Consider the following 72089-nt stretch of genomic DNA (forward strand, 5'->3'; position numbering starts at 1 on the left):
ACACCCCACAGAAAGACTAGGCCCATGCACCACTCACTACCCCTGGGCAAAAGGCCCCACCAGCAGCCCCAAAAAACCGATAAAAAACACAAAATTCAGCACAATCCCAGCCCATCCATGACCTCAATGGTGTTTAAATCCAAGAAGACACCCCACAGAAAGACTAGGCCCATGCACCACTCACTACCCCTGGGCAAAAGGCCCCACCAGCAGCCCCAAAAAAATGACAAAAAACACAAAATTCAGCACAATCCCAGCCCATCCATGGCCTCAATGGTGTTTAAATCCAAGAAGACACCCCACAGAAAGACTAGGCCCATGCACCACTCACTACCCCTGGGCATAATGGATGAAAGCTAGGCAAAATAAGTGCAGGCCTCAGACACTGCCTCTCTTCAAAATGGCCCCTTGCACCCCAAGCACATGTTGCCTGTACCAGCACTCAAGATGGCCACCACCACCACCCACATGGCCAGTCCAAATCAACAGTAGCACCCCCAAAAAAAGGAAAAACACACAAAAATAACCACAATCCAATGCCATCCAGGATGTTTACATTAAAGAGAGTGAGACCCCACAGGCAGACTCAGTCCATGCACCACTCACTACCCCTGGGCAAAAGGCCCCACCAGCAGCCCCAAAAAAACGACAAAAAACACAAAATTCAGCACAATCCCAGCCCATCCATGGCCTCAATGGTGTTTAAATCCAAGAAGACACTCCACAGAAAGACTAGGCCCATGCACCACTCACTACCCCTGGGCATAATGGATGAAAGCTAGGCAAAATAAGTGCAGGCCTCAGACACTGCCTCTCTTCAAAATGGCCCCTTGCACCCCAAGCACATGTTGCCTGTACCAGCACTCAAGATGGCCACCACCACCACCCACACGGCCAGTCCAAATCAACAGTAGCACCCCCAAAAAAAGGAAAAACACACACAAATCACCACAATCCAATGCCATCCAGGATGTTTACATTAAAGAGAGTGAGACCCCACAGGCAGACTCAGTCCATGCACCACTCACTACCCCTGGGCAAAAGGCCCCAACAGCAGCCCCAATAAAACGACAAAAAACACAAAATTCAGCACAATCCCAGCCCATCCATGGCCTCAATGGTGTTTAAATCCAAGAAGACACCCCACAGAAAGACTAGGCCCATGCACCACTCACTACCCCTGGGCATAATGGATGAAAGCTAGGCAAAATAAGTGCAGGCCTCAGACACTGCCTCTCTTCAAAATGGCCCCTTGCACCCCAAGCACATGTTGCCTGTACCAGCACTCAAGATGGCCACCACCACCACCCACATGGCCAGTCCAAATCAACAGTAGCACCCCCAAAAAAAGGAAAAACACACAAAAATCACCACAATCCAATGCCATCCAGGATGTTTACATTAAAGAGAGTGAGACCCCACAGGCAGACTCAGTCCATGCACCACTCACTAGCCCTGGGCAAAAGGCCCCAACAGCAGCCCCAAAAAAACGACAAAAAAACACAAAATTCAGTACAATCCCAGCCCATCCATGGCCTCAATGGTGTTTAAATCCAAGAAGACACCCCACAGAAAGACTAGGCCCATGCACCACTCACTACCCCTGGGCATAATGGATGAAAGCTAGGCAAAATAAGTGCAGGCCTCAGACACTGCCTCTCTTCAAAATGGCCCCTTGCACCCCAAGCACATGTTGCCTGTACCAGCACTCAAGATGGCCACCACCACCACCCACATGGCCAGTCCAAATCAACAGTAGCACCCCCAAAAAAAGGAAAAACACACAAAAATCACCACAATCCAATGCCATCCAGGATGTTTACATTAAAGAGAGTGAGACCCCACAATCAGACTGAGTCCATGCACCACTCACTACCCCTGGGCAAAAGGCCCCAACAGCAGCCCCAAAAAATCGACAAAAAACACAAAATTAAGCACAATCCCAGCCCATCCATGGCCTCAATGATGTTTAAATTCAACAAAACAGTTGTATAATGCATGCACCCATAACCAACCCTGGTCCTACTGGATACTGTGGCTACCCACAATATATTTTATTTAATGTTCTGAAAAAGTTCCAAAATTGTAGTTGCAGCAACTGTAATGCCCCAACAAACTTACTTGTGAAAGTTGATTTCTAATCCAAAAGTGATCCAAAGAAAGTCAAAAAGGCCTCAAATCCAAATATCCAGCAGCACCCACAAAAAGTAATCCTTCCAGGTCAAGGTCCAAATGAAAGTGACCAGCACATGAAGAAAGCACTGGGAGGAGCCTGCTGGACAGGAACAGGAAGTTGGAGACTGTGGGGCACTTCCTTCCTCCCCCCCCCCCCAAAAAAATGTACTCCTTGCAACAAAAAAGTGCAGGCAAATGTCAACCTGAGGAGTGATTCTGATAAAAATCATCATTTTCTGAAGGTTTATGCTGTTTGCTGGTGGATTTCTTGTGCAGAATTGCAAAATCTCTATTTCGCGAGTGCGAGATTGTTCCTGCCCGCCGCACCTACGTGTTCGCAATTGCGAACTCTCGCGATGCGTGCTGTGCAAGGTAAGGTGGCAAGCCGCGATTACGTATTCGCGGGCGCCAACTACCGCGGGATCCCGCAGCAAGATCTAAAATGGCGCAGCACTCGCAAAATATTGAGAAAAACAACTCGGCAAAGGCTGAATGACGGAAAGTGAACGCCGTGCGCCACGGCGCGCGCCACGCCGCGCCACGCGCCGCAATAGTGTATCACCAAGCAAAAAAATCCGCCGCGTGCGAATTGACGGATTTTCAGCAAATTCGCTAGAGTTCGCGGATTGCGAATTTACCGAAAATCCACAAAATCCGCGAGCGGTACGGATTTTACGCCCATGCTTAGTGTGGGGTAACTTATAAGTTCACCACTCCTTACCACCCCCAAGGCAACGGGTTGGTTGAAAGGTTCAACCGCACCCTGAAGGGAATGATCATGAGCCTGGAAGAACCCATGAGACGGAAGTGGGACGTCTTGTTACCATGCCTGTTGTTTGCCTATAGGGAGGTGCCTCAGAAGTCCTTGGGGTTCAGTCCCTTTGAACTCCTGTATGGCCACCCTGTTAGAGGACCACTCGCACTGGTGAAGGAGGTGTGGGAGAAATCCTGTGGGAAAACCCCCCAGGATGTGTTCAGCTATGTGTTGCCCATCCGCAACCAGACACAACGCTTCAGGAAGCTCGCTCAGGAGAACCTTGAAGCTAGCCAGGTAGAAATGAAAAGATGGTATGACCAGAATACCATGTTTTAGTAATCGTTAGCATGTGCACACCGGGTTACGTGTAATTATACTTTTAGAGTAACTTTAGACGTTAATGTGAGATAAAAACTTTTCCAACCAGTATCTTTGAGTGTTAAATCTTTTTATTTTATTATTCTCTCTTTTTAACTTTTTTATATATAAATTGTGAATCTGATGTATACACTTTTTTTTGGGAGAACACTCTTATTTTCTTTTTTACTTTTTATATACCATTTCCATCATTTTTTGTACATATTCTTTTTACATATAACACAAACAGTTTGCTTAGTTAATAAAATATCTACACAGTAAGCAACTTCAATTATCAAACACAGAATATATTCCTTTCGACGCGTTTCGGCCGTTCGCCACTCTGGTCGAATTTCAACCTGGGCAGAAAGTGTGGGTAATGGCGCCAGTGGAACCTTGTGCCCTCCAGGACAAGTGGACTGGGCCTTACGAGGTGGTGGAAAGGAAAAGTGATGTAACCTACCTGGTTAACTTGAGGACCCCCAGGCAACCCCTGAGAGTCTTGCATGTGAACCGCCTCAAACCACACTTTGAGAGGTCTGAGATGACAATGCTCCTGTCTACAGATGCTGGAGGGGAAGAGGATAGTGATCCTCTCCCTGACCTCCTGGCAGCTAAGGAGCAAGACGGGTCAGTGGATGGTGTGGTCCTCTCGCCCACCCTGACCCCAGAACAGCAGAGGGACTGTCGCCAAGTGCTGGGTCAGTTTGCCCCCCTGTTCTCCCTGACCCCAGGTATCACCAATTGGTGTGTCCATGATGTGGACACTGGAGATAGTTTACCTGTGAAACAGAAATTTTACAGGGTAGCTGACAAGGTCAGGGCCAGCATCAAGGAAGAGGTTTCCAAGATGTTGGCGCTAGGGGTGATTGAGCCCTCCAGCAGCCCCTGGGCTAGCCCAGTGGTCTTAGTACCAAAAGCTGCTGCACCCAGTGCCACTCCAGAATCCAGGTTTTGCGTGGACTACCGTGGGCTCGAAAACTGATGCACACCCCATCCCCAGAGCTGATGAGCTCGTGGATTGGTTGGGAGCTGCCCAGTACCTCAGTACGTTTGATTTAACATCTGGGTACTGGCAGATTGCCTTAACTGATGAGGCCAAAGAGAGGTCTGCATTCTCAACACCAGAGGGGCACTTCCAGTTCCGAGTCATGCCCTTTGGGTTGAAGAATGCCCCTGCCACCTTCCAGAGACTGGCTAACCAGGTACTGACCGGGCTGGAGGAATTCAGCGCCGCATACCTGGATGACATTGCTGTGTTCAGCTCCACGTGGGAGGGACACTTGCAACACCTCTGTGAAGTGTTGAAGGCTCTGCAAAGGGCAGGCCTCACTATCAAGGCCAGCAAGTGCCAGATAGGGCAGGGGTCTGTGGTGTATTTGGGACACCAGGTGGGGAGCGGCCAGGTGGCGCCCCTACAGGCAAAGATTGATACCATTTTGGCTTGGGAGCCCCCCAAGACCCAGACAGAGGTGAGAGCCTTCTTAGGTCTCACTGGGTTTTACAGACGGTTTGTCAAGGGATATGGCACCATCGTTGCCCCCTTGACAAAACTGACTTCTAAGAAGCAGCCCAGAAGAGTGAACTGGACCGAAGCCTGCCAAACTGCTTTTGATGCACTGAAGACTGCCATGTGCACAGCCCCGGTGCTCAAGGCACTTGGCTTTTCCAGTGAGTTCATAGTGCAGACAGACGCTTCAGAGCATGGTGTGGGAGCAGTACTCTCACAGGTCACTGAGACCAGCCAGTAGCTTTCATTAGTAGGAGGCTACTCCCTAGGGAACAGAGGTGGAGTGCGATTGAAAGGGAAGCTTTTGCTGTGGTCTGGGCTCTGAAGAAGCTGAGGCCCTACCTGTTTGGGACCCACTTCCTTGTTCAGACAGACCACAGGACCCTCAGATGGTTAATGCAGATGAGGGGTGAGAACATAAAATTGTTGAGGTGGTCCATCTCCCTACAGGGAATGGACTTTACGGTGGATCACCGCCCTGGTACAGAACACGCCAATGCTGATGGTCTGTCCAGATTTTTCTGCCTTAGTGAAGAGGACTCCCAAGAGGGTGGGTAGTTCTACCCACTTTCAGCTGGAGGGGACATGTGTTAGACCTGGCATCTTTGGCGTGTTTTCCCCCTATCTTTTTGCCTCTATCTCTTGTATTTTTGATGCTCTGCTGGATTTAGTTTTTGCTGGTTTAGATGCTTCGGACACTCTGCCACTGCTGATCAGTGCCAGAGTGTAAGTGCTCCCTATGTAAATTATGTGATTGGATAGAGTGGTGGCCGACTGAATTGGGAGCTTGCCCGGCCCCTAAGCTGGTAGTCCGCAACCTTGGAATTATAATGGACAGTGCCTTGTCCATGAAAAATCATGTAGCCAAGGTGACGGGCACCTGCTACGGTATAATGCGCGGCCTCAGAAAGATATTCAAATGGCTTCCGCTGGAAGCCAGGAAGCTGTTGATTCAGGGCCCGATCATCAGCCATCTTGATTATGGTAATGCCATGTACCACGGCCTGAATGAGGATCTGTTGGCAAAACTACAAACTTTGCAGAATACTGCGGCCAGATTAGTGCTGGACCTGCCGCCTAGAACGGCTTCCGCACCATGTTTGAAAAAACTACACTGGCTCCCCATACGGCAAAGAAGTCAATTTAAGATCTTATGCCTGACCCACAACTCATTGTACAACAAGGGGCCCCGGTATCTTAAAAAAATCTCAACTGGTATGTCCCCAAGAGGTCCTTAAGATCTAGCCACAAGTCCTTACTAACGTAACCCCGCGTGCGAACCTCTGGGTATGGGCAGCGCTCCTTTTCATATCTTGCACCGGCGCTTTGGAATAAGCTGCCTCCTCACCTTCTCTCTATTAATGAGCATCAGCAATTTTGTAAAGCCTTGAAAACATGGCTTTTTCCTTAGCAGGGTTCCCCTGTCCTTTGCTTCGATGCTCGCTCTGTTTTTGTCTTTTCGTAGTCGGTTCTTATGCTGCAAGCGCCTTGAGACCTTGCGGTGACAAGCTGCGCTCTATAAAAACCTATGACATTGACATTGACATGACATATACATGATTGGCATATTTGTATCACCAAGAAGTCCCTAGTAAAGTGCGCTGAGTGTGCCAGGACTGGTGATGACAAATGCTACTAGTGGGCCTGCAGCACTGATTGTGCCACCCACATGAGTAGCCCTAAAATGGTGTCTCAGGCCTGCCACCCCAGTGCCTGTGTGCAGTCTGTGAACTGCCATGTCCTCCTGGTCAGTGTCCCCACTGACCAGGCCTAACCCTTCCCTTTTTGTGCACATTGGTCACCCCTATGGAAGGCCCAAGGTACCCTCCTGGGCAGGGTGCACTGTATATGAAAGGTAGAGCATGTACTGGTGCAGGTAACATGCTCTGGTAGTGAATTACAGCCATTTTAGTTTTTCACTAAACATGGGGGATGCTGGCTACAGTGGCTACCAGCATTTCTTCCCATAGTAACAAGATAGGACATAAGACTCAGAATTTAATAACACATCTTTTAGGAAAGGTTGTTTTTGAATCCTGTGTTTGAGAACAGCACTTTTAGAAAGTTGCTGTTCTCTTGTCTGACCTTCCTGTGTGCCTTGGCCTGTTTGTGTATTGACTGTCTGGTTTGAGAGTGACAGGGGCTGGGGATTCCCCAGGAGGCTGGCTGAGTCAGCCCTAGGCTGAATGACTGCATTTGCAACTTGAGTGGTGGGAGGAGATAGCACCTGGGCCTGAATAGGGATGTGCCTGCCTTCCACAATGCTGGCTCCACCTCATGCTGGGTGGCTGACGATCCTGCCCCTCACTCTGAAAGGAAAGGAGAAGCCAGGAAAACAAAGTGCTCAAGAAACACCCAGAACTGGTTCAGACCAGGCTCAGGGCCCACTTGCACAAAGAGAACAAAGACTTTTAGGGGTATAAGTACAGGACCCCTGACAACAGAAAAATAGATCATCCTGGAATCAAGAAGGAACCTCTGCCAAGGAGAAAGCTGAAACTGAAGAAGGAAGATTGTCCAGCTGTTGCTCTGCTGGATTGCCCTGCTGTTGCATTGCTGCCAAGGAGAGGGGAAGGACTTTGCTTTGTCCTGTGTCCCCTTGCTTGAAGGAATCTCCAAGGGCCTGAGAAGAGCTGGCTCCCTGTTCTGAAGTCCCAGGAACAAAAGGACTTCACCCCCAGCTTCCCCCGAGCTCTACTGAGAGAGTTCTGTCCTTCCTGGAGTGCTTGGCCCCTGTGTGGTGCCTCTGTGTTGGGAAGCTGGAAACTAAGATTGAGAGACTTTGCTACAGAAAAGTTATCGCATCGCTAGCTGCGGAGCGCATCCCCGACAGTGCGAGGAAATTCCCGCCGCTACGAAGGTCGAGATCGAGGCAGCGCCTGTTGCCGCTGTCAGAGCCGTTGCATCCTTCGCTTGCGGGACGCACCCAATTGGTGCGGGAAGCCTAAAATCGCTGCGAGTGTCGTCGCAGAGCCTGTCTTTGCTGGGTGAGATCGCCGCACTGCCTGCTTGCGGACCGCATCACGTCACTGCGAGAGTCATGGCCGAAGCCATCGCATCGAGGAGCTGCGAGAGAGAAGATCACCGCTGATCCGCGCATCGTCGCCCCGGAGATCGTCGCAACTCCAAAGATCGTCGCATCGTGCCTTTGCGAGAGCAAACTTCTCACGGAACCTACGCACCGGAATCCAAACAAGTGGCCTTCCTCCCCATACAGACCGGATTCGTCACAACACACCCACTGCTGCAGCGGGGCTGTCGCATTGCCTCCACAGGGTCTCAGGAGCAACGCATCGCTTGTTTTCCACCGCACCAGCTTCTGCTTTTGGAACTTTGTCGCAACTAAAGGTACTGTGAGCTAAACGTGATGCATCTGTGAACTTTTCACGTCACTGTGGATTATTTTATCGCAACCTATAGAACTTTATCGCAACCTAAAGAAATTTTATCGCAACCGTAAGAACTCTTTTGAAACCATATTCTTGAACTGTGTATGTTGGATTTTTGTCGTTTTGGTCTTGTGTAGTTTAGATTAAAAACTTTATTTTTCTAAACTGTTGTGGAGTCAGTTTGTGGTGTTTTCACTGTGTTACTGTGAGTGTTGGTACAAATACTTTACACATTGCCTCTGGTTAGCCTAGACTGCTCGTGCCAAGCTACCTAGAGGGTGAGCAGGGGTTATCTCAGAGGGTTTCCTCCTTACCCTGACTAGAAGCAAGGGTCTCTATTTGGACAGTGGTACCTACCCCTGCCAACTAGAAACCCCCATTTCTAACCGACCCCAAAACTGTACAGAATAGTATCAGTTTTGAAAAAAACAGGGCTCTGACACCAATGACGGCTCCTCCACAATGGCGGAGGAGGGTCGCCCTACTGCCTAGATCAGAGCCAGCAAATGTAAAATAAAACAATGTTCTTGCATTGTTTTATTTCACATTTGCCAGATCTTAGTCAGCGCTGTTAGGAGGGGAGGGCCAAGGCGCGGGGAGGAAGAGTACTAGTGCACTCTACTACTTAAGTGCTCATGTGTGTTTGGTCGGCTGTCTCAGGCCGACCAAAACACACATGTGCACTTAGGTTTTCTCCAGCCCAGCAGCATTGAGCAGCTGGGCTGGAGAAACCCCACAGACTCCCTGGTCTGAGCAGGGGGTCTTTCCTGCCTGCTCAGACGAATTCCTGGACAGGGAGTCTGTCTCAGGGGCTTCTGAGACCCAGGAAGAAGAGGAGAGGTGACTCGACGAGACGTAATCCTAAAGGTGGCAGGCAGCAAGGTGTTTTTTTTTTTTACATTTTATTCACCCGCGCTGCGCCTCCCGAGCGACACCACCCACCCCTCCACCCTTTGTTTAGGGCAGCCGGCGCTTTCTGGCACTGCCCACCAGAAACAGGAACCCATAAATCAGCTGGTGAGCCGAACACAAACTGAAACTGAAAGCATCTAGAGAGGATACAAGACACCTGTTCTTCTACTGGGGCTACATGAAGTTTACGGCTCAAAATAATGATGTACTGACTGCTGCCTGCCTTTCTGAGAAAAACACCTGGCCACAAAACTTTACCACCCACCTTGCCTCACAAGTCACAACTGCCCTCTTGCACGGAACGAAGGAGAAAAAACAAACAAGCATTGGCATAGCCAACAGGTGTCGCCTTTGGGACCTTATAAGAGTTTGGACAGAGCTATTGCCGTTGTTAATTTCTTTAAGCTGGGTTGTAGAGCATTGTGAATGTTGTGCAGCATGTTGAAAAGTTATAATAAAAAAAGTGTTATAACCTTTTTTGATACCCTATATGTAACCAAGAAAACATGATATACAACTGAACTACCATAATAAAAACAGATTTAACACAAATAATGTGTTCTAGTTTTTTTTTCCATGCATGCTGGCAACTTTTCCCTGCCTGTTCTAATGCTTATTTGTTATCGTTTTTTTAAATTTTTTATGGGGGGACATATACAACAGGAGGGTGGAGCTTGGGAATAGTACCTCAATTATAATAGGAGCAGCTGACACACTAGGGCAGAATCAACAGATGCCAGATTCCGAGGGCAGACTGAGGTTGTGCGGAGTGCTGCTGAGGTGGTGGTGAGCTGCGGTGATGATATTTAGGTGATGTTGAAGTGGGGGTGTGCTGGTTCAGAGGTGATGCTCAGGTGATGCTGAATGATACTTAGGTGGTACTAAGGGTGCACAGACATAATATCGACTCCAAAATATCGTTTGGACAGAATATCGAGTTTTAAATATCGTTTGGACAAAATATCGACAGGACAGAATATCGACAGTCAAAATATCGTTTTTAAGGTAAGTGAAGTAATATCGACTGTAAATAATATAGAAAGTGAAAATATCCAAGTATATAATCTAGATAGTAAAAAATATCGTTTTTTAAATAATATTTAATTATTTATAGTGTTTTTATGTTATAATATGTGTGAAAAGTGTCATTTTATGTTATAATTATTTTCAATTAATGATTTTTTTTAAATTATTGTGTAATTTTATTCTGTAGCGGGTTGTGGGTTTATAGGAGAATAGGATGGGAAGTAATTTAATTATAATTAATTAAATATGTAAATTTATTAATTGGTAGTAATAATTAATTAATTGGTAATTAAATAATATGTGTTAATTATTTAAAATTTAATTGGTAATTAATTTAATTTAATTGATTAATTGCTAATCATGTAAATTAAAATAATTTATTTGCTGTAGCGGGTTGTGGGTTTATAGGGGAATAGGGTGGGAAGTAATTTAATTATAATTAATTAAATATGTAAATGTATTAATTGGTAGTAATATTTAATTAATTGGTAATTAAATAATATTTGTTAATTATTTAAAATTTAATTGGTAATTAATTTAATATAATTGATCAATTGCTAATTGTGTAAATTTAAATAATTCATTTCCTGTAGCGGGTTGTGGGTTTATAGGGGAATAGGGTGGGAAGTAATTTAATTATAATTAATTAAATATGTAAATTTAATAATTGGTAGTAATATTTAATTAATTGTTAATTAAAAAATATTTGTTAATTAATTAAAATGTAATTGGTAATTAATTTAATTTAATTGATTAATTGCTAATTATGTTAAATTAAAGGGGTATTTTTAGGGTTCAGGGTCAGTTTTTGGTTTTTGGGTAAAGGGGTATTTTTAGGGTTCAGGGTCAGTTTTTAGTTTTTGGGTAAAGGGGTATTTTTTGGGTTCAGGGTCAGTTTTAGTTTTTGGGTAAAGGGGTATTTTTAGGGTTCAGGGTCAGTTTTTAGTTTTTGGGTAAAGGGGTATTTTTAGGGTTCAGGGTCAGTTTTTAGTTTTTGGGTAAAGGGGTATTTTTATGGTTCAGGGTCAGTTTTTAGTTTTTGGGTAAAGGGGTATTTTTAGGGTTCAGGGTCAGTTTTTAGTTTTTGGGTAAAGGGGTATTTTTAGGGTTCAGGGTCAGTTTTGGGGTTTTGGGGTAAAGGGGTATTTTTAGGGTTCAGGGTCAGTTTTTAGTTTTTGGGTAAAGGGGTATTTTTAGGGTTCAGGGTCAGTTTTGGGGTTTTGGGTAAAGGGTTTTTTTAGGGTTCAGGGTCAGTTTGGGGTTTTTGGGGTACAGGGGTACAGTGTAAAAATAAAGTAAAATTAAATTTACATTAATTTAATTTAATGAAATGAAATGAAATTATATTAAATTAATTTTAAATAATTTAAATTATAAAAATTATTATATACTTACCAATACTTACGTTGTAATGGTAGTGCGTTGTAAAAGTTGCGTTGTAACGTCATATATCCACTGTTGCACTCCTTGGAGTGGGAATAGTAATTTTAACCCCTACGCTATCCAACGCTCTCCCTACTGTTGCACCCACTGGAGTGGGAATAGTAATTTTTACTCTTTTGTATTTGTACGTTAATAATATTGGCTATTATTTAATTAAATTTTGTTACTATATATATATATGTTTTAAGAAATATGATTAAAAAAATATTATTGTCTTACTTTCATTAATTATTTAATTATTAAAAGTTATTTTAAGTATTGTTAAGTATATTTTAGTAATTAATTTTTTATATTAATGTAATTAAACATTGTTTTTATTAAAGTCGATATTTTTTACAACTATATTTTTGTAAACGATATTTTTAACTCGATATTTTTGTACTTACCTGTTTGTAGATAGAAACTCGATATTTTGTCTCTCGATATTTTGTCAACGATATTTTTGTTGGTCGATATTCTGTCCCTCGATATTATTTCAGTGATCCGGTACTAAGTGATGCTGAGGTGGGACTGAGTGATGCTGTGGTGATGAGTCATACTGAGGTGGTGGAGTTGAACTGGTGCTCAGGTGGTGCTAAGTGTTGCTGAGTTGGTTCTGTGCTGAGGTGGTGCTGCTTTGGTTCTGAATTGCTGAGGTGGGGCTGCGCTGGTGGTGGTGCACTGATGTGGAGGTGGTGCTGCGCTAATGCTGAGAAAGTGCTGTGCTGAAAATGATGTGGTGCTGCACAGCACCTGAGGTAGTGCTGCACTCATGCTGAGTTGGTGCTGCGCTGGTGCTAGTGGTGCTAGTGGTGCACTGATGAGGAGGTGGTGCTGTGCTGTGCCAAGATGCTGATGTTGTGCTCAGGTGGTGCTGTGATGGTGCTCAGGTGGTTCTGAGTGATGCTGTGGCGGTAGTGAATGATACTGAGGTTGTGTTGAGTGATACTTTGGTGGTGCAGTGCTGGTGTTCAAGTGGTGCTTAGTAATGCTCTGCTTGTGCTGAGGTGATGCTGCACTGGTGCTTAGGTGGTGCTGGGCTAATGCTGAAGTGGTGCTGCATTGGTGCTGAGTTGGTGCTGTGCAATTTCTGTGGTTGGGCTGAGTTGGTGCTGCATTTAACTCATGCTGATGCTGGGGTGGTGCTGCACTGGTGCTGAAGTGGTACTGAGTGATACTGAGGTGGCGGTGTGCTTGTGCAAGGTGGTGCTTAGGTGGTGCCGAGTGATACTGAGGTGGTGAGGAGTGTTGCTGAGTGATGCTGAGGTGATGCTGAGTGATGCTTTGGTGATATTCAGGTGATTCTGTGCTGATGCTGTGGTGGTGGTGCTACTCTGATGCTGAGGTATTGTGGTGGTGATGCACTGGTGTACAGATGGAGTTGAGGTAGTGTGCTGGTGCGGGGTGGTCTGCACTGGTGCTGAGGTGGTGCTGTGCTTGGCTGAGTGATGCTGAGGTGGTGCTGTGCTTCTGTTGGTGTTGTTGGAGTGCAGTTGCATGCAGTGGCTTTGCGTGGATGACTGGCTTGAAGGCAACTCTGCTCATAAAAAAACTGTGTAGCTATGCAAAGAAGTGCTTTTATTCTATGATATACCATCACATGCTTAACAGAAAAGTAAATGTAGTGAAAAAGGCATTCACACAATTGCAATGCACCATGCAGTTTCATTTTTCAAAGTAAAAAAAATGTTTGCGTTTGGACCACTCCCCACATACTTAAAAATGCATGTTCTCCCTTTTAAGGTTATCTTGCATTACAGCTACGCTGCTCTCTTACCTTGCACCATGAAAAGGGAAAGTGTGAAATCCAACAAATGGCAGAGAATAGTTAATTTGTTAGAGAAGTGAGATCTTATTAGATGTGTCTAACATGTAATTTTACATATGCAGATTACATTTGGTTAATGCTTAAAGTATATGCATTTTGATCTATATGTCATTGAATAGTGTCCTAGCGCATCATGGGTCGCACACAAATTACTACAACTTACTATACCATTGTAAATGTTGCTTTGGGTGTGTTTAGAATGAACTGTTTTTTTCAAGGAAACATAATATTTTGGTTTAATCCTTTGCATCTTTGCAACAATCACCTAGTAATGCTTTCTCTATCGAGTAACAATAAAAAAAACAGCAAATGTGGGTTGCTGCCCCCAACCAATAACTAAGCAGTTTAGGAAGTAGGTTTTAGTCCCGGTGGGAAGCACCACAACCAGTGATTTACAGCAGTCCACACAATATTTACGTACCAAAAAAACACACTTATGCAGGTCCTGGCGGGGAGAGCAATCTTTACAGCTATGCTAACTTTCTCTTTCATGTAGCATAGCTATCTTTCTAAACACAACTACGAAGTGACCAATCTTCCATCACTCCAAACGTCTTGTTGGACCAGTCTTGCTTTAAAAAAAAACAAGTGTAAAAGCCTTACAATCTGCTTATATGCTAAAGTAGCCTAAAGGTTTAAAAATACCTTACCTTTTAAGCCTAACCCATCTGCAGTAACATTGTTTAGCCACCCAAACAACACCAAATTAGAGTTAGGGAGTCTAGAGTGTCTGATAGGGTGAAATAGTCTGTAACTGTGTTAAGAAAGGAGACAGCCATGCTCAACAAAAGAGAGAATTAGCACAGCCATAAAGATTTCTATCATTGCTGTGAATTGCATATGTGGAGGTTAAGTGATTTGCACACCCTATGGAAAACAAAGAAACCCTTCAAACCTAAATAAGAAATTAAATAGAAAACCAGGCTGCCTTCTCAACAACAAATAAGCACAGAAAAACACGTTACTTTCACTAATACATTGGAGTAATAGCTCTTCAATTTGTAAGGAAGTGTCACGCCTGTGCCCGCCCAAATCAAACACAGCACACAGAGCTCGGCTGAGGGTAACTTACTTTATTCCCTGTCAGGAAGCTACTGGCTTACAGGCTACTCGCTCCTCCTTTTCCTGTGTGTCCATTTCCTGTTCCTCACTGCCTGACCTGTCTGGAAGGTCAGGCATAACGACGTGACATCTCCCCCTTTTGTACAAAAGAATTGATGCTACATTTCTTCGACGAGTCGCCGTGGTTTCCTCACCAGGCGTCTGGGGCGAGTCTCTCTCTCTGGTGTTTGGCTGCGTCGCTCAGGACTGGTAGTCATTCTTGGACGGTGATGGTGTTGAATCTCGGCGTGGTCGCCTGGATAGCGGAGTCACTCGAGGTATGTCCAGAGGAGGATTCCTGCCTGTTCACAGGATGGTGTCTTTTGAAATGAGATATATTTCTCGTTATTTGCTTGTGATCCGCTTTGGCAGTAATCATGGTTCCTTTCTTCTTGTGAACTTGTAAGGGAAGATTCAGGTATCGGCTGTCTGCTTTCGTTCGCCGGTCTCCTCTCACTATGACCCAGTCGCCTTCATGGATATCAGTTTCTTTGGCGTGTCGGCGATTGTCTGCATATGTTTTCATTTTCTGTTTCTTTCTCTTGTCAATATCAACGAGTGTTTCGTGGTCAACGGTCACAGTCTTTGAGTGAGGCGTGGTGCTTATCATGGGCACTCTTGTCCTCGGTGTCCTTCCCAGCATTAGTGTGGCCGGGCACTGATTCGTGGTGTTGTGAGGGGTGGTCCGGTAGGCTCTCAGTACTTCGTTCAAGGTTTGCTGGACATCTCGACGTGTTATCTCTGCTTGTTGGATGGCTCTCTTTAATGTCCCCATGAACCTCTCCACCATGCCGTTGGCTTGTGGCCACAGTGGAGTTATCTTGTGATGTTTGAAGTCAAGATGCTTCGCGAATTCCGCGAACTCATGGCCGTTGAACGGGGGCCCGTTATCGGATTTGACTCTTGCGGGAACACCCCATGCTGCAAAGATGTCATCCAGTACGGGGATGACGGCTGTTGCTCTGGTGGACGCTATCATGTGTGCAAAGGGGAATCTTGAATATTCATCCATGACGACCATGATGTACTGTCCTGATTGGAGTGGTCCAAAGAAGTCGACTGCTACCTGCTTCCACACCTCATCTGGCAATTCAGACATTTGGAGAGGTGCTGGGGGTTCTTCACGGCTCACTAGTTGGCACGTCATACAGTCTTTTAGAGTTGTTTCCACCATGGAGTCGAGAGAGGGGAACCAGACTCGTTCTCTCAGAGTCTTCTTTGTGGCATTCAGGCCCCTGTGGCCTTCATGGGCTAGGTTGATGATGCCTTGGCGCAGGCTGTGAGGAATCACGATTCTTCCCCCTCGCAAAAGAAGTCCAGTGTCACTGATGGACAGCTCTTCATGAACACGATGAAACGCTGTGAGGTCATGCAAGGGAGGATCTGATCCAGGCGCAGTGTTCAATGCTTGCCGCCAGGAGTTGTTGCGAACGTGGGTCATGACTGTCTGAATCAGCGGGTCAGAGGCGGATGCAGTCTGGATGGATTCCAAGGGGACTGCAGGGGGACACGCAGCATCAATGACGAAGTGGATGTAGTCGTCCGCTAGAGAGTCAGGTTTCGTGACAATCGGCAAGGGATGCCGGGACATATAGTCCGCAGGGTTTTCAGCTTTGCCTGGTTTGTGGACAATTGTGTACACATAGTCTTGGAGTCTCAGACCCCATCGTTCGATGCGAGGTGGCATCTTTGCGTTGGGATTGCCAAAGATTGTGAGCAAGGCTTGATGATCAGTAATGATGGTAAAATGTTTTCCATACACGAACAGGTGAAAGTGTTCGCACGCCCACACTACAGCTAGGCTTTCCTTCTCCGGCTGGGAGTACGCCCTTTCCGTGTCCGTGAGGCTACGGCTTGCGTAGGCGACTATGTGTCGCTGGTCAGAGTGTTCACGGTATTGGGCTAGAATGGCACCCAAACCCACCGGACTGGCGTCGACATTGATTTCTGTTCTTTTATTTGTATCAAAGTATGCCAGGTTGATGGCAGACCCAACGGCTTGCTTTATCTCTGTGAAGGCTTTGGTGCACGCTCGTGACCACTCAAAGGGTTGTCCTTGACGTGTCAGTTCTCGGAGCGGGTAGCTGATGGTGGCGTAGTCACGAATGTATCGCGAGCAGTAACTTGCCATCCCCAGGAATGAGCGGAGATCGCTTACATCCTGTGGTGTCGGAGTGTCAGCTAGTGCGGCCACCTTGTCAGGGTCAGGCGTCATGCCTTCACTGGAGAAAGTATGTCCATAAAATTTGAGAGTATTTTTGTGGAATTCGCACTTGTTCGCGTTCAGGGTCAGGTTGGCCTGCAGCAGTGCATGGCACACTCTGTCCAGTGCGGTGTCATGTTCGACTTGGTCTTTCCCGAAAACGAGCAAGTCGTCGCTGTAGTTGAAGGAATTCGGGATCCCTTGTATGACCTTCCTGATGGTTTCCTGGAAGATTTCGGCGGCAGATGAAATGCCGAAATTCAGGCGCTTGTATCGGAATAGGCCTTGGTGCGTGGTGAAAGTCGTGATATAACGTGACTGTTCATGGAGCTCCAGTTGGTGGTAACCTTTGTTCAGGTCGAGTTTGGAGAATATTGTGGCCCCGTTCAGTTTTGTGATCATATCACTTATGTGCGGCCCAGGGTGGCGCTCGCGCTCGATGGCGGTGTTGGGCGCTCTCATGTCCACACACAGCCGGACTTTGTTGTCCTGTCCTTTCTTCGGGACCACCACCACCGGTGATACCCATGGGGTGGGTCCAGACGTGCGCTCTATGATGTCGGATTGTAGCAGATCTTGTAGTTCGTCATCAACGGCTTGTTGCAGGTGGAAGGGCACTTTCCTGTGATGCTGGGCAACAGGTGTGATGTTCTCATTGATGTGGAGCTTTACTTTGAAATGGGTCAGTTTGCCCAGTCCTTTGAACAGTTTCGGGAACTTTGCCACGATGTCAGGGGCATCTTCCGTCATGTACAACAGTTCCACCAGCTTCAGTCGTTCTGCCGTTGGCAGACTGAGCAAGCAGTCAGCGAAATCGGGTCCTTCCACGACGTGAACATATGCTGGAATTTTTCTGTTCTTGAAGGTCAGTGTGGTATGGAATCGGCCAAGACAAGGCAGAGGTTTCCGGCACATCCACGTGAAGATGCGGACTGCCGCTGGCTCTAATTTGGGTCGATTCTTCATTTTCTGGTACTCCAGTGCACATATATAATTCAACGAGGCACCCGAGTCCAGGACAAATTTCGCTGGATGCTCTCCTATCAGGATGTCTAGCTTCGGATATCGTTTGAGTCTGTCCGGGTCGGCCACCATGCATATATATTCGTCACTGTCCTGCATCGTTGTGGATGAGTCAAACACTCTGCAGACATATTCATCACTGTCTTGTGACACTGTGGTGAGTGCCGATGAGCTGTTGGATGAGGAACGGTGAGCCTGGCGTGATCTCGTTGAGTGATGACAAGAGCGAGGCGTACTTGTGGATCGACTGTGTCGTTGGTGGGAGTATGTCGAGCGGGTGCTGGAGCCTGAGGAGTCTGATGAGTGACTTTCCTTTCTCGTCACGGCTCGGGCATGGTGCCGAGTGCTAGCTCGTGGAGTGGGTGACCTTCGGGTAGATTGTCTAGCTTGGCAAGCTATTTCAAAATGATTGTCCTTACCGCACCGGTGGCACCGTTGACCAATGGCCGGGCACTGCCCTGAGTGGGGGTAATCTTGGCCACATCGGTAACAGGCAGGTGCAGGTTTAGTGTGTTTTGTTTGTCGTGAATCTCGCCGGGGCGATGATCTCCGGGGGCTACGGTGGTGCTTGCTTGTTCTATGTGCATTCGACCTTGGGCGGATGCTTGTGCGCGATTGTATTCGAAAGACCTGCTCTTTATGATCTTTGTCTTTGTGTTCAGGTTTGTGTGTTTCCATCCTTTTGGCGTGATCTTCTGCCTGGTCGTTGATCCTTGTAAGTTCTTCGATTTGTTCTAGTGTGTATGATTTCTTTAGGAGGCGTCTGCGTAGTGATTCTGAGCGGCATCCATCTATGATGCGGAGCCGTAGTGCATCTTCCGTCTTGAAATTTTCAAAGTCGCAGTGACGCGTCATCCTCTTGATGCGTGTGATGAAATCGCCCATGCACTCCCCTTTTTCTTGAGACGCTAAGTTGAACACATAGCGCTCGTAATCAACATTGCGCTTGTGGAGGAATCGCCGATCAAGGGCAGTCTTTACTTCATCATACGTGGCCGTGGCGACATTGGGCATTTCTTTGATTATTTGTGCTATTTCTTGGCCAGCAAGATTCCGCAGCGCAACCAGTTTGCGCTTAGAGTCTTGTACAAGGGACCCTTCCATGTAGTCTTCAAAGTCCTCACTCCAGGTTTTCCAAGCAGGCCCCATGGTGTTTCCAGGCGTCAGCACCAGTGGCTGCGGTTGTCGCATGAATGGCGCTCCTATGGACGCAACTTGAGGCACCGTCGTCATGTTGGGTTGCGTGGGTGCGCCTCCAGTTGAGGACGTGCTTTGAGCATCAGTGTCCGACATGGTTGGCCTGTATTCCGTTACAGTAGCTGGTAATCCCTTTTGCTGAATGAGGGTAGTCTTTGCTTGTTTCTGCGCTTTTGTGGTAACTTGTGGGTATTATTGTCTCCGTTTTGCTGTTGGTGGCAGTCTTTGCTTGTTTCTGCACTCTTTGCTCTAGCTTGTGAGTGTTATGGTCTTCTTTTGCTGTTGGTGGCAGTCTTTGGGCTGGTTACAGGTCTTATTAAGCCTGAGCGTGAGGTTAAAGGCGAGGTTCCCGCTTATTTTCTCATTCACAGTCCTTGCCTGACTCTAAGATGGCCGCCGTGATGGAAAACGTGGGTTTATTGGGGGCTGGCGCCTGACTTAAAGATGGCCGCCATGTTCTCCGGCCCCGGCAGCCTCTAACACGTGCACAGGCCGCGCTGACACTTCTGTAGCGGCCGCAGACGCTGCGGGACTCACCCTCGTGGTCCTCCGGCCTCGGCGGTGATGGAGCGCTCGCGCTCACCTTGCTGCCGCTCTGCAGGGCTCTTCACGTCTTTGGTGGGGGTGGAGCATTTACCCTCGCTTCTCTGTTGCTCTGCTGGGCTCGCGCTTGCCTCACGGTTGCTCTGCTGGGCTCCACACTTCTTCTGCGGCGGGGGCGCCGTCGCGCGAGCACTTTCTGGTGTGCTCTCCTTCACTCCGCTCTAGTGGTGAGCCAGGATGGCGCTGTAGGCGTCGGTCCGTTTCGCGCTCTTTCTTGTGGCGCTTCTGGAGCTGCCGGCTGGTCGTTTGGGGCCGTTTCTTGGCTGGGCTGCGCGACGTTGTGTGTGGGATCGACTTATCCCATCCTCGTCGCCATTGTCACGCCTGTGCCCGCCCAAATCAAACACAGCACACAGAGCTCGGCTGAGGGTAACTTACTTTATTCCCTGCCAGGAAGCTACTGGCTTACAGGTTACTCGCTCCTCCTTTTCCTGTGTGTCCATTTCCTGTTCCTCACTGCCTGACCTGTCTGGAAGGTCAGGCATAACGACGTGACAGGAAGGGCTGTGAATAAGTCAAGGATAAGGAATACAATGTACCAATGTACCCACACATCCAAAGGCAAGGGTGTGGAGGGCACGGAGGGTTAACCCTTTCTATCTGCATAGAAAGCACAGGCAGTAGGTTCCGTATGTGTTTGCGAGAGGCCTGTGTATTTTAATTTAAAAAAGCATCTGCAATACAATATGTCTCGCATTTACGCTAGTTTAAGCTTTTGGCATTTGTAAATGACAATGCTTTTCATTTATGTTTTAAAAACGAAAACAAAAAAAGAAGGCACTGTCATTTACAATGTCAATACCCCAAACTGGCGTAAATGCGCGACCTATTGCATTGCAAATGCTCGTTCTTGTTAGATGTGTGCTATTTTCTCGCTGTACTCTGTCTACTTCTGGTTCTTTTCTTCTTGCTATGTTCTGTATATGTTTTATTTCTATTCTGGTGAAATTCTCGCTGAGTCTCAGGTCTCTTCTGATTCTTTTCTGACTCTGCTCGGGCTGTGTGGTAGTTTTTTTAGTGGTAATTTTGACTGTGCAACAATTATAGCAACGGACAGAAAAGTTACATTGTTCCGTCTCAGGGGAATATGCCACTGTAGCCCTGACTGCTATGCATGCATGGTACTCCTGCGCGTCACTGCCTCCAACCTGGTGAGTGAGCACTGTTTATCTCAACAGGCAGAGGCTTTGGGGCGGGGAAGCCACAAGATGACAGAGGGCCAGCCTCTTCACAACTCCCAGCTTATTCTCATTTCCCCCGCACCCTCCTCCAGCCCATTTTCCCAACATGGCCACCACTCGAGTTAAGGCTGAAATTAACTGCTATAAAATCATTTATCCTCCCGGCCAGACTACAGCCTCAACAAAACGATTGAAACATAACACTATTGAACGTTTCCCTGATTCCCTCTTTGTTGATCAATTTTACAATGGTCATCTTGGGAGGCTCAATAACGACTTCATCTTCTTCACTCGCGACACCCCCTCTTGGTCCACAAGCTTTTATCATTCCCTTAACGTCACCTCCTCCTCCTCTATCCCGCATGGCAAACAACTAAAAATGTCCCCCTCTGCGCGTTTCGATGGCCACCTCACTATCTCACTCTATAACAACGGTACTGTCATGATACAAGGCAAAGACTCCTGTCTCTCGCTCTTTGACCACCTATTCCCCTCCCTTCCCCCCTCCTCTGTGACTGGGTTTTCCCCCAACTCCTCACCTAGCTACACCCACTACTCACTCTCTCCTCCCCTGACCCCCCTACACACCAATAGGGTGCACCCTCGAGAATCACAGGCAGGCCCTCTTCCCTCCACCCTCCTCCTATTCCTCCCCCTTCACAGGTTGCCCCCTCATTCTTCACTTCAGCCTTATCTTTAACTAATACGCTTCTCGCCCAAGCTACACCTTCACGATTCCCCAATCTCCTCACCTCACCCATATTCCTACCCGTCACCCCCCTTTTGAGTCCACCTCTTCTCCAACCCTCTACCCAGGCTAACCCTCCCTACGCTCAGCTTATTCCTCCATCCCCCCTCTCCTCTTCCCCCTCCTCCCACCGGGTTTCGCCCCGATTTCCCCTCATTCTCACTGCATCTCTCTCCTCCCACCCTCACCTCCAGCTATGCTGTGCTACCCCCTTTCCCCCTTTGGTATCCCTCTCCTCTTCCCTCCCTCGGGCACAGCAGAACCACTCCCCTTCCTCAATTTCCCTTTCTCCCAACCCCCCTCTCTCAGCCAGATGCCTGTTTCCCTACAGCAACCCCCTATCGATGACAGGACCCCTTTGACCACCTCCCCTCTTTTCCTCCCTAACCTCCCACATTCCCATGACTCCACTCAATCCTCCCCTCTCCTTCTACCATACCGCCCGGATCCGTACCGATCTTCTCCTAAATTTGCCCTTAATTCCTTTCCTTCCTGCAACTCCAACAAAGACAACTCCCCCTCTGCCTCTGACGCACCTACTCCTACTCTCAACCTCCACCTTTCCCCACTCTTGAACCCCACACCCCAACTCCCCTCCTCCACCGCAACCTCTCCCTGCCTTTCCCCTCCAATTCCACCCCCTCCTGTCTCCCTACAACCACCCAACAACCCGTGCTTTTCCCTACTCTCCCTGGAAAATAAGCTAGACTCCCTGATCACCTTCATTTCCCAGCTTGTAAGTGCCATCTCACTTTTAAGCTCCAAGTTTCCCTCCTTTCCATACACCCCCATTCCTGTGGATAACCCTCACCACCCCACGAGATGCACCTCGCCCCCTCACCCCACTATAACTAAGCTCAACCCCTCATCGGGTTATCTCACACAAGCCCTCGAATTCCACCCTTCTTCAACCTGCACCTCCCGATTACCCTATTGTCTACTCTATTCCGACCATCTCCTCTGTCAGAACCAAGCACCCACCTAAACCCTCCCGAGCACCCCTGTATAAGTACAACATCCCAATCACCCTGCAGAGCCCAAGTACCCCCATCACCAAAACAGTCTTGACAGAGCTGCGCTGTCTGCTCCACAATTGCAGATCAGCAGTAAAACATAAACTTCAAATCTCCGATACCATCACCCTACACAAGGTTGACATGCTCTTCCACACAGAGACCTGGTTCAACGATACCTCACACTCTATCTTTGATCTCCTACTACCCACAGGCTATTCTATACTCAAGAAAGACAGAACCGACGGCGTTGGGGGAGGTGTTGCAGTCATCTTTAGAAACTCCCTTCAACTGAAGGCTCTTCCTTTCAGCTCTTTCCGCACTTTTGAAGGCCTTTCTCTTGAGCTCCAATTGCACCATCGCTCACCCCTCAGATTCCATGTCATTTACCGTCCACCGGGGAGCGACCCTTCGTTTTGGGAAGAACTCTCTGACTTCATCAGCGACCAACACTCGGAAAGTGACAATCAGACCTTTGTGGGGGACTTCAATCTCCATTGGGGCTCACCGCAAGACTCCTCTGCGAACTCGCTTGCCACCTTCCTCTCTGCATACGATCCTATACAACACTGCACACAGTCAACACACTCTAAGGGCTCAATCCTGGACCTTGTTATTTACAAAGCAGACAGACTTTCTATCACTACCCCTATTCACGTAGACTGGTCTGACCACCTCCTCATCCCATTCTCTCTTCACCTTTCACACTCTATAACTCTTGGCCAACCTAAGAGGGCTACCTCCTGGTTCCGTGATGTTAAAAATATTGACATTGGTTCCTTCTGTGAATCATCCTTGTTATCACTTCCAAAGCTAGACCTGAACCTAGATGTTGACGAACTCACCTCCCAATGCCTCACAGTCCTTGCAGTCGAAATCAATAAGGTCGCTCCTCTCCAAAGCAAAAAGGTTAGGCCCACTCCGTCAGCACCTTGGTACAACAAATCCCTCTATGAAGAAAGGAAGCAGCTAAGATACCTGGAGAAACAATGGAGGCAAGCGCCCTCCACCGATAACTTAGCCACGCTTCGTTCTGCAAGATCCAAATACCATAAGAACATCTTCCTTGGGACAGCGTCGCACTTCGGAACCCTCCTTGACTCTGCCAAAAATAGACCCAAAAAACTATTCGATCTCATCAAGATTCCTAACCACTCTCCCCTACCTCCAAGCTGGAGGACTCTACAAAGAAAGCAACAGACTTTGCTCTATTCTATGACAAAAAAGTGAAATCCCTTGTGGCTCAAGTCGCTCACCCTACCCCTCCTGAGGAGCGCAAATCCTTAGCCATTTGGCAGAACTTTGACCTCATCTCTGAAGATGCCCTCCTCAAATGCATCCTCGAAACTAAGCCCTCCAACCATTCTCTTGACCCCATCCCCAGTGCCATTGCTATCGACTTCTATTCCCATTCACTGTCCTATTGGACCACTCTGGTCAACCTCTCCCTCTGCCAAGGCTCCCTTCCTGTCTCCTTCAAAACAGGGCAGGTCACCCCTCTGCTTAAAAAACCCTCTGCTGATGCGAATGACCTCAACAACTACCGCCCCATCACTAACCTTCCCTTTCTTGCGAAGATCACAGAAAGATGTGTAGCGAAACAACTCTCTCGTTATATCAAGGACAATGATCTTCTTGACAAATGTCAGTCCGGCTTCATCCAAAACTGCAGCACTGAAACAGCCCTATTGCAAGTGATCGATGACGCCTTGAGGATACTCGACTCGGGGGGGGGGGTCCTGTCTTCTTATTCTCCTTGACCTCTCTGCAGCCTTTGACACTGTCAACCACGACACTCTCCTCAATACTCTGCAACAGAGAATGGGCATGGAGGGTAATGTGCTTAAATGGTTTACTTCCTTCCTCTCAGATAGATCCCAAATGATCAAAATAGCGAACAGCCTTTCATCTCCTCTGGCGGTAGGTCAAGGTGTTCCTCAAGGCTCTATACTTGCACCTACTCTGTTCAACCTCTACCTAGAACCCCTGGGAAATCTCCTAAGTAAATCTGGGATCCACTATCATCTCTACGCAGATGACACTCAAATCTACCTCAAGGTTGCCTCCACCCACGATCTCGCTATCCTTAGCTCAACTCTCGACTCCATTCAAAACTGGATGTCAACTCATCAACTGATTCTGAATCCCTCCAAAACTGAACTCCTCCTCCTCTCCTCCTCACTTTCTCCTCCCCGGTTCAATCTTGGATGGATCAGACGAATCTACTTAACAATAAGCATATCATTGTTGAAAGCGCAAAATCCCTTGGTGTCTTACTCGACAACAATCTCAATCTAATCTCTCACATCAATTCCATGGCAAAGTCTGCACGATACCAACTGCGACTTCTTTGGGGAATCCGTCGCTTTTTCCCTGAGCATGACCTTAAAACACTGGTGCAATCGCTGGTCCTCTCCAGACTGGACTACTGCAATTCTCTTCTTACTGGCCTCCCCAAATCCCACCTGTCCCCCCTGAAATCGGTCTTACACTCAGCAGCCCGTTTCATCTATGGGGCTAAAACAAGCGACCACATCACACCGCTGCTATCGTCCCTTCGTTGGCTTCCCATCGAGGCTAGAGCTATCTACAAGACTGCCTGTATCACCCACAAAGCCTTGCACTCCTCCTCTCCTCACTACCTGTCGAATAAACTGAAACTCTCTGGAGGCTCTAGACCATCTCGGACTGCGGAAAATCTTCTGCTTGAACCCCCCACTTTCAAGAAGGAAAGATCGATGGCCCAATCCTTTTCAGGCAACGCAGTGAGAATCTGGAACTCACTCCCGCCTCAGCTCCGGACTACCTCCTCCTCTCAGGCCTTCAAACGGGACCTTAAAGTTCTCCTCCTCCAAAGGCACCTCCAAGTCTAACTCACACCCTTGCCTTCGTGTGAAGGAAGACCTCCCATTACTGGAAAGTCTATTGGCCAGGTTTATGGTACTTCCTCCCCAGGGTGTTCTGGTAGTTTAAATGTTTAGTAATCTCCCAATACCTGTGTATGGTACCCTTTTGGAACTTGCACACGTCACTTTTGTTTGTAACACACTGTTTGCTACCTCGCAGGTTTTGTTTGTTTTAGAGACTTGCACAAGTGCCACCTTTGCCTACGTAACGTTTGTTATTGTGCTGGAGTGTCTGCCTTCTATTGCAGTATTATACCTCTACTTGTATTTTGTATGTTTTTGTAACCTGCACCCTTATCACTTTTTTCTCCTATATTGCACCGATTGCTACCTCATGTATTTTGGTTGCTCACTAGTGTCACTTTTGATCCATGTAACTTATTGTTTGCTTTTGTATTTTGTTCCTGTATATCATTATTGGTCCTTCTGTGAAGCGCTCTGACACCTTCGGGTAAAGTCCGCGCTATATAAAATTGCATAAATAAATAAATAAATGAAACGTACCGACGGTTGGCAAGTGACCAACCTCACCCCTTTCTACCCCCAGCAGGCAGTGCACCCTCTTTTGCGGTAGGCGGGAATCACACACGTTCCACAAATGGGCAACAGGTGCAGTGTACCGGAGCCCAGAGGCCTGAGGGGGCACTGAACCCTGATACTTGCTGTATTTCACAGTTTATACAGCGACCAGCGGCCCCTGTCCTTAGTTCCACTAGGGCAAAAGGCACAACGTCTATGCCACTGGCTGCTTGCACATTAAAATGCACTGACACGTAATGAAATTACTAAAGACGTCTCCAACACTAATCACTCACTCAAACTCCAAGTGTAAACACCGTTCTCAAACACACACAGCACTTAGTGATACTCAAGTGCAATCATATTTACTAAATCCGTAGGCACACACTGAATGTATATGCTCACTAGTAATGTGCTGTTTATAAACACTACAGCCGCACACAACTGAATACCAGGGTTGGATTGGGATTAAAAATCGGCCCGGGCACGCATAAAAAAATCGGCCTACATTAGCATAATGCCTTCCCTCAAATTACTGCTTCAGCGTAATTATACATAAATGAGGGGGATGCACGCATCAGTTTATACTAGTCAAACACACCTGAAAACAAGTGAGGCCACTTCTGCTCAGGCCCTCTGCCATGCTCAGTATGCCTACATTAATGGGCGGCCCAGCGAGAAAAAAGGGGTGACACCTCTACCTGTTGCTGCTATACGGGAGGTAATGAGTGCCCATCTCCCTCCAGAAAGGCCACTCAGACACCCGCTGGGCCACTGGCGGTATAGTCGAACAACAGAGACACCGCCCAAATCGGCCCCCAGGCTGCTCAAGAGCAGCCCTCAGCTGGAACTTGGACCCCGGCCCCTCGGGCATTGCCCGAATGCCCCCGTTACCAATCCGACGCTGCTGAATACCTCCACACATTGTGCTGGACTGCAACTAGGGCGCACACACTCCATTTCAGATGCCCTACACACACGCACACACACACAGAGTGAACCTATAAAACATGCACTGCATTCACACACCGCACTCATGCAAAGCACTGCTGTCACCAGGCCTTGTTTGTGATCAGACCTCCCAAACCTTTAAGCGGGGGGAGGGGGGTCATTCTGTCCAAGGTCAATTAAAACATGTGAGAAATGGAAGACTTAGAGGGCCCTCCTCACATTCTTCAGGCGGCATAATTTTAGGTTATGCCATGGTGTTCATGTAAAACTGTTTTCACCCTCGGCACTTACCGCTCAGATACTCAGCCACAACGCACAAACACTTCTTTCACAAATTCCACCTGCAGCACACACTCACACACACACACTAGAACGGGCACGCACAAGCCATTCTGAAAGGCGCACGCCCTCACGCAAACCAAAACTTCGGCATCCACTCGGACTGTGTACCAGCTTCACGTGGAGAAAGCCAGGCCACCCCAGCCAGTAATGCCAGCTGCGCCCCTGAAGCTGAGGCCAGAGAATAGCCAAAGGCACACTGGAAGTGGGGCACTCGGGCTGCGTGTACAGACCTTTGGCTCCGCCGCCGGCATCGTCACTCTGGTTAAACCCAAAAGTCAAACTCGGGCTCTTCCTCGGGTTGCTCATAGTCTAAAAGGGTGCAGTTCCCTTCACCGACAGCGTGTGACAGGACAGTCAGCAGCGCCCTGGCGTAAAATGAACTGAGCATAAACATAAACAAACCCTCGCCCCTGACCCCTCCCAGAAGCGCACATTGGTACATCGGTTATCTTGCCTAATTTACAAAAAGCTCCCGTAGGGTGAACGCGTTTTGTTCTGCAAGCCTGTTCAAAACCCGGATAGAGAAACTATATTTGCAGTTTTCTTTATTTGCTTAATGTTGTTCTATTTAGATCATTTTTGTACAATGTTGTACTGTGTCTGCCTGCTGGTAATCTAGAAGCAGGAAACAAAGAAATGTGGTGTGTGTTCGAAAACTTAAGCCATCGGACCGAGCGAGAGCCGATGCAAACAGAAATGTGGGGGTGCGCATTCTAATAAAAGCGACAAGGAAACCTCACACAAAATAGATGGCCCCTGCACACCACTGCTGGCTCCAGAGAGTTAAATGCTCTGGGAGTAAACATTCCCCGAAAAGCTGGGACATCCACACTCCTTTGGCCAATTGCATGCTGAAGCCAGGCACAAAGGCCAATAGTGTGTGAGCACCACACGCACAAGCTTCTACAAAAGCTAAAGAGATTCCAAGAGGCAGATTTCCCAGAGTAGCTCATGCGTGCTGCGCTAGGCTCGACCTAAAAAGGCAGCTCATATCGAGTGAACAGGAATCGGCATTCCACAAGCCCTTGTAAATATAAACTATCAACCAGAGTTCCTCTTTAACACCGATCCTGGAGCATCAAAGGAATTTCTCACCCATGCGACAATGTTCACAAAGCATCATACATATAGAAATATATCAATAGCTATGCCAAAATTGCCCCTGCCCGCCCAAACACCCACACCTGCAAAAATGTTGATCACCAAGAAGGTGATCCATCTGATGGCAGGAACAAAAAGCATTGGTAAATGCATTAGGTTTCGCCTATGTGATTAAAAATAAGTTGCTTTTTGTTGTAAATTGTAGTTTGATGAATAGTTGTGCAATATAAGTTATTGAAAGTCTGTTTAAGTGTTAGGACTATTTTTTAAAGAAAGGCAATATATTGTGTTGTTACTTATTTTATTCTAAATTGGGAAGATTTGGTACTATGATAAAAATACATGTACTTGATATGTAGGCTTGAAATTGGTGCAGCTATGGGGACAATAAGTAAAAGGTAGATGGAAAACCAAGCTAGGTCAGTGTTAGTGCTGTTTTGTAAATCTGAAAAAATATAAACAAGAAAGGTATATGAAAAGGTGTTTTTTGGTTATTTAAGAAATGATTGGACAAACAGCAAATATTAGTACAAGTATATAGACAAATGTATAAATCCAGGGAAAGTTAAAGAAAGGGTCAATTAAATACTGAAAGTGAGCAATAAACAAAGAAATATAGCAGTGTGTGCTGCTATGAAAAACGTTTCTGTAAATACATCGGCAAAAAGCACCTCAGATAGATTGTGTAAATATTTGCAAATGTGCTTGCAAATAGTAATAAATGATAAAAGTATAAGTCACGCTTCAAATGTAAGTATACAGAAGGCTATTTAATAAATAAGGTGTTTGCGAAAATTATGCAGCTTGTCACCACGCTTGAAATGTGTGCTAAAACAAATTGTTGCATTTAATAATTTTAGGATAAACAAAAATATAGTTGTGCCTGCTAACCAAAAACGTTGGGAAAATGCGAACAATGCAGACTACAAACTGAAAAGAACCGATCCATGAGTTGGCTTCTGGGCATGCCTATCTTTATAGGCATGCCCAGAAGCAGCATGCCTATAAAGGCAGCAGGAAAGCCTCATCTCGAAGTGCTGACAGCCGCTCGGTTCTCAATAGAAACATTTGCAAATGAGTGCCCTTCCTTAGACCTCGTTCAAGATACAAAAAAAACAGTATTTTCATTTCCAATGCAATGAAGGGTTGACCTACGTAGTTGCATGCCAGCAGGACTTAAACACCATGCCACCTCAGCAAAACAAAGCTTTTAAGTTTCACATGTCCATGTGTGAAGTGCTCAGCAGCCCTGATTCTTTTATTTATTTTCAGGAATTCAGTTTGCTGTGAGACATTATAAAAGCATGACTTCAAGTCCCAGCATGCACAGAAATACTGGAGCACCTAGTCAGAGTTCGATCTAAAAACAACTGGACTTCTGAAAACAGGAGTAAAGGCATATCTCTCTAGACGGTGTTACGGAATACAGGCTGTCAGGAGACGGTGCGCCTACGGAACAGTTGTGTTCTCTGGCCATCTCCCTGCCGAACACCAGTTCGGGTTTATGGACCACATAAACTCGTGAATGAAGTCCCGCACCACAGGGACCAGTCTCCACACATAACGTAGGAAGGGTACGGATCCAGTGGACCTGCCCATCCTGTGGGATCCATCGTCCGAATTACGGGAGGACCCAGAGTGGCACTGATTGCGACAGTCCTGAAGAAGACCGAATTGACCCTTAGAGGCACACAGTTAACGGTCGAAACATGTTGACTTTAGCAGTGGTAGGAGGGAAGCCTTGAGATTCCTAAATTTCTCCTTAAGGCATTTCCCATCCCTTTCTTACTTTTTAATCCTGATAGGGGTACCAAGGAAAGTTGAATAAATATACTTGTTTGGTTGGCACCCCTAATCAGTTTTAAGCACGTCCTTTGTACTGCACTTTTGGTCGCACTTACAGTTTTAGTCACTGGGTGTTTGCACGGCTTTCACCGCAATTTATGTTTATTTATGTGTAGTCCTATGTTGAATTTTTCTGGCTGTACGTCTTGTTAAGTGAAATTTATTATTTTTCCCCCTCCCTTATGCTCCGTCCTGTGTGGGTACACCAGGGCGTATTGTAAGCAGGCCCAATGATGAAGCATGTCACATACTTCGGTATGTGAGTGAGGGCAGTTTTTCCAAACAGAGCGATTTGCCTCCTTGGGATTTTTTGTGTTTAAGTTTTTGTGTTTTGCTTGTGTGGTCTACTCTATCCACCCCCTTCGTGTGTGTACATCTGTGATTCATGGGGGTCAGGGGTGGTAGAGTCTAAACTTACAGGACCCTCACCCCTTTTCTGTGTTGAATATATCTCCCTAGAGGACAGCGAGAAGCAGAACAGAGGATAGAAAACGATAAAAGAAGGTGCTCTTCGACAAGCCAGGCACGCAGGAGACTGCCAGGGGCCCTCCTCTGCAACATACGGTTGGGTTTAATATCTGAAGCAATTCTTCGCAATAGCACTGGAGCACTTCTGTATTACTTATGAAATAATAGGGGAAAAAACTAGTCAACAAATGTCAACATTACTTCAAAAGAGTAGCTCCAGGGAGGAAACTTGTGTGGGTGGGTGCTCACGAGTCACGAGTTTCCATGTTGTGCCGCTCCAGCAGGTCATAAATCTCCTAAATAAAGTATATATGTATATCAAGATTTAAGAAGAGGGAGGGGCTTAGTGGCAGCCAAGGGACCCGAAGGTATCAGAGCGCTTCACATGAGCACCAGTTGCATTACAGACGGACATATTCATTTGTGTTAGGCACAGGGAGATTAAGTGATTTACCCAGAATCCCAGGATGTTAAGCGTCACTTGCTGATACTCAAACCCTGTTCCCCAGCTTCGAAGTCAACCACTCTAGCCATTAGGCTACATCCTTTTAAGGTTATGTTTACATTTAATGGCAATAATTAAGACTGGCAAATTCCTCAATGGCCCATCTGCAGCCCCAGATACTTTGTCATGTTGGAAAACTCTCACTTTTGAATGCATGATGGACAGCGTGTCGAACCACACTCGCCAGCCACCCCATTCATACTTCACAGCATGGTAGAGTAAAATCCAAAATATTACGTACACCATTTTGGTGATATTCTGCTACTCCATGTTTCTAGGATTGAAGTAGCAGAGGGCTAAAAGCGAGGCTTGGAGACCGATGCATTCTAAGCCTCGTGTAAAGAATAACATTTACAGAACGGGTCAACCAATAATCACTTAACTAAATAGACAGCAGATCGGATTGCAAACACTTTTGGACAAAAATGCCAGTGCTTTAAAAAACAAGCATTTACAATGCAATGGTCTCAGCATCATTAAAGGTAGAGCTATTGGCATTGCTCATGACATTTCTTTTTTTCCCCTTTAAATCATACATAAATGGCATTGTCATTTACATTGCCAATAGCTTAATCGTTACATAAATGGCATTGTCATTTACAATGGGCAAGTCCAAGACTTTGTTTGTAATGTAAGCCATGCTTTCGCAGTACTGTTGAATTTCATTATCCTCGCCTTGTGCTATTTTTCAGCCGTATATACAGGGCCGGACTGGCTACCGGGCACTTTGGTGTGCTGCCGAGCTGGGGCTAATTTCGTTGATGGGGACCTGCGTGTGCTGAACAAAGTTCGTTTTTCTTTTTTTATTCAAAGGGCACGCAGGTCCCCATCAACGAAATCAGCCCCCACAGCAGAGAAATTAGCCCCCAGCTTTGCAGCACACAAAAACGCCCGGTAGTCAGTTCGGCCCTGCGTATATAGCGTGAGTTTTGTGGAATTAAGCATAGTGTAACCTACCTTTGTGTTTTGGAACCTTGTGTAACAAGACATGTGTTCAGCTGTTCTTTGTTTTAGCTCCTGTATGTCAGTGCACCGTGCAAGCGCACAAGCATACCCTGCTCTCTCTGGAACAGTCACTCTGCACTCTGCCCTCAACACTCTGCCCTCAATGGCACTATGCCCTCAACAGCACACAGCCCTCAACAGCACACAGCCCTCAACAACACACAGCACTCTGCCCTCAACAGCATTCTGCCCTCAAAAGCACTCTGCCCTGAACAGCACTCTGCCCTCAACAGCACACAGCACTCAACAGCACACAGCACTCAACAGCACACAGCACTCTACTCTTAACAGTGCTCTTCCCTCAACAGCACTCTGCCCTCAACAGCACTCAACAGCACTCTGCACTCAACAGCATTCTGCACTAAACAGCATTCTGCACTCTGCACTCAACAGCATTCTGCACTCAACAGCATTCTGCACTCAACAGCACACTGCACTCAACAGCACTCTGCCCTCAACAGCACTCTGCCCTCAACAGCACTCTGCCCTCAACAGCACACAGCACTCAACAGCACACAGCACTCAACAGCACACAGCACTCTGCCCTCAACAGCACTCTGCCCTCAACAACACTCAACAGCACTCTGCACTCAACAGCATTCTGCACTCAACAGCATTCTGCACTCTGCACTCAACAGCATTCTGCACTCAACAGTACTCTGCACTCAACAGCACTCTGCACTCAACAGCACTCTGCACTCAACAGCACTCTGCCCTCAAAAGCACTCTGCCCTCAACAGCACTGTGCCCTCAACAGAACTCTGCCCTCAACAGCACACAGAACTTTGCCCTCAACAGCACTCTGCCCTCAACAACACTCTGCCCTCAACAGCACTCTGCCCTCAACAGCACACAGCACTCAACAGCACACAGCACTCAACAGCACACAGCACTCTGCCCTCGACAGCACTCTGCCCTCAACAGCACTCTGCCCGCAACAGCACTCCACAGCACTCTGCACTCAACAGCACTCTGCACTCAACAGCATTCTGCACTCAACAGCATTCTGCACTCAAATGCATTCTGCACTCAACAGCACTCTGCACTCAAGAGCACTCTGCACTCAACAGCACTCTGCCCTCAACAGCACACAGCACTCTGCCCTCAACAGCACTCTGCCCTCAACAGCACTCTGCCCTCAACAGCATTCTGCCCTCAACAGAATTCTGCACTCTGCACTCAACAGCACTCTGCACTCTGCACTCAACAGCACTCTGCACTCAACACCATTCTGCACTCAACAGCATTCTGCACTCTGCACTCAACAGCACTCTGCACTCAACAGCACCCTGCACTCAACAGCACTCTGCACTCAACAGCTCTCTGCACTCTGCACTCAACAGCAATGAGCATTCTGCACTCAACAGCAATCTGCACTCAACAGCACACAGCACTCTGCACTCAACAGCACTCTGCCCCCAACAGCACTCTGCCCCCAACAGCACTCTGCCCCCAAGAGCACTCTGCCCTCAACAGCACACAGCACTCACCAGCACACAGCACTCACCAGCACACAGCACACAGCACTCAACAGCAGTGTTTCAGGTGTTTTTGCCTGTCTACAATGGAGGCGGCAGTCCCAACGGCAGGTTTGTAATCCTGGAGGGGCCCGTTGCTGGTGAATGCACAGGCTGCTGAGGTGTCGAATCATCAAGAATCAAAAATTCAAACCTCCCTTCCGATCCTGGCTGCTCTATTGAATAAACAGTTTGATCCTGTGCACACCCTCATTCTTTGTTGAACACACCGGCACAGCCTCTCTCAGCGGCTCTCCCCTTGGAGCTTGCCTCACCCCTGGCCGGAACCGGTTACTCTGGAGCACTTTCGCCAAGGAGGCTTCAAAGCGCTTTATTTACATAAGAGACTTTAACAATATGTATATAGAGATACATAGACTGAATTTACAACTTGTACATTTGCATTTTTTTCTATTTGTATCTCTTCCCTGTGTGACTTTACAACTTGTACAATTGCATTTTTTTCTATTTGTATCTCTTCCCTGTGTGACTTTACAACTTGTACATTTGTAATTTTTTTTTCCTGTTTGTATCTTTGATGTAACTCATGGAATCCTAAATCCTTATGTAGCGCAACTGGTTCTTTTGTAAAGCGCTCTGACACCTTCGGGTAATATTCGCGCTATAGAAAATCGCATTTAATATATAAATAAATAAATGAATAAAGAATTGTAAATGCTCGCATTCCGACTTTAGCATTGCAGTGCTGCAGGAAACGGGCCACTAGGCGACCTCACGGCCTCAGGCCTCAAAGGCCCGTCCTTGCAGGCATGGCCTGCCGAGGACGGACAGGCAACGCCTTGAGGTGGCCAACTGCAGGCATGTTGCAATAACGGGCAGCTGTCAGGCTCATCCCAGCGCCCGGCCCGGACCAGAACCGGCAGCGCTAGCACGGCTCACCTGGTAGGCTTCGAAGCACTTCATTATCTGTATTTTATTTAACTTTTCGTTGTGATTTATGAGTTGCGAACACGGGCTTTATTAAGAGCGCTTTACTTTTCAAACAAAGTTACAGAAGTGAGTGGCAAAAGTACAAATGTAAAGGTATTTATTTTTTTTTTTATTTTTTTTTTTATTTATTGTGCAAGACATGTATAATACAGAGGAATCATAACTTGTACACTGCGTCACGCCAACAACCCGGAGGCAGGCCGCTATGGTGGTTACATCACATGTCAGCAAGGAAAGCAATGTGTCAGTCCTGCCCCAGCGGGCTCTGGATCATCAAAAACATTATATAAGAAACAGGATCACCATGGACCCTGTTTCTTATATAATGTAAAGGTATTTTAAAATAAAATCAGCACAAACGTACTGGAAAACTAGGGAGAAAACAACAGGAAGCTGTTACTGGCGGAGAGGAGGGCCTTTCATATAATTTCAAAGCCGGTCTAAATGGCAATGCGGTAAGGCAGAACATAAACGACTACGAAATTTTTAAAAAAAGCCTCAGCCTCGCGCGCGCGCGCCACTGCAGGCATATGTTTTTAATTATCTCGGCCGTGACGCCGAGTTAATTGAAGATATATCACCTTCTGCTGCGCGTAACCGCACACAATATACAATAGCTGGAGCTAGTCTACCGCCTATGGCCTATTGTGTGCTCTCTTTTAAATACACTGGCATGCGAGGACCAATTGCCATGCAGCTGGCACAAAAACATGGCAAAATTCACGAGTTCTCTGGAATTAGTAGGTTAGATTTTCGCAGTCCTCTCTAAAGGACTCAAGCCACGCCCACTTCGTGGGACGTAGGCCGAGCCCTAAAAAAAAAAAAAAGGAGCAGAGCACAAGCGCTGTACAAGCAAAACCTTACAAAAAATAATTCCACAAAAGCAGGTGGAAACAGTACTTGGTTGCCAGGAAACAGATAAGTGAAGCACACGAACAAGCATTGGTAAATGCAAGAAACAGTATGCCCCAGACAATAGAAATAGAGGAAAAGTAAGTGGCAACCACAGGAACCAATGAAAATCAAGGAAAGCAAGGAGGTGAGATATAATCCCCTTTTAAGATTTATATTAAATACAATAGATTTCACAAGCACAGCACAATCACTGTGCATTCGAAACCTTAAGAGGGGAACACCCTGCACTGCTTAGGTATATAAAAAGCAGGCCCCTCTTTCCTACCCTTTTTTAAGGAATCCTTTGAACCTCTGTCCACTCTACCTGCTCTTAAAAAATTAAACTTACTTCAAGGTTTAATTTTTTTCTTTTTAAACACGTCCTGTTTTCATCTGAAGAAAAAAAGGTCTGTATTTACAACAACAAAAAAAATGGCTTTATTAAAAAGCTATCACAGACATGGTGGTCTGATGGCCTCAGCAGGCCATCATCCCTGTGATGACTGAAATAAAAAATTGCAAACTGCGGCCTACCTAATTAATATTCATGAGGTAAGTCGATTTGCGACCCACTAGAAATCCCTAAATGAAACTCAATGTGTTTCCATACATTAGGAATACTGATTTCCAAATTACTATTCGGAGAGAATCGCAATTTGGAAATGAGTATTCCTACTGTTTGTAGATCTGGCCCTTCATCAGAAAGATAATTCAGAAACCGCCGAGTAAAAATACACATAGCCTTACTTATCAACTTATACGCGGTAGTAAAATATAAAAACAAAGTTGGGATATATATTTTACATTATATGTTTTTTTTACCTTAGAGATAGTTGTTGGCGACATCGGTGTTCTGTCCTACCGTAAGAAGCAGCCACGGTCTGTGCAGGTAACAGTGGTGGGGCCTTGTAAGGGGGGATTCTGAGGGATGATGCAGAGGGAAAATTAAATAAATAATCAATTTTCCCTCTACATCGTCCCTCGGAATCCCCCCTTACACGGCCCCACCACCCCACCGCTGTTACCTGCACGGACCATGGCTGGTTAGAAGATCAGCCCGCAGCATCCTCAAGATAGCATCTGGAGTCAGCAGTGTCAGGCTGTAGCCACAAACGCAAGGCCACACAAGAGAGCTGAGATGGGGTACAGTGGTTGGAGCAGGACCTTTGGAATCAGGTTCTACCATCAGGAGTCCAGGCTCGCAACATCAAATCGACATCTGGATCCAGCAGGAGCAGGCTTAGGTCACAAGCCAGAGTCTCACAAGGGGGCCGAGCCTGGCCGCAGTGTGCTACAAAGAGAGACTGGTGACTCACGTGCCATGGCTTTTATGTGGTGAGATACCGTTACTTACTACAAGGGCCTCACTGTGTGCTAATATGGTTATTGCGTGAGTATTGAATGCATAAAAGGTATATAGCAGAATTTCTAGGGCCTAGAAGACTCGCCTGTTCACTTATTTACACGGGACTTTCGGCTTAATGCAGACTTAGAAATTATATGTGGTCACTTGAGACATATTTTTCTTTTAGTAAAATTAACGAGCCGTAGAAGATGTTTTCCACTTACTGCATTATTTTACATTTCACAATAGCTGATTATCTGCTTTGCAAATGTAAACTACCTTGCATTGTTCCTTATTAGAGGTACTAGAGAAATATAACAACACCCACTACTGTGTGCTTCCTAAAATCTGAACAAACCCTTATATATTGTCCTTTTTATCAAATACATGCGCTGAGCACGAGCAAAGCCCTCCTCAGTCTCTAGGTCACCATATATTAAAGCGTTACAAAAGTTACTAATGACTGGGGCAGAGCAAAGCAGAGCAGCTGGTTGCTAGAGAGATGCTGGAAGAGGAGTCCTCGACTTCAGGCTTAATGGCATATGGCTGTGCAGGGGACTTGATTCAGCATAACATATTCTAAAGTAACTAATCTGTAAACCACTCAATGGTAACACTGTTAGGATTTAGATTAGTTGGGTAGGGATGTGTCATACAATATGGTTAGGTTGCCTCACCTATTTAACCATTTTTCATTGACTAATTAGTAACTATGATGTGAATTCTTACTCATAATGTTTCGAGAAGATTTGCATATAATAAATATTAGTTAGCTTTAAAATACCAACACTTGTGTATGTATTGATTTCGGGAATACAGGGCAGAGGGGGTTACTATGCGATTTCATCTGCAGATAAGACATTCTGTGACAGGTTTGTCGGACTCGTAGCACCCTTGCCCACACAAGCATAGCTCAACAGGAGGGGTGAGTGACACCTGACAGTTTTCTTTTCCCCACAACAATTGTAGTTGGTTTTTGTTCTCCCACTGCGATTCCTTCTTTTTCTTTCCCTTTGTGGCCCTTGGCCTCTCGCTAAAAAAGGGGGCCTGTACATTGCCCGAAATCTCAATCGTGGACCTGGGATAAAAGGAGTTGCCCAGCCACTAAAGTGTTATGGTGGTTGGTGGAAAAACAAGGGTTTACCAAATCCTGGTTCCTGCCATTGTGGGTTCCATATTCTGCCCCTTCATTGACCTTGGTTGTCCTCCTCACTGTTCCATCCCTCAGATCCACTGGAATTCACATCTAAGGAATCCACATCACTTCTATTAGTGTCAGCATCACCAGGTGGAGTACAGTCTGGTGCAGAGTAGGAATATACTTTTACATTTGTGAATTTTGGATTGGGTAAAGAAGTCTATCGTCTCTGTCATTTCTTTGTTTATCTCATCCAATCTCTTCTTGTATGCTGAGATCTGTATACACGATTTTAACTTATTTTCACTGATCTGAATTTTGAGGATCAGGGCAACCGATTATTTTTTTGCCGTTTTTATGATGAGGATTAGCCAGTCACTGGTGCATTTCTAGGCGATAAGTGACCTATTCTTTCTGAAAGTTTTTTCCGTTTTGGGGATTAAGTAATCCATTGGATGTGCTCCCAATAAATTGAAGGAATACAACATTGCCTCATGGCGTCTACGACACCTGAGTTCAGCATGGAGTTTGAGATTGTTGAAAGAGGATTTATGTTAAGTCCTTACCTTCAGAGTCTGGCATGTTGCACGACGGTAGCTGGTACAATGCATGCATATGTAACCTTCCAGTTAAGAACACTAAATACCGCTATGCACTTTTGGTGGGTTTTGCGATTTGCTGTACTATAGAACCGGCATACCTCGCATTCACCTTTTTTTATTTCTTCCCATCTTTTTTGTCCCCAGCTCCTGCCTTCCACTCTCTTTTTGTGATGTATTCCTGGTTCTCATCGCTCAATAATCCCAGCTCCAGTCCTATACTACCCTTACTTTCCACCAACAGATAAAGCTATTCCATAGCCTAAAGATGGTAAGTGCAACATTATGATTATTATTATTATTACGTTATTGTGCCTAAATGTGTTTGTTGTTCTTCTTCCTCATGCGTTAACACTTCTTTAAGGTTGCAGAGAATGTACAGTTGTTCTGCCGTCCTGTTTTTCTCTCTTACCTTCCTCTTCTTTCTTGTTTCCCTCATGTCGAAAACTGGGTACTTGTATTTTGAGCAAAGCACTGACTGTCCTAGACTTTTGGTGATGCTGGAAATGTGTGTGTGTGTGAATTCCTTTTGTTTGCTTGGTGGTCTTTATATTCAGAGGCCTTCCTTTTGCAGTCTCACTGCACCTAGTGAAGGAGGAATGAAAAGAGTGTGTGGGGCTTTGGGGAGGGGGTTCACCTTCCCTTGAATGCTCTTTAACTGTTACAGGTGGAAGTCCCTGCCTGGTTGCAATCTTACAAAACCAATCAAAGGGGGGAGTAGGGGGTGTCATTATTATGCCTTTCCTACCCTGGAAATACTTAGATTTTTTAAAAGGACTCTCCCCGACTAAAGTTTCCTTTTGTGGCATGCTTCATCATCAAATGTGTTAGACCTGGCCCTGTTGGCATGGGTCTCCCTTCCATTTTTTGCTGTTGCCTCATGTGTTTTTGCTGGTTATAGATGCTTTGGGCACTGTGCCACTGCTATTCAGTGCCACAGTGCAAGTGCTCTCTATTGTAAATTGATGTATGGATTAGTGATTACATGATTGGCTGGTTTGGTTTATGTGTCTGACCCTAGTATAGTGCACGGAGTGTGCCCAGGGCTTGTAAACCAAATGCTGCTGGTGGGCTTGCAGCACTGGTTGTGCCACCCACAGAAGCAGCCTGTAAAAGTGTGTCTCAGGTCTGCCACTGCAGAGCCTCTGTGCAGTCTGGTACTGCCATGTTGACTGGGCAAGTGCACCCAATTGCCAGTCATTAAACCTTACCTTTTCTGCCTATTAGTCACCCCTATGGTAGTCCCAAGGGCAGGGTGCATTGTAGGTAAAAGGTAGGACGTGCCTTGATGAGTGTGGCATGTCCTAATAGTGAATTACAGCCATTTTTGTTTTTCACTATTGCAAGGCTACCTGTTCCCCACAGGCCAGAATGGGCAGTTTGATAATAACATTTTATAATCCTAACTGACTCAGGGAACTAGGTAGAAATTAGAGTTTAGTATGCCTGAACTCAGAATGATAAAATACATATTTTAGTAAAGTTGGTTTTAACATTCTGTGTTTGAATATACCACTTTTGGAAAGTAGGTATTTTCTTGTCTAACTATCCAAGCCTGCCTCTGCTAGGTTGTGTATTCCTTGTCTGTAGTTTGAGTGACAGGGGCTGGGGGATTCCAGGAGACAGGGTGTGTCAGCACAGGGCTGAATAGAGAGATCTGCATGTAGATGGGAGGGAGGAGTTGCACCTGGGACCTGAATAGGGCTGTGCCTTCCCTCCACAATGCTGTCTCCACCTCCTATGGTCCGTCGGATGTCCCTGGCCTACACTATGAAAGGAAAGAAGGAGTCATGTAAACAGAGTACTCCAGGACTGACCAGAACTGGTTTGGACTAGGCAAAGGCCTCTCTGCATTCAGAGAACAAAGGGAAAATGAGTATAAAAGAGGGGATCCAAACCCCAGAACTTTAGATCACCTTTGGGAAACAAGAAGAACCTTTGCTGAGGAGAGAAACCAGAGAAACTGAGGAGGAGACTATCCCTAAGCTGAGTGCTGTTTTGGAGATTGGCCTGCAGTGGTTGCCTGACTGCCAAAGAAAGGAGAAAGGACTTTGTGCTACTTTCAATTCAACTTGTAAAGGATCTCCAATGGCTTGAGATAGAGCTTGCCTCCTGCTGAAGTCTCAGGGACAACAGACTTCATCAACCAGCTCCCCAAGAGTTCTTTGGAAGTGCCTGCTGTTGTGTTGGGCCTTCTGAGGGACTGCGTGTCGCAAAGAGCTGGAAGCGCGACTCACGAAGAAGAAGCGTGTCTCTGCCACAGCCGCTGTCGTCGCATCACTGAAGAAAGGTGTCGCTGCTGCTGCTTCACCTCGCAGAAGCGCCTCGCATCGCCGGAGAAGAGTGTCGCCGTCGCATCATCGGAGAAGCGTGTCATCGACGCAGCCGCTGTCGTCGCATCACTGAAGAAGGATATCGCCGCCGTCGCATTGCATCACCAAAGCGCCTTGCATCACCGGAGAAGAGTGTCGCCATTGCATCAGACGCCATCGCATCACCAGAGAAGCGTGTCGCAGGGCCTGTCGCGGCTTAGAAGAATCGTTGAGTCGCCGCATGGCCGTCGGGCATGCACGCATCGTGTCACATCAAGAAGAAGATGCCATTTTCGTTTCATTGCACTGGATCTTCATCGCATAACGGCACTGTTGGTCGCATTGCCACGGAAGCTCAGTACGAAACCGATGCATCACCTCCCCATGCGGAGAAGAACGAATGCATCCCCTACGCAGCAGTAGGGACCCGACGCATCGCCGTTATTGTGTGTAAGGAACCGACGCATCACCTTCCCTGCAACACTTTCGTTTTATAGCGTTATGCATCCAAAGGTACATTGAAATGAAAGTGTTGCATTTTACATCTAAAGAGAACTAAGTTACTTCTACCATTTTTAAAGTACAGTATTGTGGATTTTTGTCGTTTGTGGTCTTGTGTTAAGTCTATATAAAAACACTTATTTTTATACTACAACTTGTGTGGTGTCCATCTGTAGTGTTGTCACTGGGTTACTGTATGTGTTCACAAATCCTTTAAACACTGCCTCTGAGATAAGCCTGCCTGCTCGTGCCAAGCTACCAAGGGGGTGAGCAGGGGTTATTTTAGGAGTGTACCCCCTTACCCTGACTAGACACAAGGGTCCCTATTTGGTCAAAGGTACCTACCTACCTCTGCCAACTAGAGACCCCCAAATCTAACAAAGTCCATATCTGGAACACCTGGTTCCAGGTATGGGATTTTGGGATTTGTGTTCAATAAATATTACCACAAGTAACCGAACATAGGGATTCTTTTATTAAAATTGGTACTAGGGTAAGATTAAAACCAAATGTGATGTCAAAGGGAAGAAGTTTAGGAACCCCTGGCAGCAACCAAAACGTAGTCTACATGTTTCAGCCCTCTTAGCCCCAACCGGGTTTCATGGTTTTCTTCTGGACCTTAAGTTAACACATCCCTATTTCATCTCTTTGTTTGTTAGTCCCCCCAAAAACTATTTTTCATTAAATGCACCATTCTAAACAAGTGAAAGAACATGCATTCCTTCATGCACTACCTACATTACCACACTCCTAATCTCCAGCTGTTTGGTGGGTGCCTGTATATATATAGAGAGAGAAGCTCAACACAATAATGAGGAAAGATCAAAGTATACTACTACATTTTACCCCAGATACACATATCACCTACATCCCCCTTGTGGTGCCATCAACACTGACAAGTGTGTTCAACAGTCCAATATTAAAAGGCAGACAAAGACAGACAAAGACAAACATGCGCAGTAAGACAGACAAAGACATATTTTAAGCGGTGACCTCCAGGAACGCAAGTATAATGTTAAAATCCTGATGTAGGAAAAGCACCCGACATTGAAATACTGAATTGTTCCGAGAGCTTGTAAGCACATTGTGTGAATTCCCACGCACATGCAAACGCTGCTGTGACCCAAAAAATATCTCTTAATGGGCTCTGAAATGCTTCATAGGGTAGCATTGGAGGAGGACATGGCTTGTAGTCAAACACTGAGAACGTAAACAGAACTATGGGTTAAAAAATGCATATTTTTGGAAGAGAGACAAAAGAGCATCTGACCCCCCACACACCTCAAACGGGCCCAAGCTTACTTCATCAAAGGACCTACCTTGCCGCCATACCTAGCTCCAACCCCTGCTTATCGGTGGGCGGGAGTGTCATGCTGATTTTAAAGACGTCGAACCAACCTGGTTTCTAAAAGTCTCCGTCCCCATGTATGTACAGCCATCACATTGGCTTATGCGTTTCTAGAATTCGCATGCATCGTACTATACAGAGAACACCGAATTCTGATGTTTCTAACAGCTGCACTTAGTGCGATAATGGTGTACAGTACTTTCTAAGGGCATTTACACTCATGTTGCGCTCCAAATTGGGATGTGAACGTAAATTGTTTGCTAATAAACTTCTGAAAAAAAAGGAAAACAGTAAAATATTGTAAAACTAAAAGGACTGTTAGGACACATCTCTAATATCTAGGCACACTCCTTTGTGACAAAGTAATATGTCCCTGATAGGAAAATAAGGGTCATGTGTCTCCCACAATGGATGGGTATGCTCTTTTGTGTCATGCATTGCCAGAAATAAAATAAACATAATGTCACAGTTTATTTATTCAGGGACTGCCACAGAACTTCATCAATTAACCCTGTCTTATATGCCTTTAAATGATAAAACCAATCTTGTTCTTTCTCAAAAAGAATCGTTTCTGCTCTTTAATTCGGATATTCCAAAGTTTCAGGGACAACTCACCGAAGATGAGCCGCTCGTGATTGGACTGTGGACTTTGGTGAATTCCCTGCCCGTGTGTAGTGGTTGGAGGTCCCTTCTTCGCCAGGACTCTGTTGTTTTCGTGGAGCCTGTGCTGCGTGGTTTTGGAGCAGCTGGGAGGAGAGAGAAGGGGAGACCGGGACTGCGAGGACCAGCATTCAGCTGTACACCCACAGCTGGTTCCTCTTCCCGGCCGTGCCACGCCCCCTCTCAGCACGTTATCACCTCTCGCGGCCCCCGCTCCGCGGGCGCCGCTCGTGATTGGACTGTGGACTTTGGTGAATTCCCTGCCCGTGTGTAGTGGCTGGAGGTCCCTTCTTCGCCAGGACTCTGTTGTTTTCGTGGAGCCTGTGCTGAGTGGTTTTGGAGCAGCTGGGAGGAGAGAGAAGGGGAGACCGGGACTGCGAGGACCAGCATTCAGCTGTACACCCACAGTTGGTTCCTCTTCCCGGCCGTGCCACACCCCCTATTACGTAAATAATTGGGCGCCCACCGCGCATCGCGGGACGCGCGCGGGACTCAGCCCGGGGCTAAGCCCAGGCCAAGGGCGGGCCCGTTGTAGCCCGTTAGAGACCGTTTAGGACCGGGCTGGGCCATTCCCCTAAAAACTGTCATCATTCAAGACTATCTTTTGATTTGTTACTGTCCCTTTTATTTTCCCCTAATACCTATTAACAACTATTACGAACCCCCATACTTTCCTGCGCTTACACACGTTATCTTACCTTTCGATAGCATTTAAACCTTATTATGTCCACTAGAGGAAGCAGAAGCAAAACTGCGGCTAAGAAAGGGCAAATCACAGGTCCTATAGATAGCTTCATCACTAGGGCTAATTCGTTTATAGACCAGAGTATCTCCCTCATGGAGCGTAGAGTATCCCAAGATTTAGCAAACGCTAAAAGATCCTCCATGGGGCACCTGGCAAATGTAAGAACACCGGATCCCCGAAGGGATTTAAGATGGAGTGAAGGTGGGGGTCAAAGGCATAGCTTACCCAACACAGTTGACCTATCGGTCTCACAGCTCTCGGTAACACAATCAATTTTAGATCTAGAAAAGACTCCAGATCTAGTGCCCCAACCGACCCCGGAAGAGATAAGGCAGTCAAGAGGGAGGAGAGAGGGAGCGATAAGGAAAAAGAAACCTGCAGGCCAAACAAATAAAAAAATAGAAAAACCTTCTAAACCTCATACCGAGACAGCAGAGAACCCCCCCGGCTCCCCCATGATAGAGAACCAGAATAGACATACGGTGATGGTACACCACACACCACATGTCTCCCCGCCTCCGATTACCTTAGAAATGGCAAATAATGTACCATCAAACCAGGAGGCAGACGAAAACCCCAACACCCAACTGTTATTAAAAATTGGGGACCTATTAAAACAAACCCTCACACCATTACAAGTCAGACTATCTAAGATAGAAAAAGCATTAGCTGAACTTTCAGCCCTGATAAAATCTAATTTAAAACCCAACCCAAACCAGGGAGTACAAAAAGGTGTGGCAGGAAAGCACCTCTGCTCTACTCCCACCGCCCAAAACAAAAAATCGACTGTCCCAGTGATAGCAGACAAATCCACCCCAACCACAGTGGTCAAAAATAAGACAATAGAGAAGCCACCATCAAATCTTCCAAATATAACCACTAACTCAAACACTAATCGTGAAAATAACAACACAGGTTTAAAAATACAATCAACACAATCAAACAAAGGGAGGGAGAGAGAACCGTTAGATGGAAGACTTCCTGTCAACCTCCCGCCAGAAGCGGGTCCCTTTGTCGTTATCATGACTGGTGTTCCAGAGTTGGCGGATCAAAACTCTGAACCAAACTGGTCACTAAGGAATAAGATCCAACACTGGCTCAGTATGAACCGCCCACCCCCGGCCTACTGTTCAACTAGAATTCTGATGGTTAGAAGGGCCCCTTGGGTCGGCCATGGTAGAAAAACAATACAGGGTGACTGCGTCCTAATCACCTTTGAAGACCCCAGAATAGCTGACCACATCTGCGCAGGGGAAGATTTGAGTTTAAACGGTGGGATAGGAACAAAGCGCCTCTCTTTCTTCTATCCCCCCAGATTTCGTGAAGGTTCTCTCTATGATGGACCCTGGTACACAGTGGGACCTCGACATCGGGGCAGAGAAAGGGAAGAGTGGGGTGGACAACATCAGAGGGGAAACTATAGGGACCTACCACGCTGGGAGGGCTGGAATGGAATATCAACGATGAATAGGTACAGTGGCCTAGAGTCAGTTGATTGACCATCACAGGCAGAAGATCCACTGAGGTTAAACCCAGTGGAGCCTGACATTCCTTCTGTTCCACATACTGGTGATGCTCCCAAGGGGGACCCCCAAGTTCTGGGCGTCGTTTTTTGGAACATCGCTGGTCTTCGCCCAAAAATTGAAGACGGGAGTATGCAGAGCTTTGTAGATAGTCAACAAATTGTCTGCATCCAGGAGACATGGTCGCAGACGGAACTCCACCTTCTGGGATTTAGGACCTATTTCTCCCCAGCACTGATGGGGACTATGGGCAGGCCAAAGTGGGGATTAAATATCTACATAGCAAATACCATCCAGCAAATAAAAATAACCATTGTTGAACTGGACGTTAACTTCCAGCTTCTTTCCCTCTCCCTACCCAAAAACAAGACAGTTTTCCTTATCAATTTCTATAATAACCTGGAGGAACGACAGCTTCTGAGGTTGATATCTAACCTAAATGAGAAACTCTCCAATTTAAGACAGGCAAAAGGCGGAAAGGGCACTGTCTCATTCTTATGGGGGGGGGGGATTTCAACCTACATCACTGCACTCTTTCGGGAAAAAATTGTGCTGGGATGGTGACTGAGAAGGGTAACCCCCTTACCCATTTTCGTCACACTAAATTTGGTGACACAATGAATGATCTGCTATCAGACCTGGACCTCCAAATAGCGAACAGTCCAAATAGCAATACCAATCAGTTAGAGCTAACCTATGTGGGGAGGGGTCATCGCACAACGGTAGAGTATATTTTACTATCGGCTGGTCTGCTAAACAGAGTCAAGCACTTTGAAGTTATTCCTAATGCACTAAGTGACCACTCGGCTCTCAAATTGGAAATGAACCTAATTCACCAACAATCCCTTCCCCTAATGATAGTAAAAACCCTGAGTCAGAATAACTTACAGCTGGGTCAGTTAAATGGGTTCACCTTAAAATGGGCGAAGATAAATCCTGGCCAACTTACCGAAGAGCTGATAAAATCAACATACCCTCACATCAAAAAATACCTAGATCAAAGGGTGGCAGACGAGGAAGTCTTAAGTAATTTCTCTATGATTTTAGAAAAATTAAGTCCCTACTCACAGGGAAACTAACAGCCCAAACCTCGAACAAAAAAGGATGGTTTAATCATGACTGCACATTGGCTCATTCTAAACTAAAAGTGGCACTGAATAAAGATGACAGAGACCCTCAGCTAATTGCCACACTGAGAAAAGAATACCTCTATGCGAGGAACCAGAGAAAGGCCGAATTAAAGCAGGCCCTGTGGGACGAACTTCATAAAAGTGCCCTTGCAAAAAACGGCGAAGCCTTTTGGAGGGTAGTAAGATCTCCATTTCTGGCTGACGATAATACCCCAAAAATCGAAGTCGCCATAGAAGAGGCCGTGTGGGTATCTCACTTTTCTAAAATGTTCAAAAAAAGAGAAACAGATTTAGAAACTGATGATGAATCCCCCGCAGTTGGGGCGTATCCCATCTCCATAGAGTTTGACATCACCGAGGTCCTATTGGCCCTAAAATCAAGTAAAAACGGAAAAGCTCCCGGGCCTGACGGTGTTCCAGTGGACTTCTTTAAATATAATACAGATCTCTGGGCCCCCATACTCACCAGGGTATGCACGGCAGCTGCAAAGAAGGGGCTTCTGGAGTCCTGGACGAAGTCCGTTATGGTCCCGATTTTCAAAAAGGGAGACCGCCAGGACCCTGCCTGCTACCACCCGATCTCATTATTGGACTCGCTGGGCAAGGTAGCTGGCAGGGTCATTCTCGAGCGACTCCAGCAGTGGGTGGAGGAAAGGGGTATCCTGTCAGATTTGCAATTTGGCTTCCGGGAAGGCTTTGGGACAGTAGAACAGGCTCTAAACCTATCTATGATCATAGGGAAATACAGCCATGCAAAGCAGGACAGACTCTACTTGGTGTATGTGGACCTGTCCGCAGCTTTTGATTGTGTCTCCCACACGAAATTATGGTCTGTACTGTCACAAATGGGGGTGGATCCCCCACTTTTAGTCTTCCTGAGGGAATTATACTCTAAGGCTTCCGCGAGAGTCCGTTTCGGTGCAAAGGGCGAGCTATCGGCATCTTTTGGAGTAGAGCGTGGAGTCAGGCAAGGCTGTGTCCTGGCCCCTTCTTATTTTCCCTCTATACAAACAGCTTGGAGGTTGAGCTTTTGAGGGGTGCCCAGGACCTCCCACAAGTAAAACAACGCCCGATTCCCGCTCTGCTCTATGCAGACGATGCTGTCCTACTGGCTCGGACTCCACGTGAACTGCAGAAAGTACTTTCCAGATATTCGATCTTCATGGGCAGTCTTGACCTCCACATTAACATTAAGAAGACCTTTGTAATGATGGCAGGTACAGGGAGAAAACAGCCTAAGGACCTATTGCTTAAAAACCAAAAAATAGATGTGACAGCTCACTACCCCTATCTAGGTATCACGATAGATAACAAACTGTCCTGGAAAGTGGCAGTCGAGGCCAGGAAACATTGCTTCAAGAGAGCCATAGCAGCCCTGATGTCCTTCTCACAAAAACTGGGCAAACGGTCGCCCCAGGAAATATTAAAAATGTACAGTGCTAAATGCCAGTCAACCGCATTGTATGGGGCCGGAGTCTAGGGGCATGCGGATGTTACTGCTTTACAGGTTGTAGAGAACACTTTTTTAAGGTTTCTCCTTGTAGCACTGAAACGATCCTCAACATACGCATGCCACACAGAACTAGGCATACCATATATAGAGGACCTGGTAAAAATCCAACCGTTGCTACTATGGCGACATATCTGGACCTCTGATAAAAACACGCTAACCAAGGGGATCGTGGCTGACTCTATGGCACTAGACCGTTCCCTAAAAATAAGATGGCTTGCCTACATCAAAAACGTTCTCACTGACCTAGGCCTAGAGACTTTCTACTTCACACCGGCAAAGATCAGTGAGATATCCAAGAAAGACCTAAAAGACATGGCTTTGAGCCACTTAGACAACTTAAGGCTCGCCAGCGAAATAGGGAAACCTTCCGTCCATCACGCTGTCATGGTCCAGACTACCCTTACCATCCAGCCTTACCTAACGTTTGAAACAGGTATTTTCGATCAATTTCTACTGACTAGATTCAGATTAAACCTATTTCACCGGTTAGTAGCTTTTCCCACAATGAATGCTTGGGACCAAACTTTACCTCTCTGTCCCTGCGATGACAAATCACCGCAGTCCACCATACATGTAGCCATGTTTTGCAAATTTTATAATGAACATCGCAAACTCTGGTTACTATCTCTGTTAAAACTGTGGGGTGTCAGACAATGCCGCCCTGCCATGTTGCGTTTACAGTTTTTAGATTCGGAAATTACTTGCTATCATGTTGTTAATTTCCTGAAATGCATTCTTAGGCATAGAAAAAACCTGTAAAGTGACTTTTTGTTAAGCAAAGATTAATGTTTTAAATGAAATGTGAACCTACATTCCTTTTAACCTTGTTTCTTTAGTTACAGTGTATTATAAATTTTCTGTTTAATAATATAAAAATGTGCACAATATTGCTTTTATGGATTTCTATAATTGAAATACCGAATAAAGAAAATTTTGATTTGAACTCACCGAAGATCATTCGCTGAGTGATTTTGTGAAATAAAGTGGTAGTTCATTTTTGTTGTAATTCTTTACCTCATATGTTGCTTCTGTGTTCCATTATCTGTATTTGTACTTTTCTACAGGTCATTTCAACGTATAGTAAATCACAAGAGCAAGTGATCATATACATAGCATGTATGGAATTGCAATTAGTATGTCTCAGTCTTTGAGTTAGATGTTAAATGGCAGACATTGCAAAAAACACAAGAGATATGGCCCATAACAGTTGGAAGGCCCCACAGTTGCCTGACAGTCGTGGTACTTTCAATGGGTGTCCGTCGTCTAGTGTGCACTAAGTAGTCTCTCAGGTTTTAGCCTCCACTATGGGTAAATCTTGGTTGTTCAAAGTGTAATCATCCTGAGATTGGAATGCGCCAATGTCTTTTGATGATACATGTATTGTGGTTAGAAAGTTTGATTTATGTAGCGACACAGGTGAGGGTAGATGTGTCTGGCTGTTTTGGGTGTGGTTCAAGAAGTTCTTCCCGGTTTTGATTCCTCAACCTCTTCAGACTTATTCTAATGATACATTCTGGATAATCTCTAGCTTTCAGTCTGGTAGACAGCTCATTTGATTATTGTTTGAAATCATTGTTGTTACTACAGTTCCTTCTTATACATAAGAATTGACCATAAGGTAAATTCCCATGAAATGGGCGAGAATGGAAGTTTTACATTTTAACAAACTGTATACACAATGTTAACTCAGTCTCCACCCCAACACCAGTATCCTGGCCAGACCACTTTCTTATGCTGTTTGCACTTGGCAATAGGCAAGCTGGAAAGAAAAAGCACCTACCTTCTGGAGTTACGAAGACAAGAAACTGGTCTAAGCTGAACACAGACACATGGGAGGATCTCCTAATTTCACTGGCCACTAAGATACAGGACAAGGCTGATGAAGCTTACTCCAGCTGGGAAAGCAGGATTACACTATCATTGGATAGACTGCCTCCTAAAACATCTACTAAACCAAAACCTATGCCCAAAAAAGCACCATGGTTTAACACTTAACTAGTATCTCTAAAGAAACACTGCAAAAAAATTGAAAGGGAATTGAGGAAGACTTATGACTTTTAACTCAAAGCCAAGTATAAAGCAACTGTTAGACTGTGCCACAATAGTATCAAAGAGGCACAGGCACAAGTCTTTGAGCTAAAGATCAAACAAGCTCAGAATTCCTTGAATGAACTCTTCTCAGTGGTCAAATCTCTAACCTCCCTAACACACGACAACCACACTGCTGAGATTACTGAGGAACGATGCAACGAGCTGGACACTTACTTCTTCAAAAAAGTTACGGACATTTATAACTCCTTCATGACCGGGAGAGAGACATCTAAGAGTCAGAAAATAGATCATGCGCAGATCCCCCAACGCCCATTCTCAGTAGCTTCCCACCAGTCAATACAGAGGATGTGAGATTACTGATGGATGAGGTGAAATCAGGCTCGCCTTTAGACCCTGCTCTTCCTCATGTGCCTAAAGAGCTCACAGAGGTTCTGCTCCCGACACCAGTGAAAACAGAGTTCTTCAATCTGTGGGGCGCGCCCCCCTAGGGGGCGCGACACCGTCTCAGGGGGGCACGCACTCTACCCGAAAATCTCACCTTTGTCCTCTTGAAGCAAACGGCAGAGTGGAGCTAGGGGCTTAAAGCCCTTTGACTTCAATGGCGTTGCGCACCTGAATACATATATATATAGTGCTCCCATTACCTCTCACACAAGCATAACCAAAGAGTTACACAATATATACTTTTGAATTCACCCCGACAATCGGTAGTCCAAGATGTGTCTTTGAACATAGGCGTCATATTTAACCTTTCAAAAAGCAGTGTAATGTCCCACTGTTTCCTTATATATTCAGGGCATGCCCGGATGCACCCGTCACGCCCCCAGATGCATTACAGAGAACGTCACTGCCGAAATGATTTTACTAAAACAATTGAGATGTGGCATTAGCACAATGAGGCTTTTGTGCGGCTGCAATTAAACATAAAGAAAATACATGTAATAGATACTGCGTAACGCTGGTCAGTATTCCGTTTAACTCTTCTACGAGATGGTTCTTGCCGGAGAAATAACCACCAAGCAGGTGACTCGCACAAAATGTTAAAGAAAAGTTAATGTTGAGGCTGGAGAGTCCACTGGGACGCGACGGAAGAGCATTTACAAATTAATGTCTTAATAACATTGCTTTTCTACTGAAATCCTGAATCTGTGACGCACGGTTAGAAATTTACTAAATACATACATTTTTTCGTGAACCTAAATTCAACTTAGGCAAACAAAAAAAGATAGTGAATCGGTCATCAGATCTAAATATGGATTATAAATAAAGAAGTATGTATTAATTTATGATGTGACTTTTCTGTCTTTGTTCCCTTTTATTATCAGTCATATCATTCAGGCAGCCTAAAACACAATTCAAAGTGCTTTCTATTTCTATTTGCTGTTCAGAGTATGCACTGATAAGTGCTGAAAATAGAGCTTTAGGTGACTGCTTATTTTTGTACCACCTGGGACATCAAAATAATGAGCTGGCAACCCTAATCATAAAAATGGAAGTTTGTTGCAAGATCAGCCCAGTATTTATTTCCTCCACCCTCAATCCCTGGTTAATGCCATAATAGCAATAGTAATAGTTTAACATATCTGAAACGCTGCGCTGCCGTCAATAGCATGCTGAGTTACTGCAAGTGTCTGGAAATGCACCCTGCATTCAGACAACTTGCTCATCATTCTCGCCCTTCACTTTCATGCTCACCCTGCACTCACAGCGATCACAATTCCCTCACACTGACCACCATGCACTCACACCATTCACCCTGCACTCAGTGATCACTCTGCTCTCACAATGCACTTGCACTGTTTTCCCTGTACCTCAACCTGCAGGCACACAAGCACACTACCCACCCTGAACTCATGTGACACTTCACTCACCTGTCCCCCTCACTGCTCAATCTGCAATCTCACTTAAACAAGCCCATCACTAACCATGCATTCATTAGTCCCACTATGCACTAACATGCACACCCAAATTCATATGGTCACCTCACTCACCCAGCAGTCACTTCACTTACCCTACTCTCACACTGTTGCATACCTCACTGTGCACTCACATGAGCAATCCTGCCACCCTCACAGCACAGAGGGTTAATGTGTCTGCTACAAAGAAGGCGTAGCATGCAGATCAAAGAACTGAGGGGCATATGTTCAAGGAAGTTTCGGAGTGAGGCGGTAGCAGTCATGGGTTAAGGCCTCTCTTCGCCACTTCAGAAACAGAAGGCTGCACCATATTTACAACAATATGGTGCAGCCTTGTGTTTCCCCTGCGCTGGCGCTACACTTAGTAGTGTGGGGCCAATGCAGACACCAATGCATCATAGTGCAAGGGTGTCTGCGTGCAGGGGAAAGATTGTTTATGTACAGGAGGGGGACTTTCCTGTACATAAACCATCTTTAAATGCCATTTGTCACAATTCCATGTGTGCTGTTTAAAGCAGCACACACGGAAAACACAACATTGATTTTTTTTAAAGATTACAAATACAAGGCATTTTCTTTTTCCATGTGTGCTGCACAAGGCTGAAGCAAAAATGAGGAGAAATAATGCATTTCTCCCAGTTGTGCCAACTGAAGACCAGGTTTTCCCTGTTCTTAGTTTTAACTCTGCCTCCCTTTTACTCTGCCCTTGTAAAAAGGGCGCAGCATCAAAATCAGTGCCTGTTGCAGTGGAATGCCCACTGCAACACCCACTGCCCACCCTTTCACGCTAAGCATAGCATAAAAGGGGGCCTTATTTACAAGACAGTGTTAAGCTAAGTTAAATGGCTTATCGCTGCCTTGTAAATACGGCAATGCCCCTATCGCCATCACAACGTCGTAAACAGTGACGGTGTGATTTCTATAGGGGCTTGTACCTATGCCCCTAAGTATGATGAAACTATAAGTAGCGCTATAAAAAAATATATATGCTTGCCAGAAAGGTGCTATAGAGAGATGAGGTGCATTGTTGGTGAGTGGTAGTGAGGGAATTCATGGAGAAGTAGGAAACACTCATTGTTTTGAACATTATTTGCCGGATATGGCCCAGGATATGTGGGTGGCGGTCGATTATGTAGTGTACCAGATTCCAGAAATTTCTGTCAGGGGGTGGGGGGGCCTGACATCTAAATAAAATTCAGCTGGGGGGCTCAACCTTCAAAAGTTTGAAGGCCTCTGAGCTAAAATCACGAATCTCTCACTAGAGTTGGGCCAAGTACCAAGTGCATGGAAACAAACAATAATCAGACCATTGCTAAAAGAAACTAACTTAGACCCAGCCCATCTAGGGAACTATTGTCCCATTTCACTCTTGCCGTTTGTCTGTAAATTGGTAGAGAAAAATGGAAATGGAGTGCTGACAGAGTGTCTGGAAAGAAACCAATGCTTCCACCCCACACAGATGGGTTTCCGCCCACAGCATAGCACAGAATCAGCACTCCTGGCAGTGGTAGAGGAACTTTAAAACGATGTTGGACCAAGGAAGGTCAGCCACTATATTACTTATTCACCTCAGCGCAGCATTTGATACTGAGGACCACCATACTTTGCAAAAAAGACTATTGGACCTTGGCATCCAAGACAAAGTCCTGGAGTGGCTGTCATCCTTCCTGAAGGTCAGAACTTTTCAAGTAATGGAAGCCAACCTTTTTTCTAAGACGATGCCATTGACATGCGGGATGCCTCAGGGCTCCTAGCTCAGTGCCACGCTGCTTAATGTTTACAAGGGACCACTAGCATGGATAGCTCAAGACTGCGATGTCTCCATGATTTCATATGCGATGACATCCAGTTGATGGTATTCCTGGATCCCAGATCCAACAGTAACTGACAGATTAGCACCCTGCATGGAAAGGGTTGTGGAATGGATGACAAACAGCTGTCTGAAGTTGAACAGGGACAAAACGGAGCTGATGGTCCTTGGAAATAATGAGGTTCCCAGGCCTCTGATCAGCTGGCCTAAATGCCTGGGTAGCCCTCCAACTCCCAATGTGACTATTAATAATCTTGGCTTATAGCTCAATAAGGATCTAACAATGGAGATCCAAGCCACAACATTGGCAGGCACATGTTTTGAATTACTCTGAATGCTCAGCAAAGTTTTGGAGTGTATCGCCATACAGCTTAGAAAGACAGTAGCTCATTCCTTGGTCACATCACTTTTGGACTATGGAAAATCACTCTTCCTAGGGGCACCAAAATATGTCATCAAAAGACTCCCAAAAGGCCCAGAATGGAGCCGCAAGACTGCTCTGTAAGGTCCCAATACACAAACCAGTTGGAAAGCATCTAAAAGCTCTTCACTGGCTCCCGAATGAGGCCAGAATCAAGTTCAAGGCACTCTGTATGACACACAGAGCCTTACACAACAAGGGCCCTAGTAAAATCAAAGACCTGTTGACCCCCTATGTCCCAAACAGAAGCTTCAGATCCTGCTCTAAACAGCTATTAAAAATCACCAGAATTAGGAGAGCCATATGGGGAGGTAGATCCTTTGCCCATCTGATGTCAGGCGCCTTCTTCTGATCTCTTCTGGATTGTGCTGAATTACCTATGGCCTCCTCCTGTCGACGTCCCCAGAGTCTGACGTTACATACACAGACTGCTAGGATAGTCAGGCGAGGGAAGGAAAGGAAGGGGACAGCGGGGAGGGAGATCTGAAACGACAATAAAAGATATTTAGAATACACAACCCGTATCCACATAGCCCAGAACTACCTAGGTCCTTTCCTTATATCATAATGTACTTTATATCCTCACCCCTACCTGTAAAGGAAAATACTGCGGCCTTAAATAGGAGAAGAGATTGGGGTGATACCAAGGATTTAACCAACTGTAAAGGGAAACAAAAGACATACATTGAAACTCTTATCTCTGTACTTGCTTTGTCATTCTACAGGCAATCCCACAACATACCAAACACTGAATGTGTTCACTTCAGTAGTCGGATAAATCCCTCCGATCTGACACCACTTATTCGTCTCTCCTGTGCTTGGGTAAAAAGATAGAAAAAGGTTGTGGGGAGAAATCATACATACACAGCAGGCAAGGTTAATAAGCCCTTAACGAAGTCTGCTGAAACGGAATAGTTCATGTATTCCACTGGAGTCTAGCGACCGCTAGACTGATCAGTAATCCAGATAATCTGTAGGTACGCCAATGAACAGTTTGAGCCCAAACCGTCCCTTAAAACGATCTCAAGGTTAATGACTGCCCTGCAAGAGACCCAGAACAATAGTCTCTTCCAGCAAGGAAGTCCTTGACAGTTCTTTGTATTTACCCGCAACGAGACAACGGAATGCCAGCCTCGGCCAACGGGGAAATAATGCTCGCTCAGCCGAGAGAGCTTCCACTAAGTCAGAAACACGCAAGCAGAATGTTCCAACACGTAATCCAGTAATACATGTACCCAACCCAGAACGGGGTACCAAGAGTTCAGAACGAGTTCAAGCAAAGGGGCTTACCGCTTGTCAGGTATACCAACCACTCGCAGTGTTCAGCAAGAATTATCGGCAACGCCGGCTTCCCCGGCGAGGGCTTTGATTCTTGGAATTGCGTGACTTGCATCATGAACGTGACCTGCTTCCCGGGCATGCTGGGAATCATAGTCTTTCCTGTCATAAGCCTCCGTGTAAGCGCGAAGGAAGGTCAGCGCTCTACCGATGGGTCAAACTCTGACAGTACATCCCCCCTTCACGAAGGACGCTGACCGGCAGCAGGCTCATCCGAATGCAAGCGGTGAAACTTAGCCACCAAACGAGGGGCGTGCACAGCACTAGCAGGCTCCCAAGATTTCTTCCAGGAAATCAGATACTGCAAGCGTCCCCTCACCCACTTGGAGTCAAGCACCCCCTGAACCTCATATTCATGGTCCTGTTGTACCCATATAGGCAGAGGAGCACGCCGAACCGGGCAATGAGAGGGCTTCAAGAGGGATACATGAAAGACGGGGTGGATCCTAAAATGTGCAGGCAAGCACAATTTTACAGCCACCGAGTTTATGTGTTTCACGACCCTATAAGGCCCTATGAACCTAGGGTTAAACACGCTGTGTTTCTTGAACCTAATGTGTTTCGTGGACAACCACACCAGATCACCCTTATTATACACAGGACAAGGCCTGCGGTGTTTGTCTGCCTATGTTTTGTACCTAGCTTTGGCTTGTACAAGATTCCTATGCATGGCAAGGAGTACCTTGCGAACACGTAACAACCTCTCCTTGACGTCGGGCAACCTGACGTTGGCACTTGGGAGTAACAGGGGGTTGAATCTAGGATGATGTCCATAGGAACAAAAAAAAAGGGGTGTGAAGCGTGGAGGAGTGTTGAGTGCTATTATAAGCAATTTCCGCCACCCATAACCAGTCCACCCATGATTCTGTATTATCCTGAACGTAACAACGCAGGAATTGTTTAAGAGTCTGGTTTAGCCTCTCTGTCTGACCATCTGTTTGAGGGTGAAAACTGGTGGATAAGGATAAAGTTATTTGTAGTTCAGAACACCAGGTTTTCCAAAAGCGAGCTGTAAATTGGGCCCCTCTATCTGATACTATAAACCTCGGAAGTCCATGTAACTGGACTATGTTCACTAAAAGGAGGTGAGCTAATTGACCCGCTGTGGGAACCTGGTTGCATGCAATGAAGTGACCCATTTTCGTAAGATAGTCTATAACCACGATTATAGCAGTTTTCCCTTGGTCTTTGAGGAGTCCGACAATGAAGTCCACAGAGAATCTCTCCCACGGGTTTTCTGGCGTGGGCATTGGTTGTAACAACCCTTGAGATTGTTGTCGATCGGACTTCCTCTGGGCGCACTTTGTACACTCTTTTACCCATTGACGAAGATCAGGCCGAATGGAGGTCCACCAGAACTGTCTCAATGCTTTTTCAAGAGTTTTTACATACCCCATGTGGCCAGGGCAAGGAGAATCATGACACCAGGAAAAAACTGTTCTTCATAATGGTTTTGTAGGTACTAGCACTTGTGTTCCTTTCATGGGTATGCCTTGTTTCACTTTCCATTCGGCATCATGCCTAAGCCAGGTTCTCCATACACAGGTTTGTACTCCTGTCTTTACGCCCAACAAAAAATCCCCTGTTTGAGTGACACAGAACTTTTGAAGGTTCGATTATAGCTCTGATTGGCGTTGTGGTATGCAGAGTTGGGTTTTCCTGTCTCGTTAAAGCATCCGCTTTCTTGTTATTCACGCCTGGTCTGTAGGTGACGATGAACCAGTATTCTTCAAAGAACAGCATCCAGCGTAACTGTCTTGGAGTAAGATGACAATCTGCTCGCATAAACTGTAAATTGCGATGGTCTGTGTATACCGTCACCTGGTGTTTAGCACCCAACAGCCAATGTCTCCACTCTAAGAATGCATCCCTGATTGCCAGTAATTCCTTCTCCTCAATCGTGTAGTTTATCTCCCCTGGATTTAGTTTCCGAGACATGAATGCGATCGGATGTAGGAGTCCAGTGGTTTCTTCTCTTTGGGACAGCACAGCTCCTAGCGCAACTTCGGATGCATCGGCCACCACTATGAAAGGTATCTCTGGGTTGGCATGGGTGAGAACCGGAGCCATAGAGAAAGCGGCTTTCATCTGATTGAAAGCATCTTGTACTTCCCTATCCCACACAAACGGAACGTTTTTCCTTGTGAGTCTGGTTAAAGGTGTTACCATAGCAGAGAATCCACGAATGAATCATCTATAAAAGTTGGCGAATCCCAACAGACTTTGAATATCCTTGACATTACAAGGACGAGGCCACTCCTTCACTGCCTTGACTTTCCTTTCGGCCATGACCTGACCGGACGGTGTGAGCATCACGCCTAAAAATTCCACCGTGGTGACATGAAACTCACACTTGGTGATTTTGCAGTAAAGATGGTTGTTTAGTAAAGCTTGTAACACCTGGCTCACGTGTTCCACATGTTCTTCAGTCCTGTTTGAATAGACCAAGATGTCGTCAATGTATACCACTACATAATGGTCGAGATACTCCCTCAATACTTCATTTAAGAAGTATTGAAATGCGTCCGGGGCATTACATAGCCCAAAGGGCATTACCAGGTATTCAAAAAGCCCATACCATGTCTTGAATGCCGTTTTCCATTCATCACCCTGAAGTATACGAACAAGGTGGTAGGTGCCCCTCAGATCAAGCTTGGTATATATCTTGGCGGCTCGTACTTGTTCCAACAAAACAGGGATTAATGGCAAGGGATATTGGTTCTTCACTGTGATGGTATTGAGAGCCCTGTAGTCAATACAGCATCTTTTCTCACCGTTAGCCTTCAGGATAAAAAACAGTGGGGATGCTGCTGGAGATCTCGAAGGTCTTATGTATCCAACAGCAAGGTATTTATCCAGATAAGCGCGTAGGATCTCGTTCTCTGGCACCGTGAGGGCATAAATCCTTCCATTAGGGACCACAGCCCCTGGGAGAAGATCGATTCTGCAATCGTACTCCCTGTGAGGCGGGAGCACCTCGGCCTGTGTGTCACTGAACACTGCTTCGTATGCCTGGTAGAAAGAAGGTAGAGACACTTCCTTTTCTGCAGCAGTGGCTATGTGTTGTATCGAGGCTAATGCCCGAGAAGGACTATATAGCTCAGGAATACAATGTTCCATACAATATGCGGACGTGAACTGTACAGTTTTGGAGGTCCAATGTATGAAGGGTTCGTGTTTTTGTAGCCAGGGAAGCCCCAATATGACGCCATATTGTGGTGCATTGATGATGTTGAACGACAGTCGCTCATGATGGTATCCATTGGGGTTAAGCTCGTATTCAGGGGTGTGGTATTTTATGGGTCCGGCTTCCAATTCCTTCCCGTCTACAGCGTACACAGTTTCGGGATAACTCTTGGTAATAAGAAGTACTCCCAAACGTTTGGCTTCTGCAAAGTCCATGAAACAGCCCATAGCCCCGGAATCCACCATTGCACTGATGTATTTTTCTTCGGAAGCTATAACCATAGACATGTCAAGAAACAAGTGGTTCTTCTCCTGAACACAGCCTGGCGTTATGGAAGGGATGATGTTTCTGCTAGAGGGTTCCCCTTCTCCCACCTTCAAGCCTTGTAGTTTTCAGGCCCCTTATCCGTGAGTCCTGCTGCAGCTTGCCCATTTCTAGATCTTCCAGGCTTAGGTTTCACCGGACAGTCCCGTAGGTAGTGCCCTTTTTTGCCACAATAAAGACAGAGGCCTTGTTTTCGGCGGTGATCTCTTTCACTCAGCGTCAATGAAGCCCTCACAGCACCTATCTCCATGGGTTCAGGTGATGCTGTTGTTTTCTCCCCTTGTCCAACAAGTTCATAGGGCATGACAGACCGTTCCTTTTTCTTGTGGTCTCCCTTCCGCTCCATTATCCTACGGTCCAGACATAAAGTAAGTTCGATGAGAGCGGAGCAGGTGCGTGGTTGGGGATCGATGTGTGCCAGCACATCCTTTAGTTCATCATTCAAGCCCAGATAAAAGAGAGCAGATTGCTTGGACTCGGGCCAATCGGTCTCCGCCACCAGTCGACGAAAGCTGTTGAGGTATGTTACCAATTCAGCAGTGCCCTGCTTCAATTCCAGTAGCTCCCTTTCAGCAGTAAAAGTTTCTGCCCTTCGATCAAACGTTTTCTCGAATTTCGATCGGAATCCATCGTAATCGTAGAGCAGAGGGTCATCACGTCTGACTACAGGGACTGCCCACTGTGCTGGTTCACCCCCTAAATATGAGATCAGAAAAGCCACTCTAGCCTGGTTGGTAGAAAACATTTTGGGTTTGCACATGAAGTACAGCAACACCTGGGTCATGAATACCTGCACCTTCTTGTTATCCCCATAGAACCTCTCAGGGGGGGCAATGGTATTTGTGCGGGCATCTCTACAACTACAGAGGTGGAAGGGTTAGGGCTCCCCCCAGCATCAAAAGGGTTCACCTGTATTCTATCTATCCTAGCCCGTAGCTGAGCATTTTCTGCTCTTGAAGCTGCTACTTCTCTGTTGGAGGCTGCTAACTCTGTTTGATCCAATGCCAGAGCTGCCATTACGTCGTCTAAGGTAGCCATATCCATTTCAGCACAATCAAGAAGAAAAAAGCAATCGTGGGCCGATCATTCTGTCAGGCTCCTTCTTCTGATCTCTTCGGGATTGTGCTGAAGTACCTATGGCCTCCCCCTCTCGACGTCCCCAGAGTCTGAAGTTACATACACAGACTGCTAGGATAGTCAGGCGAGGGAAGGAAAGGAAGGGAAGGGGACAGCGGGGAGGGAGATCTGAAACGACAATAAAAGATACTTAGAATACACAACCCGTATCCACATAGCCCAGAACTACCTAGGTCCTTTCCTTATATCATAATGTACTTTATATCCTCACCCCTACCTGTAAAGGAAAATACTGCGGCCTTAAATAGGAGAAGAGATTGGGGTGATACCAAGGATTTAACCAACTGTAAAGGGAGACAAAAGACATACATTGAAACTCTTATCTCTGTACTTGCTTTGTCATTCTACAGGCAATCCCACAACATACCAAACACTGAATGTGTTCACTTCAGTAGTCAGATAAATCCCTCCGATATGACACCCCTTATTCGTCTCTCCTGTGCATGGGTAAAAAGATAGAAAAAGGTTGTGGGGAGAAATCATACATACACAGCAGGCAAGGTTAATAAGCCCTTAACGAAGTCTGCTGAAACGGAATAGTTCATGTATTCCACTGGAGTCTAGCGACAGCGAGACTGATCAGTAATCCAGGTAATCTGTAGGTACGTCAATGAACAGTTTGAGCCCAAACTGTCCCTTAAAACGATCTCAAGGTTAATGACTGCCCCGCAAGAGACCCAGAACAATAGTCTCTTCCAGCAAGGAAGTCCTTGACAGTTCGTTGTATTTCCCCGCAACGAGACAGCGGAATGCCAGCCTCGGCCAACAGGTAAATAATGCTCGCTCAGCCGAGAGAGCTTCCACTAAGTCAGAAACACGCAAGCAGAACGTTCCAACACGTAATCCAGTAATACATATACCCAACCCAGAACGGGGTACCAAGAGTTCAGAACGAGTTCATACAAAGGGGCTTACCGCTTGTCAGGTATACCAACCACTCGCAGTGTTCAGCAAGAATTATCGGCAACGCCGGCTTCCCCGGCGAGGGCTTTGATTCCTGGAATTGCGTGACTTGGATCATGAACGTGACGTGCTTTCCGGGCATGCTGGGAATCGTAGTCTTTCCTGTCATAAGCCTACGTGTAAGCGCGAAGGAAGGTCAGCGCTCTACCGATGGGTCAAACTCTGACATCTGACACTTAAGCTGTGGAACTCTCTTCCACATGAATCTAGATTTCTGGAAAAGGAAGTATCCTTCCAGAAATCAATTAAAACTTGGCTGTTTCATCAGTATCATTAATCCTCCTCCAACTTCCATCTGGTATCGGTCTCCTAGCACTGGGAAGCATTTGGGCAGTTATGTGCTCTATAAATCTCACTGTTAATAATAATAACTTATTTTCACTGATCTGAATTTTGATGGTCAGCGCAACCAATAATTATTTTGACGTTTTTAAGATGAGGATAAGCCAGTTACAGGTGCATCTCCAGACTATAAGTGACCTATCCTTTCTGAATGTTTTATCTTACAAAAATATATGAGATGCCTCTTGGCACTGCATTGACTCTGAGGTCTTCCATCAAATTCACCCTGTGGATGACAGTTTTTAATCTGTTCTCTTTTGAGGTTCAGTAGAGATTCCCAGTGGTATGTCTGTGCCATGGTCAGTACAATGTCTAAATCATTCACTTTAGTTGACAAAATCAAGTAAACATCTTCATCTGTAAATGACAAACCAAAGTTCTCTGTCATTGTTAGCAAATAGTTGTATGCCTGCTCCTTAATGAGAAAAAATGGACATCCGATCCTATTAAACCGGTCTATATGGCGTATGTTGCAGTCCAAACCATTGCTCCTTGCAAAAGAAAAAACACTCCAACAGCTGTGCGCTTCTCAGCATATAATGATCATTGAAAGATGTGAGGAAAAACAGCCCAAATTACAACTGATGCCCAGGCTGCTGGCACAAGACGCCTCTTAGTTCCCATTTTGATCAGTTACCATATAAAGAGACGGGCGCTGGAAGCGGGAGTGCAAGAACAGATTTTTATTTCTCATGAGGAGAGCCTGTCATTTCGGACACGCGCACAATGTCTTCAAGAGGTGCTCTAACAAGTTTCTCTGAGGCTCCGTCTTTTATACACAGGTTTATGATGCACAAACATTCCTTATTGCAATAAAGAAACTTTGAAGTACGAAAAGGCACGTTTGGAATCCCAGCTTCAGGCCTATTCCCAAACCTGCCGCTCGGATGTCGTTTCCCCTCTCAAATGTAACATGTGATTGTAATCTTGCAGCCGGACATTCCAACAGGACACGAGGGCAAGAGGGGGTGGTCAGATCTAAGGTTGGGCAGGCGATAAGATCGGGCACTTCGGTTGGTGTATCACGTTTTGCTATGCGGGGCCGGGGGGGTACATCCATGAGGCTTTGTTTTATGACTTGGGACCGGGTCGAGAGGCCAGGTGTAGCCGGGGGGGGGGTCATCAGAAGAGGGGAAGGGTGTTCTTGGGAGGAATGCAGGGGGTGTCGGTCAGGCAGGGGTGTCACTTTTAGAGCAGGGTCGCGCAGAGGGAGAGGGTTTTATGGCCTATGCATGAGAGACCGGGGGCTGTCGGGGATGCTTGCGAGGCTGGGGAGTGAGGGGGAGAGAGAGACGCTGGCTATCGGGAGTGGGCAGAGAGGCCATGGCAATCAAAATGGTTGCTGCTTACGCGCACGTATGGATCTGAAAAGGACAAGATGGCGCCGATAATGTTTACGCCACAATCCAGATTTTAACAGTCCTCCCTTTTCAACATATCTAGCCAGCATGTCAATTTATGTCTATCCCCATTATATTACGTATTTCGATATCATACAAAGCTTTCGTACGTTCAGCTTCGAAATTCGGAGTCTTAGGGCACATGCAGTTGGTAATGAGTGAACACAAATGAACGCCGCTTATGTACATATACATTGTCATTTTCCACAGTCGCCGCTTTTTAACATAAGTTAGTTCATTTCCGTGTTTATCATAACTGACGGGATGTACATATAGCCATGTGTGGTCAATGAAATAGCGTTTGTCAATACTGGCGGATTGCATATAACCATGTGCAGTCGATGCGATAGACGAGGTGCAATACAGATGAATTTACATTTGTCGTGTTATATATACGAGTCTAGAGATTGGTATACTACTCAGCCGGAGTCAATCAAGGAAATGTTCCGACACAATATGGAACCATGTTCTGACTCTCTCTCCGGCGGTATCAAGGTACAGTCAAGAGTGACCGATGAAACATTTTGAAAGCAATACAGAGTGGTTGAGGGAGGAATTCAGTTCAATACAAGCAAGTAGTCAGGGGGGGTAGAAAGTTCAGAAAGGGGAGGGGGGGTCTTCGCCACAGTGTCTTTTTAGCAGCGAGCCATCACTGGTAGGCTCTAGTAGTTCGTTTTCTTCCGTTGGCGCTGTTGAGCACCGGCGGTGGAGCTATAGGTCCAGCTCGGATCCATCCTTACACGTCGCAGGGTGCGATCTGTCCTCTGCTGTTAGACCACAGTCCTGTTTCCTAACTAATCTTTTTAAGGGTGCCTCATGCTGGGCACCTGCATTTCTTTCTCCTTCCGTGGCAAACCCTATTCTACCTAAATGCTGTTCTTCTTCTCTGAGTCAAAATCCATGTGAAAAAAAGGGGGGGTTGTCGGATAATCGAGGGAAGAGAGGGCGGAGTGGGATCAGATCTTTGAGACAAACCAAGGGAGCAAAGGATAACGAGCAGGCAGGCCCATCAATCGGGCTCAAAGGGGCGGGGACTTCTGGCACGCGTGGGTCAGCAAGCAGAGGGCTTCAAGGCAGCCCTCCATCCTTTCATTTTCCGTGTTTGAGAGTGGTGCCTCGTCCCGCGTCTCGTTGCTCGGCGGCTCCACCTTTGGTCGAGGTCACATGTGCTTCATGATCTGCGGCTAGGCTGTGCGTCACGTCCGGCCCCTCTCCTCCGGTGATTGTGTATCTTTGAATGGGTACAAAACAAGCTTTAGAGAACTGGCAGGAGAAGACATTTATACATTTCAATTCCGCCCCCAATCTTAAGTAGTTGGGGATACGTTCATCGGTCACGGTCAGAAGTTATCACTATGGAGTATGTATGCGGGCATTTCTACTGAGTTTGTACTAAGTCTATTTGGCGTTCATTCATGACGTATATGGAGAGAAGTCAGACTCCTATCAACTGCGTATTCCATCAAACTCGAAATCGGATCCTTCGGTAGAGACTCGTCTTTCTAACACAAGCCCTGGCAGTCTTCTATCATCATGAGAGAGGGACAGAGGCTAAACATTCTTTTCTCGGGGAGCAACGGTTAATCAGGGTCATCAGTTATACTTCGGGGTATGGAGCTGGGGTCAATCGGGAGAAACGAGGCCGCTTTGGACATCCGTACTTGGGTGCAGAGAGGTGGGGCAATCTGGGCATTGGGGATTGTGTTTCCAACGAACTGAGAACAGAAGGCCACTGACATATAGTCCCCCTATAAATAAAGGCCAGATTAAGGGACATCAGTCGTCTTACCTGTCCTTTCCTTCTTAGCCAATTCAAGTTCCATCATTTTACAGAAAGGAGAGGTAGTAATATGGCAAATTACAATTGTTTTAGTTTCTGTCAATTTTGCCGAACACCTTTGTGTTCAAAAACCAATTAGGCTTGTGCCGGCGGGGCACAACGTTACCACACAAAGGAAGATGGAACAGGGGGACCCTCAGAGAGAGAGAGAGTCGTCCGCATTTTAAACGAACTATTCGGTACACGTACGACATGGAGAGAGAGAGAAAGAGAGAGAGAGAGACGTGTACAATAATAGGCCATTTAGTGCGCACACATCACAGAACAGCAGGGGTCAAGTTATATAGAAACACAGGCTGAGGGACGACGTAGATCCATACATTACGTACACATGAATTCAGGCGGGGGGGAATAGTACATGTATTATATACAAAAATCCAAGACAAAACATAGAACAGTACTTGGCCAAAAAGATTTCTTCCTGCATGCTGCGCATCCTTAGTATCCTACTTAATTCATCTGGCTGCCTTTGCTGGTGGCCTCGGTTGCAAATGCTTACACCTTTGTCAATTGTTCGGGAACTAACCTGGTTGGGCTAATACTCACGGTGGGATCTTCGAATCATTTTTAGCGAATGGGTATCCAGGCTGAGGCAACGGAGGGTGTCAGTCGGGAGAACAATGGGGCAGCTTTGAGTTTCATGTCTATGAGGGTGCAAGAAGGAGGTGGTAAATCTTAAACATTGACAATATTCCTAGTCTTCCAGGAGGAGGGTACTTGGGTAAACCTCACCCCGGAATATTCCTGAACCTTTCCCTATTTAGTTACCGTATGAATTTACTCATGGGTGCACGTCATTCTTGGTTGCATTATTTGGGGTGCCGGTTGGAGTCATATTTTGTCATACTGCAATAACCCGCCAAGTTTCTGCTTCAGGCCACCCTCCCAGTCACTGGGTTCAGAGAGAGAGACAGTCGTTTCTAAGTAAGGGAGTGCTATATCTTTGTTTGTTCGTCGTGTATAGGCACCATGTTCAGACCCCTTTTCCCCATTCCATCGGCCGTTCGATCATCACTTAAGTCATACATAAAACATTTCTCTTATCAATCCAAACGTGTGCAACGTGTATTCAGTCGAGCTATACACATCAGGGCATACACGCGTGCATTCATATCACACAAATTCGTCACGTTCTCAGGGGCAGTTCCCATAGACAATATACAATTTTTCTGCGGGGAACCATGGCGTGTTGCTTAGGTCTTCTCCATACTCTAGTCGACGTTCCGATGTGACCTGCAGAAAAGAAGGGAAAAAGAAGGGGTGGGGGCAGCGTTTTAAAACACATCAGCGCGCATAAACCCGAAAATGCTTTTACTTACCACATACTCGACCTATCTCCGCGGGATGCAGTCCCTTTCATCTCGGCATTTAAGCCCAGAGGGACCGGTAGTGCGGGAGAGATAATCATTGATGGACTGTGTATTGCATAGATCGCCCAAGTGTGGTATTACGAATCGTGTGTAGGGAAGGGTCAAAACAAAGGGCAGTTAGTGTAAAGTGGGGGGTGAACTTGTGCTCTCTTTCGAGGAGCAGGGATGGTCTACCGTGGTACAGGGTCGTTTTTTTTTTTGTTCATCAGGTACGGAAACTAGAGGGGCTAGGTGGCATTCCTTCGGAGTGGCTTAGGGGCATCTGAAACAACTTCCCTGATACATGTGGCACATAAAGTAAAGGCTAAATACCGGGACCTTTATCGATTGCTTTTACGTTGCACAAAAATAAAAAATATATAATAAAAAAAAAAAAAACACACACACAACAAACCTGGACCATTCACATTTGCAATATTTCTGTGTACTTTGCTTGTTAACCTTTAAGTAATCGAGTTGCTTCATTTCACCTGTATTTTACTTATATCGGAAACAGTGGCCATTTTTTCGAAACTTACCAATCTAAGTGCTACAACTATGTTTGCTTTTAAAAAAAAACCTTTATTTAAAAATGTTTGCGCACAAATACGGGCCTACAACCACGTGGGCCGGCCACGGAGCAGACTGGAACTGTACATGAGGGGATATTTATTTGAGGAAAACGTAACGGAGTCGGTGGTCGTTGATTTCATAAAGGTGCGACAAGTGCAATAAAATCATATCGAAAATTCATTGTGGGCAAGTACCATAAGTGTCGAAAATTCGAACTTTCAATAATACGGTAATCAATGACGCGTCAGAACTTAATATCAATTCATTGTCCGAATGTTCAATCAGTACCCATCCCCTCCCGCCATACGCTTCAAAAACTGCATACATATCTCATGATATCAAGGCTGAGCAACCGGAACACAACAGGGAGTTGCGAGTTTCATTTGTACCGGCGCCATTTTGGGTGAGGTCAGGCAGGTCCAAGTATAGTCAAAATGTCTCCACCAACTCGTGGTTGGACCAGAACCTCTTTCGGCAGTCCAAAAGTTTCGTTAAAGGGCAACAGAAGGGGCCGTCGATATGAACCATCAGTCAAAGGGGGGAGGGAGGCAACAATCTTTCCTACCGGGTCATACTGGTGTTCCACCGGAACTGATCAAATTGGTAGTCTGCAGGATTTTGGTCATTCAAACTGAGGCTGGCGCCAGCATGAGAGCGCCAACGTCTCGTGGCTACGTCTTGGTCGTTCCGCGGGCAATCATGGCAGTCATTCCCCATCGGGGGGCCCGCGGGGGTCGGGGGCCCCTGCAGTTCTCGTAGAATCTTCAAAGCTGAGGAGAACGCTTCTGGACGGGGGACTCATTTTCTAGCTGGCAAGCGACCAGGCCATCTTTGCACGCCAGGCCCAATCCTGCAGAGTCGACCGTCATTTTATGAGTTCCGCGGCAACTGGCAGTCGCTGTATCGCAAGAGCAGACGGACTCCAGCCTGTCGGGCGTGGCGTTGCACCGCAAGAGGGGTGGGCGCAACTCAGCTTGGTGAGTGAGGCGCAGGGGTGCAGCGCTGTGTCCCAAGAGTGGGAGGAACTCAGCTGGTTCGGGCAAAGCGCCGTTGTATCGCAACAGTGGACGAGACCCCGTCGGGTGAGTGGAGCGTTGCTGCACCGCAAGAGTGGACGAACCCTTGTCGGGTGAGTGGAGCGTTGGGGGTGCAGCTGAGGGGCCTCCACCTGGGGAGGTGGGAGAGGCTCGTCCGCGCCGCCTCTCCCTCCCAGTGCACCCCACGCCGTCTCCTGGCGCTGACATTCGTGATGGCCGGACCAGGCGATGAGAGAGGGGGGGTCGGAGGCATAAGCAAGACATCCCCCCCCCGTGGCCTGCAAGGCGCCAGAAGAGGATGGGAAGACCAGTACATTCCGGGCCATCCACCCCACGACCTCTCCGGCCGATGGCGGCCAGCCGGGCCCCGCCCTGCACGTGTCGAGGCCTCGTCTTCCGGATGGGCATAACCGTGGACCTGTTGCACTTCGGGAGCTTCCAGAATGGGGGTAGGTATCTGCTGACTTGTATCTATCTTATGTTACCGTTATTGGGCGTGGCGGGCGGTGGGACAGACATGTTTGGAGCAGTGAGGGGCGGCGGAGCCTAGCTACCTCGTGGCTGCCGTGATGTCAAGCTTGGCTTCTCTCACCACTTTCATGTTTCTTATTGCGGGCTATTTCTAACGTTTCTTATTTCTAGCGAAGTCAAAAAAAATTCATCAGTGGCCTACTGATTTTGCTCGATTTCTTTTTCCTTCCTTTTCTAGTGTGTTTCGTGCTAAAGTTTCTGTTAACAGGATACGGTGATTACTTCGTATTTTACATATGTCCTTTTTATTAGGGGCGCCCTCCGGTTGAGCCAGATGATCTACCTCTAATAAATGGTTCGGGTGGAACTAGTTTACCAATCAGTGGGGAGTAGATAGGCATGACAGATTACAACGGGGGACAAAGGTCCGCATTACCTACCCTTCACTACTTGCAAAGACTAGACAGAATATTTCTATTCCACGTTATTTGCAAACAGAGAATACCTCAAAAGAACTATTCCTTGAACAATAAATGTCCAGACAATCAATCAATCAGTGGGGAGAAAAACAGGCATGACGGATTACAACGGGGGACAAAAGTCCGCATTACCTATCCTTCGCTATCTGCAAAGGGAGACAGAATATTCCTATTCTTCTCTGTTTGTAGACAGGGAATATCTCAAAAGAGCGATAATCGATAAAAAAATCGATAACAAACAATCAGTGGGGAGAAAGATAGGCATGACGGATTACAATGGGGGACAAAAGTCTGCATTACCTACCCTTCACTATCTGCAAAGGGAGACAGAATATTCCTATTCTTCCCCGTTTGTAGACAGCGAATGTCTCAAAGAGCAACAGAGCAACCAATCAATCAGTGGGGAGAAAAACAGGCATGACAGATTACAACGGGGGACAAAAGTCCGCATTACCTATCCTTCACTATTTGCAAAGAGAGAGGAACGTTCCTATTCGTCGCTGTTTGCAAACAGAGAATGTCTCAAAGAGAACCAATACTTCAAGTAGCAACCAAGGCTAAATGAACCAATCAATGAACAATACCAGTATTTAAATACCGATTCCAATATAAACAATCAATCACTCAATCAATCAGATGGATAAAGTCATCCTATCAATCAGACGTAAAGACGTCCTACTTAACCTTACCCGGACCGGACCGTGTGGACAGTTCTTCGCCTTCCCTTTCCAGCGCCCGATCGTTCTCTTACTCCATGTTTTTACCGCAGCATTCCTGTGGGATCCCAGTCAGGACAGTAGGTCGCTTGAGAGAGGTCCGTTCGGAATCGGTGAAGTTCATTCAATCGGCAGCCGGACGAGGGCCCTCTCAAGGCAGGTATACTCCAATCGTTCAGATGTTCACCCCATCGTCTGGACCTCTCTTACCGGACCTTATGTCGCTGATGGGCCCGACGTTGGGCGCCAATTGAGGAAAAACAGCCCAAATTACAACCGATGCCCAGGCTGCTGGCACAAGACGCCTCTTAGTTCCCATTTTGATCAGTTACCATATAAAGAGACGGGCGCTGGAAGCGGGAGTGCAAGAACAGATTTTTATTTCTCATGAGGAGAGCCTGTCATTTCGGACACGCGCACAATGTCTTCAAGAGGTGCTCTAACAAGTTTCTCTGAGGCTCCGTCTTTTATACACAGGTTTATGATGCACAAACATTCCTTATTGCAATAAAGAAACTTTGAAGTACGAAAAGGCACGTTTGGAATCCCAGCTTCAGGCCTATTCCCAAACCTGCCGCTCGGATGTCGTTTCCCCTCCCAAATGTAACATGTGATTGTAATCTTGCAGCCGGACATTCCAACAGGACACGAGGGCAAGAGGGGGTGGTCAGATCTAAGGTTGGGCAGGCGATAAGATCGGGCACTTCGGTTGGTGTATCACGTTTTGCTATGCGGGGCCGGGGGGGGTACATCCATGAGGCTTTGTTTTATGACTTGGGACCGGGTCGAGAGGCCAGGTGTAGCCGGGGGGGGGGTCATCAGAAGAGGGGAAGGGTGTTCTTGGGAGGTATGCAGGGGGTGTCGGTCAGGCAGGGGTGTCACTTTTAGAGCAGGGTCGCGCAGAGGGAGAGGGTTTTATGGCCTATGCATGAGAGACCGGGGGCTGTCGGGGATGCTTGCGAGGCTGGGGAGTGAGGGGGAGAGAGAGACGCTGGCTATCGGGAGTGGGCAGAGAGGCCATGGCAATCAAAATGGTTGCTGCTTACGCGCACGTATGGATCTGAAAAGGACAAGATGGCGCCGATAATGTTTACGCCACAATCCAGATTTTAACAGTCCTCCCTTTTCAACATATCTAGCCAGCATGTCAATTTATGTCTATCCCCATTATATTACGTATTTCGATTTCATACAAAGCTTTCGTACGTTCAGCTTCGAAATTCGGAGTCTTAGGGCACATGCAGTTGGTAATGAGTGAACACAAATGAACGCCGCTTATGTACATATACATTGTCATTTTCCACGGATGGGGGAGTAAAAAGTATAAAGATTGGAACCACTCAACTTCCAAATACAGACAGAACTAATCAAATAGAGAGGGGTGCCACTGTGACCCGTTTCCTACCCTGGAAATCCTTAAATCTTTTAAACAGTGCTCTCACCCAAGATTATTTCCTCTTGTGGCAGAAGATCGAGGACGGTCGTCGTCGGTGAGACCAGGTCTGCGGTGCAAAGCAATGCGGTGCTTGTTGAGGTGCTGGCAGCTCACGGTGCAAGCCACGGTGTCATCGTTGCGGGAGCGCTGTCGTCGGCTGGCGAACTGAAGCCAATGGCGCCGGCATCAGTTGAAAGTCTTTGCTGTTCCTGAAACTTCTTGAACCGGGGGCACGCTCTACCTCAAGCACTTGGAGAAACTCACACAAAGAAGTTGCAGAAAGTTCAGCCAAGTCCAAGAAGAACCCACTGCAGGTCAACACAGCAAAACACACAGCAAAGTGGTAATTCCATCTCACAGCTTCTCCAGCTCTTCTTCATGGCAGTTTTCTTGGTCCCAAAAGAGGTTTAAAGTTCTGAGGTCTGAGCCCAAATATTTATACTGCACTTCTCTTTGTTGGGCAGAGTGTCTGTGCTTAGCCTAAACCAGTTTGGTTCTCTCTGGCCCAGCTTCCCAGCAGGAGGTGAAGATAGCATCGTCCAAGGCAGACCAGGCCCATTCAGGTGCAAGGAAATCTCCTACTACTACTCTAAATGCAGCCCAGGTATATGCAGCCCATCCCTGACTCATCCAGGAAAGGCAGGTCACACCTCGAACCCCACAGTGACTGTCTGAAGAGAATGCACATCCCCATCCCCTATAACTCAAAAGCCAGACAGTCAATCCACAACCCAGCAGAGGCACACAGGATGGCTAGGCAAGAAAATAACTACGTTCTAAAAGAAGTATTTTCAAATACATAACATAAAGATAATCTTTACTAAAAGATGCATTTCGACATTCTGAGTTTAGGCATACTAAACTTCATTTCTCCATCTTGTTACAATGGGAAGATATACTTGCAAAATGTTACCAAGTATTCCCCATTCTATCCTATGGGATAAATAGCCTTTCAACAGTGAAAAACAAATTGCACTGTAGTTCACCATCAGGACATGTCACACACGCCTGGAAATGTCCTACCTTTTACATACAA

This window comes from Lissotriton helveticus, chromosome 2_1 (assembly GCF_964261635.1).
Source record: "Lissotriton helveticus chromosome 2_1, aLisHel1.1, whole genome shotgun sequence".
In the NCBI taxonomy this organism is placed as follows: Eukaryota; Metazoa; Chordata; class Amphibia; order Caudata; family Salamandridae; genus Lissotriton; species Lissotriton helveticus.